Source organism: Chrysemys picta, unplaced genomic scaffold (assembly GCF_011386835.1).
Source record: "Chrysemys picta bellii isolate R12L10 unplaced genomic scaffold, ASM1138683v2 scaf385, whole genome shotgun sequence".
NCBI classification, from domain to species: Eukaryota; Metazoa; Chordata; order Testudines; family Emydidae; genus Chrysemys; species Chrysemys picta.
The window spans coordinates 1-61,000 of record NW_027053092.1 but is presented as its reverse complement, the minus strand read 5'-3'; the positions used below and the strand labels follow the sequence as shown (position 1 = coordinate 61,000).

The window sequence follows — 61,000 nt, the reverse complement described above, 5'->3', positions numbered from 1 at the left end:
ATTACTCAGCGCCCCCCTTTTCAGAAAAAAATTACTCAGCGCCCCCCTAGAAATCTACCTTCCTTAAGTGAACAAACAGAAAGAGGCAGTGACAAATTTGCGTTCTTTTATGTATCTATATTTCTACCTACGTCTTACAATACAGTAAAGAAAGATGTGTTGTTAGAATATCGCCCACGACATCAGGTATACAGTGGTTTTTGCGTAAGACGGCAAAAGACAACCAAACTAAAATACTAATGAAACTAATAAACTGGGTTTTGTTCTTTGCTCAGCATTAGATATATGTATTTGATATTAAATTGTCAAATATCAAACTAAATTTATCAAGAAATAATTAATTTAAAAAATAATCAATATGCAATTAAAAATCAGTTATAGTTTTAATTTAGTTTGCCCTTATTTAAATAATTGTTCCTTATTAACACACGCCTTATTTACCAATTAACACAGATGATTCGATAGATATAAATAAATGTTAATAGTTAACAGTTTTTTTCGATTTCATTCCCCTGTTTTCGTTAATATTGTAATAAAAAATATGACAAATATATTGACTGTACACTTCAAATAGTACTGTACCGACACAAGCCTGCTATGATTTTATTATTAGTAAGCACTAGAGACACAGAAACGTATGGTAGATATGTAAGAAAATGTATAAAAATACTCACATGTAAATTGCTGTTTTATTGAAACAACAATAATACAATTTGCTTTGTATGTGATCCATAATCCGTAAAGATCGAAGGTATCGAATGTGAATAAAATTTTTTAAATACTTATTGCACTATTGTTAACTGCTTTTTACACAATTCAGAAACAATCTAAATTAGATTTCATACGTCGCCTATTTATAGTATCGTATTGTAAACAAGTCATTACACGTACATATTCCTGCCGATGCATGCTGGACTTCCCAACAATGCGCGACATGCTCGCCTGCCAACACTTGCTTGTTAAGAGCTGTTGGCGGACTTGACACCTGATCGGTTATAATTTGTGAATTTATTTGGAAAATAAAGTAATCACTACAACTTTAACTCTATGTTACACAACAGATGAAACATGCACGAACGGTTTTTCAAAATTTTCTTATATTCTCTTCTTTCTTTATGTTTCCACCGCCCCCTTATTTTTATTCAATGCCCCCCAATTGCACCTGAGGCTACTACTGCCCCCCTGGATCGTTCCAGCGCCCCCCAGGGGGCAGTATCGCCCACTTTGGGAACCTCTGGTCTAACCTGATCTTAAAAATCTCTAATGATGGAGAGTCCACAACCTCCCTAGGCAATTTATTCCAGTGCTTAACCACTCTGACAGTTAGGATGTTTTTCCTAATGTCCAACCTAAACCTCCTTTGCTGCAATTTAAGCCCATTGCTTCTTGTCCTATCCTCAGAGGTTAGGAAAAACATTTTTTTTCTTTCTCCTCCTTGTAAAATATACTTGAAAACTGTTATCATGTCCCCTCTCAGTCTTCTCCTTTTCCAGACTAAACACACCCATTTTTTTCAATCTTCCCTCATAGATCATGTTTTCTAGACCTTTACTCATTTTTGTCGCTCTTCTCTTCTTCTAATCCAGCAATAGCCCTGGCTGGGAGGATGCATGAGCCGCACAAACCCAACAGGGGGCCTCTGCATGCCCACGTGCTCCACAGGGGTCTACATGCCAGGTCTATGTGGCTCAGTGTAGGGTGAGCCCTTGGGGACTGGCCCTTGCCAAGCCTCACGTATGCACCTCCAATGGCCCAGAATCCTCACATAGGGGATTGGGGTGGGACAGTGCTCGCTGCTCCAGTCCACGGGCTGGAATCAAGGCTGCTGATGCCTGTGGGTTGGAAAGTTGAATTCCATCCTCCAGCTAACCAATGAGTTGCCCTCTCAAAGTCGATTACTTTGGGGGGCAAAGGCAAATTCCACCCCAGAAGAGCAGGCCTGCACAATCCTACCTCTTTGCTTGCCAGTTCCGGCAAGCATGCCCTTATGGATCTTTTGTTTTAAGCTCCTCCTGGGGCAGAGCCACACATGTATATGCAGCAAATCTGAAGCACTGGGCTCTGGCTCTTTGGGCTGCACAGCCAGTGATCCTCAGAAGAGCAGAAGGACAAAGAAGCAAAATAAAAGAGCAGGGACTTTCTAGGTGGGCATCCTTCCTTCCTAGATTCGTGTGCCTGGCTGGTGCCATAGTGGGGGCAATGTATTTTGCCAGACATATGGGAATGCTGCTTCGTTTCCAGCCTGGCATGTCAATGGAGCCCCTGATTTTCAAAGAACGAAACGATGCAGTAAATGCGTGTGGTCAAATTTTCCCTTCTTTATCTGGACACTAATAATAATAATAAGTATTTTGCATTTATATAGCCTGACCATCTCAAAGTGCTTCCCAAACATTAAATAAGCAAGTCTCCAACTCCCTCTGTGAGAGACGCAAGTATTAATAATAGTGCCATTCTATTGATGAGGAAACTGAGGCACAAAGAAACAAAGTGACTTGCCCGAGGTCGCGCATGAATCAGTGGCAGAGCCAGTGATGGCCCTCATGAGTTTTGCCTCATGCTCCAATCACTCAATAATTCAGTGAAAAGCCAACGAAAAAAAAAAAAGAAAGGGCCCAGATCTGCACCATGGTTGCAGCTGTGGAGGGATTATGCCTGTCGTAGCAGTACAGTGGGCTAATGAATTAAACCAGTTAAAGTTGCTGCACCAGCTAGTTCTTGCTTTCCATTCTGCTAATATTTGCTCCTGGGACAAAGAGAAAAAACAGTCCATGATGTTCCAGTTGGTCTGAAAGCTCAAACAGCTGCTAAAATAAGTGCCTGGGCTGAATTTTGCAGGTCAGGAGATTGCAATCCACCAGCAGTTGTTAAGACCACAGAGGAAATTTATTTGACTGGGGTTCAGGGACATAGGGATAACATTCAGCTGCAGGCAATGGTGAGTAAACCTAAGAAACACAAGATAAACTAAACAAATAATCTAAAAATACAGTACCAAATTTCCCGTTTGGTTTTAAAGCATCTAATAGGGAAGTTTCACTGATTTAAACTCCAGTTTGGCTGGTAACTGAAATGTATTTACATTCTTGAGGGAGCCAGTGAATCCTCTGAGCCTGCTGGGTCAAGCTGTCAAAAGTGGGGTCGTTGCACTTCTCCTCAGCATGTGCAAATCAGTTTAAAAAAAAAAAAGAAGAGAGAGAAACCACTTTGGGAAGCAGGGCCTCTTCCTAGGCCTTGTCTGCATTGGGACTATAGCCAGCGGGGTTGCTGCATTGGTGCAAACCCCTGATGTAGACATCATGGTTCACACGAGTGGTTAAATCCCAACGTAGATAAGTTTCCTGCCTTCGTGTCCATCAAGCCAGGCTCTGGAAAGCCAGGTCCCCAGCCCGCCAGGTAAGGCCCTTTCAGCATGTGCTTTTCCTTGGCAGCTGTGGTCACAGGTAGATTTAAAGAGGAGTCCGCACAGTGAATGTACTAATTAAAGCATAGGAAAAATACATATAATGAAAATTGGCTTTCTCCTGTTCCTCAGAAACATTTGCTCTGATGTGTACGCAGCTGACCATCTGAAGACATGGATAGTAGGAAGGTCAACTAAATAAGGTAAGATTTTTACATTCTAATTGGTTATCTGGAAAGGCAGCTGGTGGGACTTGATTTTTCATTCACAGGGTGACTTAAAAATCACACAAACTGGAAGGATTCCCCCCCCCCCCTCCATTTTGTAAAAAGACACTTGACTGCTTGCTACGTTGAGAATAACTGCTAGAAAGTTGTTGAATGAGAGCTAAAAAGAAGCTTTAGGAAACACCCATACATCCTACTGACTGGAATGTGTTGGCATCTAATTTAGGTCTCTTCTAATTTCTATAAAGGGTTAATTAGATAGTGAGACCCAAGCAATGGGTTGAAGGTACAGTAGTCTGGGAAGCTGACCTGGAAAAGGAGATAACATAAGCCTCGGGAACTCATTCTGAATAATATGCACAAACCTTTGTGGAGTGGCATAGCTGGGCCATGCAATTAAGGGAAACTGTTGCAAACTCCCCATTTATTTGTATGTGATCCCAGTGTCTGTACACAAACCCCAACTCATGTGTTGTTAGTAAGGGTTTTGCCCCTGAAAGTCTGAACCTTAAAGTTTGCATGATCCCTCCTAGACATTGCTGGATGTGCAGAGATTGCACCTCTACGGTTAACATCTACTGTACTGCTGTACATGACTTCCCTACAGTATTTCCGAGTAACAAAGGTTGTCGGTGTTTTGTGAGTCAGAATAGACTCCAGCTCCCCCTACCATAGCTGGGTTTCAATCCCTCTAGTCAGCAGCTCTGACTCTGGATACTCAGAGGGAGCAGTTTAGTGGAGTAAGAAGGAGTCACATTACCTGTATTGCCACCCCCAAACATTCAAACTAATGATCCAGGCCCCCAAGACTCAAGAGATGTTTATAAATAAATACATCTGGAGTTATTTTCTTTCCCTTCTGGTTTCTCAGCCTTTAGAGGGCACTTGAGTCAGGTTTTCAGACTTTTCCCTGCTCTCATAGGGGCAATGAAAGCTGCGATTCTCATGTAACCCCTGACCCTAGAACTGGGGCTGTAAGAAAAACACCCACTATTGCAAGAAGTGTCCCAGGTCACACTGGGGAGCAGAAGCACACTGTCTGGCTTAAAGCTAGCTCATGTATGTCTACACATGTTACAATCACACCTCCCACTGTCTCATTGCCAAGTCTCCCTTCACAGCTGTGTGATGCTGGTTTGTGCCCCTAGAGGCTGCAGACAAGGGAGAACTGTAAGTAACTTACGCTAGCCCCTTTTCACACTTGATTACTCAGACATGCTTTTTACTGCATGCTACTATCTCTTGCCATTACATGGGATTAGATGTAGCCTTTTATCACCACCATAAACTGACACGCTGGTGCTGCCAGTAACAGGTGGCACAGGATCAGAGCTGCTACTGGGGCTGAGAGGTTAAAGCTGGCTAATGCAAATGCTATTAAGGCTGTTGCCACTGACAAAAGCAGAACAATACACTCCTGAAAGCCCTGCCACAATTACCTCTTTCATGGGCACTGAGGCGGCACAGCCACAAAAGCAGTTGTTCTATTCAACTGTCCGGGGCCTTGTTTGTTATTTTACCATCTTGCCTGAATAAGTTATGTCTGTTGGGATCTGTGCCGGTGCAATACCAGAGGAACGTACACTGTGTTGAGTAGCTGGAGGGGCAGGAGATGCGGTGGCTCAGGAATGAGGTCTGTTGACAGCCTGGGGGACTGGACAATTGAAGGTGCTGCAGGCCAGAACTGAGATGCACTGACAGAGTTTCTGAGGAGCACAGAGCTAGAGCAGAAGGGGATGCTGCAGGCTAGGATTGAGATGCATTGGGAAAGTTGTATGGTGCCCCAGAACTGGGATAATGGGAGATGCAACCGCTCAAGTCAGGATTGAAATACATGGGCAGAGCTATGTAGGAGGAACCCACGAGTGGAGCAGCGAGGGATACTACAAGGTCAGTGCTGAGGTGCACTGGCAAAGCTATGGGGGGTCCTCAGAACTGGAGCAGCAGGGCATGCACAAGAGCAGCAGGTGGGCCAAGGTGCATTGGCAGAGCAGTGTGTGGGCCCAAGCTTGAAATAGCAGGGAATGCAAGAGAACAGGTGAGGACTGAGATGTTTTGATGCTATGCAGGGGAAGGTCACCGGGCCCCTATGCACAGTGGGGCTAGCTCAGGCCACTTCAGATAGTTCTTTAATTCCATGAGCATGAAATGCATTTATATTTTAAAACAAATAAAATGTAAAAGCATTAATCTGTTGATGAGCACAGAGGGTTAGACCCTTAGATCCCCTTCATATGTTACTCTTTTATGCCCTGTCTTTTTGGCAAATCTGAAAGAACCCTTAAATCCCTCCTCCTCTTGCAATAACCTGGAAGCTGAAGAAGATGGCTGTGTTTAACTTGGTGCGGCTGAGTTTACTGAACTTAGCGTGAGAGCCAGAGGGTGCAGTGTTATTTACAGTGACTTCCTTCCCAAACCAGCAGTGAGCTTTATATAACACAGTCCAGCCTGACATCTCATTTGTCTGGGCTCTGCTGGGAGATCCTGGAAAAGCTAGTGGAGGGTCCCGGCCAGTCTTTTCCATTAGGTTCTAGTTAATAGGAGTTACATGCATGGACGGATCCAAGACTAGAGACCTTCTCTCTGATTGCTTCTTTCCTTTGCCAGCCAAGGAACATGGAGCCTTTAAGATGCTGTGCTCCCTGCCTCCCACAACATTAAGTGGTAATAAGAGCTGGGAACACTCAGCACTTTGCAGGAGCCAAGCATGCCAGCAAAGCCCATTAAGACGGTGAGCTCTTTGGGGCAGGGACTGTCTTTGCTCTGTGTTTGTCCAGTGCCTAGTGCCATGGAGTGCCATGACTGGGGCTCCTACATGCTACTGCAATACAAATAATAAGCAATAAGAATGACAAGTTTGAGAGAGTTATATTCGGGGTGGGGAGGCATTTTCTTGCCCCAACCTTGTTTTCAGGGGGCTTAAACCACACTCAAAACCCCCTCGCTCTTTGGGATGAAATTTCTTACACTCGTTCACAGGCACAATGTCATTCGAACGGTTGCTAAGATTCCAGCTGCCTGTTGCCAGAGTCCTGGTGAAAACCCCTTGACCCTTCGTGCTAGTTCTGCCTTGTTCCCCCTCTGGCTGAGGCTGTGCCGCGGGAGTTTTCCCTGCAGACCTGAAGGAAGTACAGAAATCCTGTCGCTCCCTTTTCTGTGCTCTAGCAGGCCCCCTCAGAAGGAAACCACCTCACTCTATGAATATTTTAAGAGCTCAGCGGGGCTGGTACGTGTGCTTTGCAGTTGTTATGGATCTTGTCCCAATAGGGGAGTTCTAATAATAGATCCTGAACTGTGGAATGAGAGGGCAAGGGGCTGATTCTTAGAAGAAAGCTCTTTGTCTATACAAGAGATTGTACAAATTCACTCATGTCCCCGTAGGGTATTAAAGGGGAAATGAAGCGGGATGTAATGCCTGTTGAGAGCAGCTGATCACAGGCCCCTTTTCCCCTACAAATCCACAATGCTATGCTTTTAAGAAAGATGCACCTTTTATTCAGACAGATCGGCATCACCGGTTCCTTCGGATTCAAAACTTCAAGACTTCGTAGAATTTCAGGCCAGAGGGGACCATTCGATCATCTTATCTCCCATGTAGCACAGGTCATAGACTCTCAACCAATTACTGAGCCCAATAATGTGGATGCACCTGTCCCTTGTGCCTTGCTGTCCATGCGTCGTTCGTACTGATCACACTTGGCTCTGATGAAAAGTTGGCCCAGACGCAGCCTTCGGGGTCGCATTTTCCTATCTGCGCAGCCTGGAAACCCCATGTTTCCTCAGGGAGCTCTGACTTCTTCTCTCCTCCTTTCTGACAGAAAAAGGAGTAGGCAGCCATCACGATCAACATCCCATCCCCGCTGCAAAAAAGAACCATGTTGTAACTGGGGCTGGGGACAACTCTGGTGGAACTCGTCCCCACCCCCATCCCCCAAGACAGCTAAAGTTGTAGTGCAGATGGACTCTTCATTAACTGGATTGTGGAGCAATGCTCTGGGCTCCCTGGGTGAAAGGTGCTAGAGAGGCACAACGTAGGGTTGTTACCCGAGTGATGCGTGGCTGCTTGAGGAGGTGGAGGAGGAGAAGCTTTGGCAGGGGACAAAGCACTATTAACCCTGGTGGGCTGGAAGTTCAGCTGCAGTGATGTTGGGGCCTCGTGTCTGCAGGTGCAGACTAAGACCTGGATTCAACAAAGCCCTTTTGCACATGTGTAAGTGCTTTGCTGAATCAGGGCCTAAACAGCGCAAAAATCAGCCATGGTGACAGTACAAATCAAAGGCTCCCAGCCAGTCGACGCACCATCAGTCACTGGGTACTGTGCTCCTACGCGCAAGGAAGGCAGCCAAGCGTCAAAGTGGGGGACCAAGGAGGCGCTGCCACAAGGCACTGAGCTTCCAACTCCCAAGCCACATGATGATCCCCTTTTAAAACCCCTCTGCAACACATACAGCGTATCGCCACCCCAGAGCTTGCTGGCTCTTTCCCCAGAGTGCCTAGCAATCACTGCCCCAGGCAACAGCAGCATGCATGGGGATTGAGAATGGCCTTTCATCTTGGCTTTTCTAGCTGTCCCAAGGACACTGAACTCAGACCACTGACACCGGGAGAAGCATGTAAGGGGAGGGGACAGGATTTTCCCTTCTCACAAGAAGTCAGACAACTCATATCCAGCATGGTCTCCATTGGCCAGTGCAACTGGTTGGGCTGTACCAACCGCCCCAGCAGGCAGGCAAGAGTTCCAGTGAGAACTTTCAGAGCCAGCAGCAGTTCAAAGTTGGGCCAGGCCCGCTTGGGGAGTTAACTCCCAACTGCCAGGTATTTTAAGGTAGGGGGGGTAGCTGTAGCTCCCCATAATGTTTCCCCAGGTGAAATGAGATGGCTGTGTTTGCTTCAGCTCCCATTCCCGACCTAGCCCCTGTACTCCATTGTAGTGCCAAAGGGCCCAATTCTCAGTGGCACACAACTCTGACAGTGGAGATGAGCCTAAATATAGGTGGGAAGGCCCCCTTCCTCCCTCAGGAACACTTGCTATGCAGAGGGTCTCCCTGACTGCTGCAGAGCTGACATAAGCCTTGCTTTCAGCCTCTTGCATACCGAGTGTGTGCATCAAGGGTGTGCACTGCCCTATGGCTATTCTCTGGTTCCTAGGGCCCAGGGGAAGCAAAGTAGAAACTATAGCAGCCCGGAGGTTGCTCTAATTTACACCCGGGGCCAGGCAGCCTCCTACATAGCCCCAGAATACAGGAGACACAAAGGTGGTTTAAAGCCACCTTCCCCCCTCATCCACCCTCCCTCCCTGCCCCAAGCACAAGAACAGAGCAGCCAGGTTCAAAGTATCTCCCTTTGTAAAGGAAGGTGGGTTTTTTGTGCCTACCTCTGTGGAGAAATCTAGCATTGCGTTTAACTTTTGAACTTCCCTCCTTCCAGTCAGCTGAGGAGAAGCTGCTTGATCAGGGTGGAATGTCTAAGCCTGAGGAGAGAAAAGGGAACCCTCTCAAAAAATGCCTGAAGTGCCAGGTAGAGTTGGACAGAGCCTCTTTCAGTATGCAAGGCCTGTGTCCTTGCTGCAATACCAAGGCAGGAGAGGACCAAAAGAATCAGAAAGGCAAGAGGTAAGGAAGCAAGCTTAACAAGGGGAAGCAACACTTGAGTGCAGTGTAGCTATTTTATCCACTGCCATCTGGCAGCAGCACCTAGGGCTGTGCTTGTATCAGTAACGTTGATGTAGCCTAGACGTGGACGTGGCTGTTCCCTGCCCCAAAGAGCTTCCGGTGGAACTTCCGCAAAAACAATATCCCCGGCCATAGGCCAGGGACAGAGGCAATGGCCACAAGGTTTGGAACAGTGGCTTTGTGAAAGCAGGGAGATTTGAAGAGGGAGGTGAAGGCTGGCTCATGGAAATGGAAGTGTGTTTAGCTACCCAGGGCAGCCTGGAGGCAGGGGCAAAGCAGAGAGAGGGATTTGGCAAAGGGAGCAGCTGGCTGAGAGAACTGGGAGGAGCGCAGAGGTGCGAGACAGGGTGAAGGGTGAAATAATAATAATGTAGATTGTCACAGTATGGGATCAATATGAACTAATTTATCCTCTCACGCCCCTGCTACGCAAAGAGGGGGAAGCTCAGGCACAAGGGAAGTGACTTGCCTGAGGTCACACAGCAAGCCACAGCCACACCCACACTGGGAGCTCCTAGGCCTGTGCTTAATCCACTGGATGTGACGAACTGGGACTGTTCTTGCTGGGGTGTGGGAATGCTGACAGGGGAGTGTGACTAGGATGGTCTGCATCGGGGGATGGGAGCCGGCCCAAGGGAACATACCTGAGCTTGTAACATGAGAACCCAGGAGGGGGTTGGAGGTCAGATGACTCCGGGGCCCGGAAACTGAACAAAGGCTGTGGGAGGGGTCGCTGAGGGCAGAGTGCTGGAAGCAGGCTGGAAGGAGGCTGGAGAGATGGCTGGGAGGCAGAGATGGCTCTGACCCCCCAAGGGGGGTGGGCCGGCATGCCCTGGGACCCCAAGCTGGACCTAACGGAGGGGGGCCCTGTTGTCTGTGCCTGCAAGACCTGTCTTGGACTGTATTCCTGTCATCCAAATAAACCTTCTGCTTTACTGGCTGGCTGAGAGTCATGGTGAATCGCAGGAAGCCGGGGGTGCAGGGCCCTAACTCCCCCACAATCCGCAACAACTGGTGGCAGCGGTGGGATCTACTGCACCCCGTGGACGGCGCTTCCTGCAGTAAGTGACTGGGGAGCAGTAAAACGAAGGGGGATTGACGGGGACCAGGCACGCTGAAGAGTGGGAGAGAGACGGTTATTACCCCTGGGAGTGTGTGACCAGCGAGAAGGACTTTTGCAGTAACAGGGTCCCCCGGGGGGATCGCAGCGAGTGGTCCCAGGGGCGGAGGAGTCTGCAGCTCGACCCTGGCAGAGAGGTGGTGACCTCGAGAAGGGCTGGCACACTAGGGGTCCCCCTGGGAACTGTGGGGAGCTGTGAGCACACAGGCCGGGGAGTGGCCAGCAGGAAGATGTATGCCAAGCGGCTTAAGAGCGACCTGGTGGAGCTGTGCAAGCAGAGGCAGCTGCGCATTGGGAGGCTCACCAAAGAACAGCTCATTGCCCAGCTGGAGGCGGAAGATCGTGCGAATGAACTGATCCCTGTGTCTCAGGGAAGCAGCCTGGCAAATGCAGCGCAGGCACCAGTGTCTGTCCCAGCTGGGAGTGGTCAGCCGGCTGCTGAGGGCTTCCCGAGACCCCTCCTTCCTATGCCTAGGGGAAGGGTGGGGAGGAGCCCAGCAAATACCGAAGGCGCCGTGACCCCCCCGGCCAGCAGGGGGTCCCCCCGGCGAAGCTCGCCGGCCAGCAGAGGATCCTCCCGGCGACGTTCGGCATCCGGGGAGCGGAATTGGCTGGAATGGGAGAAAGAGCTAAAACTGAGAGAGCTGGAGGATCGTGAACGACAGAGACAGCATGAACGGGAGGAGAAAGAGAGACAGCATCAGCGTGAAGAGAGACAGAGACAGCATGAACGGGAGGAGAATGAGAGACAGAGACAGCATGAAGAGCGACAGCGTCAGCATGACCTGGAACTGGCGAGATTGAAGGGCAGCGAACCCCCGGCTGCGGTGAGTGAGGGGGGACCCAGGACTGCACGGAGCTTTGATAAGTGCATCATGGCCCCATACAAGGAGGGGGAGGACATGGATGACTTCCTGGAGGCCTTTGAGACGGCCTGCGAGCTGCACCGGGTGGATCCCGCGGACAGACTCCGGGTCCTTACCCCCTTACTGGACCCCAAATCCGTGGCATTGTACCGCCAACTGGGAGAGGCAGAGAAAGGGGACTACGAACTATTCAAAAGGGCCCTGCTACGAGAGTTTGGGCTGACTCCTGAGATGTACCGGGAAAGGTTCCGGGGTCAAGATAAAACCCCTGAGATCTCATATTTGCAACTAGCCGTCCGCATGGAAAGATACGCCAGCAAGTGGGCTGGTGGGGCCCAGACGAAGGAGGACCTGATTAAACTGCTGGTACTGGAGCAACTGTATGAGCGGTGCCCATCCGACCTGAGGCTGTGGTTGGTGGACAGAAAGCCAGAGAACCCGCGACACGCCGGGCAGCTGGCTGATGAGTTTGTAAAGAGCCGGTCAGGGGGTGGCAGGGAGGAGCCCCAAAGGAACAGGCCCGCCGCGATGCAGAGAGAGAGTCACCCTGGGACCTCCCAAAGAGGGAATATGGGGAATCCCCTCCCACGGGGAATGCCCAGCGTCAGGGACAACCGACCGGCTCGAGGGGACCCACAGGACATGAGCTGCTATTACTGCGGCCGAAGAGGCCACGTTCGGGCCCAGTGCCCCAAGCTCAAGGACAGACTGAGCAGACCGAACCCGCATAGGGTTAACTTGGTAGAGGCCCAGACGGACGAGGGGCAGGCTTCTCACGCAAGAGGGGCTGGCAGCTTATCAACTGCTCAAGAGAGAGAAGGGCCCCAGGCCAGCTCCTCTAGGGGGCTGGATGCCCCAGACTCAGGGTTTTTGGTTTATACGGTGGGCGCGGGGCTGTCCCTCCGGAGAGAGTACCTTGTTCCCCTGGAGGTGGATGGGAGGAAGGTCAATGGATACTGGGATACGGGCGCAGAGGTGACGCTGGCCCGGCCCGAGGTGGTGGCCCCAGATCAGGTGGTGCCCAACTCCTACCTGACCCTGACGGGGGTGGGCGGAACACCAGTCAAAGTGCCCGTGGCAAGGGTACACCTGAAGTGGGGGGCCAAGGAGGGCCCCAAGGATGTGGGGGTACACCCGTATTTGCCCACTGAGGTATTGATGGGGGGGGACCTGGAGAACTGGCCAGGCAACCCCCAAAAGGCACTGGTTGTGACCCGCAGTCAGAGCCGGCGAGGGGCCCTGCGCCCTGGCCTTGGGGGGGGTGCCTTGCCTGAGGCGCAGGACCCTAACCTGGTGGGGAGGGAACGCCCAGGGACGCGGCTCAGGGAGGCTGCAGCTTCGGACCCAGCGGGCGAGAAAGAGCAGGTGGCCATCCCTGTCCCAGCTGCTGAGTTCCAGGCCGAGCTACAGAGAGACCCCTCCTTGCGGAAAATAAGGGACCTGGCCGACCTCAATGCGGTACAGACCATGGAACGAGGTGGCCGGAAAAGGTTCCTGTGGGAGAAGGGGTTCCTGTACCGAGAATGGGCTCCCCCAGGGAAAATGGAGTCAGGGGGGATCAGGAGGCAGCTGGTGGTACCCCAGAAGTATCGCCGCCAGCTGCTGTGCCGGGCCCATGACATTCCCCTCTCAGGGCACCAGGGAACCTGGCGTACCCAGCAGAGGCTGCTACGGAGCTTTTACTGGCCTGGGGTCTTTGTTACTGTCCGACAGTACTGCGGATCCTGTGACCCCTGTCAGAGGGGGAGGAAGGCCTGGGACAAGGGGAAAACAGCTTTAGGACCCTTGCCCAGCATAGAGGAGCCTTTCCGGAGGGTGGCCAAGGTTAAAAGGGCGGCTCTAAACCAAGAGAGCCCAAAGCACAGACCTCCAGACTGGAGCGCTGGGAGAAGACCACAGCCCAGTTGGAACCCCAGAGGTATGGGGGTGGGAAAAGGGCACAGGCCGCATAAACCTTCCCACATGCGAACTGCGAGTGCCATCAAGCACCCCCGACCTAAGGGGGGGCGTGGAACGGAAGGGGCCTGGTGTAACTCCCACCAAGGAACTGGAGGGATGCGGGGGCATCCATGGGAACGGGGGTAGGTTCGAACTTCCCCGGGTCACTGGCTAAAGTGACCCTGCTCAGTTCGGTCTCGAAGGGGGGAGAGATGTGACGAACTGGGACTGTTCTTGCTGGGGTGTGGGAATGCTGACAGGGGAGTGTGACTAGGATGGTCTGCATCGGGGGATGGGAGCCGGCCCAAGGGAACATACCTGAGCTTGTAACATGAGAACCCAGGAGGGGGTTGGAGGTCAGATGACTCCGGGGCCCGGAAACTGAACAAAGGCTGTGGGAGGGGTCGCTGAGGGCAGAGTGCTGGAAGCAGGCTGGAAGGAGGCTGGAGAGATGGCTGGGAGGCAGAGATGGCTCTGACCCCCCAAGGGGGGTGGGCCGGCATGCCCTGGGACCCCAAGCTGGACCTAACGGAGGGGGGCCCTGTTGTCTGTGCCTGCAAGACCTGTCTTGGACTGTATTCCTGTCATCCAAATAAACCTTCTGCTTTACTGGCTGGCTGAGAGTCATGGTGAATCGCAGGAAGCCGGGGGTGCAGGGCCCTAACTCCCCCACAATCCGCAACACTGGACCACACTGCTTCTGCAAACGAAAGCAGGGAGGCAGTCAGGGCTAGAGTTGTGAAGAGCCTTGAGGGGGATGCGTGTCCAAATCCAAAGGTGGAATCTTGCTTCTCACATGACTGAAGGAGATGAAACGCAGTGTACGTGGGTGGGGGAAAGGCTTGCTGAGAGTGGACACCTCTGTTTTACTTTATAGGTGTATATTGGTACAAACCAGATTTTGCTGGGGGAATCTGTACATTAGTGTGTGCAGTCATCTCTTTTGGCCTGACCGGTTAGACAGCATTCAGGGTCTTGCAGGTTGTCGCCTTTAGGAGAAGAAATCAGAGACAGTCAGGTATTTCTTTATGTACACTCTTTGTAAATAAACAGGATTAAATTGCAGCAAGGGAGGTTTAGGTTGGACATTAGGAAAAACTTCCTAACTGTCAGGGTGGTTAAGCACTGGAATAAATTGCCTACGGAGGTTGTGGAATCTCCATCATTGGAGATTTTTATGAGCAGGTTAGACAAACACCTGTCAGGGATGGTATAGATAATACTTAGTCCTGCCATGAGTGCAAGGGATTGGACTAGATGACCTCTCATGGTCCCTTCCAGTCCTATGATTGCCTCGAAGTCCTATTTCCCTAAACACAGCAGGGATCAAAAAGGAGGTTCACAGTTTTAAGTCTCTTTCCAGCCAGCACTCTACCCAAAAAGCTCTCCCTCTTGGCTTTTTCTCAGGGCCATAATCTTTTCCTGTCTGCTTGACTTTCCTGCTGCCTTCTCTGCCTGCTTCTGCTCAGAGACACATCTACCTCCATCAGATAATACACTCTGCACACACAGCTCCGTTTCTGCCTAGCTTTGCATATGTTGGCGACCCCTACGGTTTCAGTTGTCTTACTTGAAAAAGGAGCTTAGCTGCTTCTTACTTTTATCCTGATTGAAGGGCAGCCATTACATCCACCAGCTTCAGTGAGGTTTCACCCAACTTCCAAAGCTCTGTCCAAGTTGCAGAACTACCAGGCTGGATTCCTCTCCTAGCCAAACATCCTGTCACGGGGTGAAGGCTAAGTGCTGCAGGGTTGTTTGAATGGTAATTGCTCTGTAAAAATTCCTGCTTAGCCAGTTCTCCTCAGGATCCAGGGGAGGGTAGTGCAAACCCAGCCATTAAAAGGCAGCTTTTCCAGTCTCATGGGGAGGGATCCCGTCCTGGAAGGCTTAGCCCACATCATTGGCGGATTTCCTGAACAGCTCATCCTGGTGCCTGCTAGGAGCAGATGAGTTATTCTCCAAAGCCTCCTCTACACTTCCCAAGGGTGAAATTTGCCCTTTGCAGAGGGCCAGCACCAGTCCTAGACATCCAGTTGCACTTTGGCCCTCTGTACAGGATGCACCCAGGACACACTTCCACCAGTGCTAGCATCAGTGAGGCTGCAACAATGCTGGACCACTGTGGGGAGAATGTCTGAAAACCCTCAATGAGGACTGATACGTAGCCCTAGGTAGCACCCATCCATGGGTGTTAGCTGCTCTTGTCTTGGGCAGAAAGTAGCTCCAGGCTGGGGCAGACAAGATCTGCTGCCTGATAGGACCAGGTCCATCACTGAGCATAGCTCTATTGCTGGGATCCGGAAGGCGAGTTAGACCCGGTGTCCTGGTTCAGTTCCATCTGAGTGTTAGCTGGTTTTACATTTACTGTGCAGGCTCCCAGACTTTATGCTGAGTTTAGCCATCTCCTAACATCCAGGTGTATCTCCCGCACGTTCTGTTAATAAAATTCATTATTTGTTTGTTCTACTACTCTCCCCCCTCAGCCCCTCTGTCCCCCATGGGATTGTTTTGTTTGGGAAAGCGCTGGTAGTTACTGTCCTTGGAAGATGTGTCATTCATCCATCCACAACCCCAGAAGAAGGTATGGGGGAAAGGGAATTACCTGCTGAGTTGCTACTCTGACTCAGAGAAGGAGAGAGGGTCAGAGTGGATCAACCTAGCAGAAATTGCCCCATTTCAGCCAGGTCTGTGTACCAAAAGAGGCATAGACCACAGGGCAAGAACATTTAACCCTTCAATTCACATAAACACTTCAGCAGTGAACTTCAGAGTGCATAGGGTTAAATTCAGCCCTGATGCGAGTGCCTGGAGTCCATGGAGATAGCGGAGGGCTAGTTTCTTTAAGCCAAAGAAGTTGGATGCCCGAAAGAACAGGTGAGTTTGGGCTAAGGGGCTGCAGGTTCTTAGGCTGCTGTTGTATTTAGGAATGACACTGGCTGAGGCAGAGCAATGAAACTGCTCAAAATGCAGAGGCTGAGTCAGTAAAGGCAGGGAATTATTACTCCAGCTCTGTTGTTTCATGAGTGAGGAAAGATAAGCGCACACCAGAGCGTGTGTTTGTCAAATCAAGATGATCTCCACAGAGCTGGTGAGTGGAAAAGGTGGAGGTCTTCCTCTCAACTCTCTGCCATTGCAAAGTGTCAGCAATGAAGCCAGATTCACAAGCAGGAAATAATGTCTCAGCTCTTCATACGTGAGACTCTCTCACATGTGCCCATGTCCCCTGCTGGATAATGTCATCTCTCCAGAGCTGAACTGAAGGACTCCTCTGTCCTGGGAAGGTGGAGAGGTTTGTGAGAGGTGTTGAATGCTTAGTCTGAGAATCATCCAGACCACTTTGAGCAGGGCCTCTGGTCTTAAATTACCCAGAAACTGTTTCCACTGGAAAGTCTTCTGCACAGACACTTCCCTTTGACACACTGGTGCATCAGCTGTTTATATGTTACTGTAAATGGCAAATGGGGAAAATATAAATAAATTAATGGAGATATCCTATCTTCTAGAACTGGAAAGGACCTTGAAAGGTCATTGAGTCCAGCCCCCTGCCTTCACTAGCAGGACCAAGTATTGATTTTTCCCCAGATCCTTAAGTAGCCCCCCTCAAGGATTGAACTCAAAACCCTGGGTTTAAGCAGGCCAATGCTCAAACCACTGAGCTATCCCTCCCCCTCCAAAAGGAGATGCAGGCAGTGACCCTCCTGGGGTAGTCATAGATATTTCTCGCTCTCAAAAGCCCAAAGGGATTTCTATGCACTGATGTGCACTGAACTGCTACACTGCATGCACACTTCCTCATCAAGTTCTTGGCAAGAGTCTGTCTCATTTACAAATTCCCTCCTCCCTCTTGACCTGAAATGAATATTAGAAACAGACAGTAAAAGGTCAGGTTATGATGTGAGACTAGATCCCAATGTTCTTTGGGTTTCTCTAGCGTCACTACATTGTTGTTTTCCACATCGGTTTTGGTTCCAATCTCTGCTAGGCAGGGAAGGGAAGTCAGTTCCTTCTTGTGATCGACAGACGTTAAGAGACATTTTTAGTAACTGAAATTTACTCATCTGCACCCGCCCAGAGACACAACATGCACAGTTACTATGCTGCCTGTTGAAAATCAGCTCCTAAGATCAAATGAAGGTGATGTCTCATGGCTCCCCCCGCTTCTCTGTACAGCAATAGCTTCCCAATATGAAGAGGGGCTCAGCCTGAGGCTTTTAAAGGGCTAGAACCCATGAAAAGTTTGCAGAGGACTCCCACAGCCTTAACAGATCTCCTGGACGCTTTCCCCAGTAGGCCATTCCCAGTCGGATCCCAAGGAGCAAGCCTGCCATACAATAGAAAATGAGCCAAGTGAGCCACCTGCTGGTCAAGACCGGGCATGGCCAAGGAATCTAGCTCAGGAGAGCCTCATCCACCCAAGCCGACGCTGCCCATGATTTGCACAGGGTCTTCCCCTTTCCCGGAAATGCTCCAAGAGCAAAGTCTCCACACACTGAGCCGTTACTTTTCCAAACCGGCAGGACATTCCAGCGTACATTATGCAGCATTGCCACAAATAATCAGAACGATTCTGCCAGGCACATCAACCAACTAATGCTACATTATCCTGCCCTTTTTTCTCACCAGCTCCTCGATTTGTGGAATCCAGCCATTCACAACGTGCCATGCAGCCCTCAGTGCAAATAAGTGAGGGTCCATGCTAAGATCAGATTTGTCTTTAGTCTCACATCATGGGCAATTTGTTGAGATCAAGATCCTTCTGTGAAGCCCTCCTGTCCCACCCACAGTGCCAACCCTGCCTCTCCTTCCAGAAACTACTGCATAGGGCATGCACACATGGAGAAGTTGTATTGGGAAAGAGCTAAGAAACAAATGGAAATGCAAATGTTTGAATGCACTGTGGAGGTGCTGCATTAGGTTCCCACCTCCATTGGGCTGTCTGCACCTGTCCCTAGATTTTGGACATTCCATGTATTTACCTGCCTTCCTGCTCTCCCACTGCTCTTAGATTCCCCCCCCCCCCCGACACTTTGCAGGTTAGCCCAGGATGCCTGTGTTTGCTTCCCCTCCCCCCTTCAATTTTGGTTTCATCTGCAAATATGGATCAGGGTTGAATTTACGCCAAAAGAAATTTGCCTGCCAAGGAAAGAAGTGAAGCTGCTGCAGAGGGAGCAAAACAGCCCTTGGAAACCCTTCAAGAATCCTTGCCTGGGCTGCAATCACTGCTTGAACTATGACAGATGCTTCCCCATCGCAACAGTAGCCACTCTGTGCTCACCAAGAACCATTGGTCTAATGCAGGGGTAGGCAACCTATGGCACGCGTGCCAAAGGCGCACTCAAGCTGATTTTCAGTGGCACTCACACTGCCCGGGTCCTGGCCATCGGTCCGGGGGGCTCTGCATTTTAATTGAATTTTAAATGAAGCTTCTTAAACATTTTAAAAACCTTATTTATTTTACATACAACAATAGTTTAGTTATATATTATAGACTCATAGAAAGAGACCTTCTAAAAAGGTTAAAATGTATTACTGGCACGTGAAACCTTAAATTAGAGTGAATAAATGAAGACTTGGCACACCACTTCTGAAAGGTTGCCAACCCCAGTCTAATGCATTTGGACTCAGTGCCTTTACTGTGTAACGCCAATACTCCGACTAGGGGCGAGGGCAATAGCTGATCGTGCTTTCCCAGCACCTCCAACTGCTGGAGGTTGAAGAGGTGGAAGGAGAAAGGAAAAGAAAGATGAGAAAAGTGGCAGCTGTGATCCCTTTCCGGGGGAGCAGGAATGCAGCCCATTACCTTTCCTCTCCCTGCCTGGAGCACTGTGTTAGAATCCTGGGAACGCCGCTAGCCAGGGAAATCCTGAATGGCGAGGAAGTGAGGGATCCTGACAGGAATTGACAATCAGTTTTGTGAATAGCTCTTGAATTATGTGGTTTCTTTCCGGTGTTGCCCTCCTGCTCCCATCCAACCCTGTTACTAATGCACTTGTTGCTCTGCAAAGGCTCCTGTGCGATGCTGCACAGGACAGTAGGGCGTTGCACTGTGCACTAATGAGCGAGTCACTGGCTTCTGGGGAAGTGTCACTCGCATGGTTGAGGGTAGAAGCTCTTCATAGGTGAGGCCTGCAAACTGATAGCTATCATGGCAGCATGCTAGGGAAAAGGCTAGAACTTATTCTAGCTGGAGGAGGAACTTCCTTCCCCAACTACTGACTGCAGGGAAAGCGATGCTGCTGGCACTGGGGAAACCAGGCAGGAGGTAGAGAATAACCAGAAGCATGAAAACAGTGGTTGCAGAGGCTGCATCGGCTGGAGGAAGGTGACAGTGGGGAGGTTCAGAAAAGTGAGGTAAGTTAAAGAGCATCTGTTTTCTTCTCTCCCTGTAGGTGGGGGAGGCCACCCTTTTGGCCTCAGCTACAAGAGCTCCCCATCGATGCAGTGCCAGTGGTGCAGACCAGTTGCTGGTGCTTTACCAGCATGTTGTCTAGACCTGCTGTGAGCAGGGCGGGATGACAGGAAAGTAAAAACACACAAGTCCAGTCTACACTAGTGTCTCTTCCATTGCTAGCATCAGTGCTGGAGCAAAGGGAGAAGAATTTCAGTCTTCAGCATAAAAGCCACCATAAACATACCACTCGCCATCTTCCCATAGAGAAGTTTTCCTTGTCTAAGGCGTATTGGGGTTATGAGATTAGCCACTGCACCTCCCGTTATAAGCCATATTCCAGGGCGGGGGCAGTGGCTGTTATTTAAGGAGTAGCAGAAGAGCACATAGTGCTTTAACGAGACAAGATTCTTGCCCTGAGGAGCTTACACCCTAACCTGACAAGGGACAATCGCCAAGGGAAAGAGCTGTGGCAATATGACAGTCCCCCTCCCAGCCAGTCCCTCTGCCTGCCAGAGCTGATCACTGAAGTGAGACTTTCATTAGCAATGATTTCTGTGAAATGCACAGGGAAAGGTCTGAGTGGTCTCATTGCCTTCACTCAATCTGTCCTTCCTTGAGACATCAGTCCTGCACTCCTGACTCCATGCAAGCCAGTGGGAGTTTCTCCCGATCAGGTGACCAGGATGAGGCCCTCCCCAATCTCCTGAGCTGCACGGCGGGCAGTAGCTCGCATTTCCTGTTTGGAATATTTGCAGACTCTAGGATTTTGAGAAGCAGATTCCACTGTGAAGTGTGCAAAGGCCCTTCTTCAAATCCAACATCCAGCCACTGAGCCAACCCCAGCACTTCCTAAAACGACATTAACACTCGGAATTACATCAGCAGCTGAAACGTACCAGTTTTATAAATATTTCCCATGAGGCTGTTGGGCTGAGCCATCCTTCTAAAACTCAGGATGAAGGAGTATTTAACATTTATCCTCAGTTTCTTCTCCAGCTCTCTACCCAACTCTCCCCACAAACCATCACTTTAGCCTTCTGAGGTCACATGATAATGATTTTATTTCTCTATGGGCCTGACTCTCAGGTGTGGCTGGCCTGTGTTCAGGGCAGGACCCAAAGAGAAAGGAAAAGTTGGCTTTTATGCATTCTTGGTAGCTCTGTAATTCTTTGTTCAGCCCCTGGAGTCATTTAGAGCAGCGTTAGAGCTCTCCTAACTCCCGTTGGGTCACCTATAGCCCCAAGCGACGGTTCTAGCACCTGGAAATAGCCAGAGCAGAGAGACTCTCCTGTCAATCCTTTTCACTGGCCACTCCCCTTCTCAGCTGGCCAGGGCTGCTGAGTTTAAGGCCTTTTGTCAGTGGAGCGGCACAAAGGGGCCGTATCATACTGAAGAAACAGGCCTTGCATTTCCAGAGCTGAGAGAGTCACTGCTGTGGGCCCTTGGAATGAGCTTGGCAGAGCTAACCCCTGCCCTAGAGTACATAGGAGGGGCTCCATTTACTTCAGTGGGGAATTTGGCCCTCAGCGGTTCCTTCAGAGCAGGTCTGTCCATTGTGGCAGCAGGCCCTGCTTTGTTTATTACAAGCAATAGGGAGCTCTATGGCTGATGGGTATTTTTCTGCTGGCAGGACACATGGGTTGGAGAGAAGAATATATCTGTACTGCTGAAGGTGAAAGTGCTTTTTGGGGCAGTCAGTTTTTAGCCCTGACTGTGTCCCCTTAAACTCATCAGTCATGAGTGTTGCAGCTGCTTTTCGGCTCACGTGCCCAGGAAATTCTGTTTAATTCCTTTCTGTGGCTGGTGAGATCTGAGAAGGGACAGGAGTAAGCACGCTGCTGCTGCTGCGGCCAAAGGCTCCCCTAGTGGCCTGTTTGCTTTAGAACTCGCTACCCTGCCTAGCAGGCTGGGCAGGGTCCTCTGCATAGGCAGAGATCAGCTCAGTCCCTGAGAGATGGCAGTCCGGGTCCTTTCTGAGCCAGAACGCAGAATAAACAAGACAAGAGATGAATGGATTTCACTGCCAAAAAGTGAGTTACCAACAAGGAGCAGTTGCATCAGGAGGCAGTTCCTTTTTCTGGATGTCATTTCCTGGCACGGGTCCATCTGAATGTGGCATCTTTGGCAGCTCGAAAATTCAGTGCTGAGCATAGTCTGTGAGGGAACTAAATCATTTTCCGCCTCACACGGAGCTTCACCTTAGGGGCATTTAACCACAAGTCATAGAAACAGGTGGGTGCTGAGGAACTGATTTTTAGCTTAAGTGAGCAAGGCACTGGTAATCAGGACCCCGCTCACAGCATTTGCAGCGTCAGCTAAGTTAAAGCCGTTGCTTTCAGTGGCTCAGAATCAGAGAGAGAAATAACTAATAGTCTCTTACCTGCATGCAGATAAACCAAATAAATGCCTAGTAAGCATGAACAGGAATCAAGAGTGCCAGAGTTCCAGAGCAAAGGCAGAATTCTAAGTGAATTTCACAGCGAGCTCCGTGCTTAAAGACAGTGTGTTTTTTCCATGGTCTCAGAGCCTGACAAAGTCTCTGGACAGGGTGTGCTGTACAAACGCTGGCAAGTTACAGTCAACTCAAATGAAAAGGAGCAACTTAAATACAAAGCACACCAGAGAAGGAGCTGGCTCCTGGAGTTATTGACATGGCTGAGAAGATCTGGCCGTTCTAAATAGTTCTCAGAAGCTGAGCACAGAAATAAGCCCCAGAGTCAAATGTCCCAGAAAGATCATGGAAGGTTTGAATTCCACACCTTTAATTCCTTATCGCCCAGCAGTTTAAATGAACACTTCATTATATACATTGCAAAATGAAACTGACAAACAAATGTCAGCTGAGATCAGTATGGACTCAAGGACCTAGCACTGCCTGCTCCAAGGGCCTTTCAGAGGAGATAGAAAGCAGACACCCTGACAATTTGTGGGTCCAAATTCAGCCATGGCATACACAGGCAGAACTCCACTGAGTGCAAGAGCTGAATCTGGCCTAGGATCAAAGATCCCATGATGTTTTTTAGGAACAGAGGAAAGTTAGGGACAGGGTTCGGTAACATTGGAGCTCAAGTCATTAAAACCAAACCAGTTTCCATTCCCTCTGCAGACTCAGAATGAAACCTGCTGTCCTCACATGCCTTGCTCTGACATTAGACCAAATGCTAGCAGGACTTTCTCTTTGCTGCTATCTGTTCCATACCCATCAGAGCAAACACAGCTGAGTCGCAAGTCTTCTGTTGTGTGGTGCGCACAGACAGGTTTTTCAGGTGAAATTCACCCCCAGCATGATGACTGCTGCACCACTTCAACCCTATAAGTGGAGCTGGGCAGACGGGGCCATGGGTGAAGCAGCTAGGTGGTGGAGGTCGGGACTCCAGACCTGTTCCAAATAGACTGGTGTGGAAGATAACAGGGCAGCAGCACTGTAGTGAATTTCATCCAAAGGACATCTCTGTGCACAACCCACTGCAGAAGGTCCTCCCCTCCCCCCAGGCGCCATTGACTATCCTTATAAGAATGTAGCTGGAAACAGCAAAGATAAAGCTTTTTCTGCAGAAAAGGGGGCAGCCATTTCTCATTATGTTAACTCCTAAAGGAGAGGGCTAAAAAGGGACAGTCAAGCGCCTCATCTTCTTTGCTTCCAACTGCAGAGAGTGTAATAATGGCCGGACACACAGGGGTGCTGATAAGAGACTGATCTTTATTGTCTGGCCCCACTCACCAGACACAGGTCAGTGTTACTAAAGATGCCCTTTCACACAACAAAGGGTGTTCTCCTGAAAATCTAGTGGCTGGTATTAGATGGCCCAAAGCAAAATTAACCAGAACTGTTTTTTTTCCATGCCGCAGTTAAACTCCATGTGATCATTTAATCTGAGGAGCTCAGAAGAGGATGTAGCGAGGTTTCTCTGAGGACCCCTCACCTCAGCACTGTCTCTTCCCCACAGGGATTCCTATGCATTTGGAAATGCAAGCGAAGTAACGGAGATAGAGCCCTTGTACACTGACTTTATTTCCTGTGGTCGCACTGGGCGGAGGAACGCTATCTACGACATCCAAGGAGAAGCAACCTCCATCAGCATGCGGAAGCTGGCAGGCGACATAGGCGAGCTCTCCATTGAAGGAGCAGGTGAGTGTGCAAGGTGAGGAAACTGCCATGGGCACCCCTGAAACATGGCTCCCTAGGCCTAGCCTGAAAGGCCAAGATATTCAACTCCACGCAAATTCAGGGAGTCAGGTGTGACCTGAAAAGCTCACAGTTGGGAAACCCAAGCACATTGAAGAGGAATGGCCCATTCTTGCCTAGTGTCACTGCCTTCTTATTTAATGGGTACGTTTGTCTGAACTTGGACTTCCTGTTGCTGTGAGCTCCTTACAGTGAGTGTGATGGTGATTCAGGTTCTAATTCGTAATGGGTAAAACACGGACATGCTCCTGTCAAAGCCCTTTGTGTAAACCAGTTCAAGCACTGATGTCTCTTCTGCGGGGCATCTAATGGCAAAGGGCACCGGCAGGACAAACTCACCCCTGCTGTGCTTTAGAATAATAGGCTCTTTGAAAACCTAAACCATAGTTTCAGAGGGGTAGCCGTGTTAGTCTGAATCTGTAAAAAGCAACAGAGGGTCCTGTGGCACCTTTGAGACTAACAGAAGTACTGGGAGCATAAGCTTTCGTGGGTAAGAACCTCACTTCTTACCCTTGCATCTGAAGAAGTGAGGTTCTTACCCACGAAAGCTTATGCTCCCAGTACTTCTGTTAGTCTCAAAGGTGCCACAGGACCCTCTGTTGCTTTAAACCATAGTTGTGTTTCTATGTTTTTTAATAATAGAATTTTTTAATGTAATCTTTCCCCTGCAGCGCATTCTGCTCCTGCTTTCACACATGCTGACCAACTGGGTGTACTAAGGCCAGGGAGCCTAAAAGTGAAACCCACTCAAAGCAAAGGGAAACTGATTAGTCTACCTGCCTGTTGTGTAAACAGCACAAATGGTGACAGTAAACTTTGTTTGTAACATTCCTTCCATTTTGATCTTCTGAACGTTGATTTGTAACAGGGATAAAAATGTGTTTTCAAACACTTTTTACCCTTTAAGCATGTTACTAGTGGATTCTAATGTGATCCAGCAGCCACAGAGCAAATATATTGGCAGCCAGCTACCAGGAGTTTCAGAAGACATCCAAAAGAACTCACCCTGCTTCTTTGTGTGACCTCGTAAGTGCAATGTCCCCCGCTTAGAAAGCGATCATTGCTCTAGCACTGCCTTATCTAAGCATTCCAGTTAGGTCATCTCAACCCCCTAAAACCTACTTTCGCACCCAGCCTCCTCCCTCTTTCTAGAATAGCCTTTTGCAGTTTGGTGCATGTTAGAGGTTGCATTCAGTTTGAGACCCCCCCGACCCCCAGTTTGAGAACCCATGTTTTAGGCCCAATATCTGGCCCCAATGAAGTCAATGGTGGCTTTGCCACTGAGTTCAGTGCGATCAAGATTTAGTCATTATTGGTCACTCCTTTGAATTTGGAAACATGGCTGTGTACATAAAACAGCTGGCTATACAAGCACAGCAGAAGTAGTTTGCTGGTGGTGGTTGGGAGTGAGGGAAGGGGTATAAGCTTCAACCGAACTCGTGGCTTCTCTTTTAGTGGAAGTCTTATCAATGCTCCTTTTCATTCATTAGAAAGGAGAAGGGCCTTAGTCTCCTGTAGAGGGGACAGATATACATCATGCTATTTTGGATCATGAAAGAGGGAGGCTAACATTTTGGGGCACTCCATCCCCTCTTCCCGAAATGGCTTCTGGAAACAACATGCTTAACTGAAAACCATGGTAGAAAACCACTCTCATTCCCTCTAGTGAAGTTCCCAAGCTGCAGGAGGCAAGTACAGTGGGATCAGAGCCTACAGCCTGAAGCCCCTTCTACTCTACCAACAGCCAGCGAGCAAGAGACAGCCCTGGAGTGGTTCGAAATCGCTGGTCCAAGTCTCTCCTTGAAAATAACCCAGAAGCTTGCAAATTCCATCCACTTCTCCAGGACCTGCTCTGGCATGAGCTTGGGCCACTAAACCCAGCAGGGGGGGAGTCTCAGTGCCTGAGCTCCAGCCTGAGTGGGAACGTCTACACTTCTATTTTTAACTCAGTAGGGTGAGCCCCTCATGCCAAGTCAGTTGATGTGGGCTCTGAGACTTGCTGCTGTGGGTTTTCTTTTGCAGTGTAGATGTACTCTGTGGCATTACAGCTGAAGTGAGTAACCTTTTGTTCTCAAGTTGCAAGTTTAATCCCTCTTTCTTCCTTTCGGTTTACAGGAAACCAAGCTGCTGCTTCTGAGAAGGAACCTGAAGCGAGACTTGAGGGGCAAGATGGCACCCCCCCATCATGAGCGCCACAGGAGTGGGTGGGGGAAGGGTGGGAGGAGGAAAGAACTGTAAACACTAAATGGGAATGTTCCATCAAATTTGCTGACAACTGAGAGCCAAACCAGAACAATGAATTCTCCCTTTTAAATGCCTCTGCTGCGACCATTCTGTTCAGATACCTGTAGGAAGCTCATCGGTGAGTAGTACATCCACGGAACTCTGTTCCCATCTAGGAGAACTTAGAAGAACACTGCACTGGTGGTAGTCACATGACCCACTCTCGAAGTGCCTCAGTAGCAATTTTCCTCTAGAGGAAATTTAAAATATACACTTCAGCCTTTACTGTATGTAACCGTTCTGCCCATCTAAGTTGGCAGCAACAAGGGCCGGGTTCTGTATCTAGGGGTTCCGTTTCAATAACGCAATGCAAAACCGGCTCGAGCCCCCACCCAGTGACCTGGGACAATTACATACCACCCCCTGGGCGCCTCTAGGAGGCAATACTTCCCCTCTCGCAAGCACGGAATCTGAGTGTAACAGAAAATGTTTAATAACATGAGGTAAACAACATCAGCATTAAATTGGAAAAACAACACAAACAGGCTTCATGAGCAAAAAACCCACCCCAGCAAATTGGGCTGTGTCCTTTCCCTTTGGTTCTTGAAACCAGCAACCCAAGAATCACCAAGGTCCCAAAAGTCCAACAACCCCAAAGTCTCTTGGGTCCAGCAACCCAAGGATCACCAAAGTCCCAAAAGTCCAACAACCCCCCAAAGTCTCTGTCCCTGGTCAGTGCAGCCCCAGAGTTCAAGCGGGGGGGGGAGGCACGCAGGGTGTTAAGGGGCACCTTACGTGATCCGAGGCCGACTGGCTGCCTCTCTGTGGGGTTCCACCGCAGCCTTCTCCACGAGCTGCTCCGCTCCACTCCACCAGCTGTCCTGTGAGCCGCTCCCGCCGTCCACGAACTGCTCTGGCAGCTGCTCCGCTCTGCTCACCGACCTGTGAGCCGCTCAGCTCTGCTCCACTTCAGCTGTTCCTTGGGCCGCTCCCACAAGGCTCCGCCCTGCTCACCGACCTGTGAGTCGCTCAGCTCCACTCCAACCATCCCTGTGCGGCTCCACTCTGCTAGCTGCTCCACCAGCCGCTTAGCAATATAGCTTCAGGCTCCCCCACTAGTTAACACAGTCTCAGTGATCTCAGCTCTTAATAACTTTAGCTCTTTTGTGATTTCAGCTCTTGCTAGTGCACCATTAGCCCAAAGTGAATTCAGCTCAGCAGCCTGTAACTAGACTCCTAATGGAATCAAAGTTAGCTCTGACATTCAACAGTGGAGAGAGAGAGAAGGTAGTGCAATTGGTGTTTCAAACCCTCAAAGAGGGCCCATACCATCAGATATAAATACCTGACCCCATCCTCTCTCAATTCACTGGGTTTGGTAACCCATGCCCCTTGTCAAGCAAGTGCTACTTAGGTAATGGTGAAGGACTCACTCAGTCGTTCTGTCATACAACAGTTCCACTGGCCTTGATTCACAGAATCAGGGTAACAAAACTTTATTCTTCCTGCCCCAATAATAGAGAAACTGGGGATCCCACACCAGCCAAAGTAACCACTTTGAGTTGCTGTTGTTTCATGCCAGGCGAGTGGGTTTGCCTATGCAAACCAGATCAGCCCCTGGAGTTCTTTTCCACACTCGCCATAATTCACCACCAGATGTCAGGGTAGAGCTCATCCTGACTCTGCTTACATCTATAAGGTACATTTTTTACTCTGTACATTTAGACTATTTATTTATTTCCTGTTCCCATAGATTAGAGATTTCGGTGCTTCCCATACTTCATCTTCCTTCTGTATCCAGCTTAGAGGTGAAGGGATATTTAGTGCTGCCTACACAGACACCTGGAGTCATGGGGATCAGCTGGGGAGGGGTGAGGGCAGTTCCTGCTGCACTAATATTGAACACTATTAACCTGTGCTGCTGCTTTTTGGGAATCAGAAAAGCACCAAAGTTCACAGGTGCATGGACAAACTATCTGCAGGCTCAGCAGCACCACACACACATGGGCACCATTTGGGGTCGTAGGGTTTTAAGTTACTGTTGGAAGAAGGGCAGAAGAGGCTTTCTGTGTGTTTTGACAGTTGACAAAATTCAGACTAATTTCTTTCAGCTTCCATACAGCTCCAAGGTATTTCTCTCTGGAAAAGTTTCACACGCTGTCTCTTCAGAGACATTTTTCATGGTAAAAATTGTTTGATAAAACTATAAGCTTGTTGTAATAAAGAACACACAACTCTCAGATAATAAAGTTGAGTGGGGGTTTTTTGTGCGATGGTCTCTTCCCTGCCCCCTTCTATCCCGTGAAATGTGGAATCGCAAACTCATCACACATCTATGTTGGGAACAGAGGGCAAGGAGCTATTTCAAATGACATCAGTGCTGTCCAGCTTCATATGCTCCCAAGTGCCGCAGCAACTTCCAGCTGAGAGTGGACTGGAAGCCAGGCTCAATAAATGCAAATCAATCCACTAGTTTGACACCAATGTCCTCCTATTTGCTAGAGAGCAGCTGCCCTGGCCGTGGTTATTTATCGTCTCTGGGATTGTAATTTGAACTTTGGAGCACAGGTCCTTCAGGGTCCAACCTCATACGCTCAGCACGATTAGGCTGGCTCAGGACTTGGCTGAGAGACCAAGGTGCTAGAGAAAATGCTGCTGGTGACGTAAGGTGTTGTAATAGGTCCGTGCCGGGGCTCGACCCTTCTGGACAGGAGGGGAGCCACACCGACTCGCTACTGCTGGGATAAGCAGTCAGTTAGTTCAGAAGCTCCGGCCCTCCGGTGCAGGGGCGGAGCAAAACCTTCAGCTAGCTCAGGGCTCAGGCCCTCTGGTGCAGGGACTGAGCAAGCAAACAGTTAAGGAGCCCAGGCCCTGGATCAGGGCGGGCCACACACAGTTATAGCTCCGGTAGGGTTACCATACGTCCTCTTTTTCCCGGACATGTCCGGCTTTTCGGCAGTCAAACCCCCGTCCGGGGGGAATTGCCAAAAAGCCGAACATGTCCAGGAAAATGGCGGCTCTGCTCCTCCCCGACTCTTCGGCTCTGTTTAAGAGCCGGGCTGCCCAAACGCTACCGGCTTCGGGCAGCCCCGTGCCTCCAGACCCTGTGCCGCCGGAGCCCGGGAGGGGAAGTGCCCGGCTGGGGGCGCAGGGTCTGGAGGCACGGGGGCTGCCCGAAGCCGGTAGCGCTCAGGCAGCCCGGCTCTTAAACAGAGCCGAAGAGTCGGGGAGGAGCAGAGCCGCGGCCGCTGGAGGCTCTGCTCCTCCAGCCGCGGCGGCTCTGTGTAACTGACACAGTGTCAGTTACACAGAGCCAAAGAGGAGCAGAGCCTCCAGCCGCTGGGGCTCTGTGTAACTGACACAGTGTCAGTTACACAGAGCCAAAGAGGAACAGAGCCTCCAGCCGCTGGAGCCCGGGAGGGGAAGCGCCCAGCCGGGGGCGCAAGGTCTGGAGGCTGCCCGGCAAACTGTGAAGCCGGTAGTGCTCGGGCTTTGGGCAGCCCCTATGCCTCCGGATCCTGCGCCCCCAGCCGGGCACTTCCCCTCCGGGGCTCCGGCGGCTCTGCCTAACTTACACTGTATAAGTTACACAGAGCCGAAGAGGAGCAGAGCCCCCGCGGCTGGAGGCTCTGCTCCTCTTAGGCTCTGTTTAAGAGCCGGGCTGCCCCAGCGCTACCGGCTTCGGGCAGCCCCCGTGCCTCCGGACCCTGCGCCGCCGGAGCCCCGGAGGGGAAGTGCCCGGCTGGGGGCGCAGGGTCCGGAGGCATAGGGGCTGCCCAAAGCCCGAGCACTACCGGCTTCACAGTTTGCCGGGCAGCCTCCAGACCTTGCGCCCCCGGCTGGGCGCTTCCCCTCCCGGGCTCCAGCTGCGCTGGGGAAGCGCCGGCTGGGGGCGCAGGGTCTGGGGGCTGCCCGGGAAACCGTGAAGCTGGTAGCACTGGGGCAGCCTTTTCCCCCTGGCTGGGAGTGGGAGGGAAGAGGGGGCGGAGTTAGGGTGGGGAAGGGGCGGAGTTGGGGCAGGGCTAGGGGTGGGGAAATGGGCGGGGCCAGGGCCCATGGAGGGTCCTCTTTTTTTATTTATGAGATATGGTAACCCTAGTGTTGCTGAGCCAGACACTCCTGTCTGCTCCAACAAAGACCCAGGGTCTGAATTACTTGCCCCAAAGCTGCAGGTTTACCTGAAAGCAGCTCACAGAAGTGTGCTTGTCTTTAGCACTCAGATGCCCAACCCCCAATGGGGTCTAAACCCAAAACAATCCGTTTTACCCTGTATAAAGCTTATGCAGGGTAAACTCAAATTATTCGCCCTCTATAACACTGATAGAGAGATATGCACAGTTGTTGTCATGTAGCAGGAGGGGCTAACCGCCCAAGTGTAACCCAGTCAGAAGTGGTAGGAAGGTACTTGGACAGCTAGCCTAAGCTCCCCCCATGGCCACGCTATTATTTTCAGCATGTTAACTTAATTCTAGCAAGTGCATGTAGGTCCGCCCACCCTGGGAATTACATCTCCAGCTGCAGTGTAGATGTTCTCAGAAGGTGAACGGCAAACTCAACTGCAAATGGAATTAAGCCCAGCAGTATCTGCTGCATGCCCGCCGCTAAGCACGATCCAGGGAGCAGTCAGTATTGTAATGGGTTAGAACTGTTTGCTGCCGCTGCTGCCTGGTGGGGATCGTTTAGCCCATGCTCCTGAGCTTAACTGCTCTTCAGCTTTGTGCTTCACCTCTAGGGGATTCACCACTGCAGAGATCCTTCCAGCACTCCTGCCTGTGACTATGATTTAGAAGTGAAGTGAAACGCCTTGTATCACTGCAAAGCCACACAGTAGGAGTGACCCAGGCTTGGTGCTAAGAGGGGTTACATGAGTCCCTCACCCCAACTAGAATTAAATTGCATTAAAAAGGTGCAGTTTGCATCAGCCCTTGTTCTCTTTTTTTTCCATCCATGAAAGCAATTAGTGCTGGTGCGGCCTCTCAGATTTGACAGTGTTAGTGACTGCAGTTAGCAGGTACAGCATTGGCAGATAAGTTTGCTCACATTGACCCAGAAGAGGCCTTAACTGTGACCCAGAGAGACCATCTCTGGGTGAGAGGGGAGTTTTCTCTATGACGCATGCCATTCTTTCCCTTCCTGCTGAGGCTGTTAGCAGGCCCACTTCAGGTCAGTTGTTATGGAAGGTATCTCTTGTGATGTGGACACTCACTCTCTGGCAACTGGACTGAGATTTGCCAGGCTCTCTCCTTATTGGCTACTGAATGGCTGTCAGATGACTGCAACTTCCAGTCACTGTCAGCTTATCGATATGATAGTGGGCTCTATTTAACCTCCCCCCTCACTTGAATACAGTCGTTCTGCTAAGACTCTCCTATTTCATGGAGCATTGCATGCCAGGACATAGAATCTCACAGCTGTAAGGCTGTATAAAGGTGTGGCAGTCAGAGATTACACTATAGAATACCTGAGAGACCTTTGCCAGCAGATCCAGGCTTTGGTTGCCTCTGGCATTGAGGCCTCGGACCCCATGTATTCATCCGCCTTTAGAAAAGAAGCAATGTTCTGAGCCACTAGTTGAACTGTACAGCCAAAGCTTTGCTTTGTGATTTCGAAATACTAGGACGTGACTGCCTAATGGAGAGGAGTGTGACCTCTGGGTGCGCCTCCTCTCCCTCCTCCCCCTCCCCCCGCGCTTTTTCAGCTCTGTCCAGTCGCTTTTAACATTTGCTTCTCTTTGTTTTCTCCTTCCCTGATCTGCTGTTTGCTCTCCCTCACTCCTGCTCTGTTCTGAGTGTGAGCTGAATGCATACATTGACCTGAGATTTTATCAATTTAATTTGGCTATTCCATGTAGTATGTAGAGGAGCAAAGTCCATTCTGCTTTCCTCTTCTATGTGGAATGGGTGAGCGGAACAGAGGAAGCACTGCTAGAGCCCAAGTCCTGTGTCACCCTCTGGTATAGCGAGGTTGCCACCTTCTGACTGGCAAATGGAAAATGCCAGGTATGCATTAACGTTTGCAGTGTAGTTGTAGCTGTGTCGGTCCCTGGATATTAGAGAGAAGGTGGGTGGTCCAGTAAAAGATATTACTTCACCCACCTTGTCTCTCAGGTATGCATTAATGTAACGAATGGGACCAGACTGCTGCCATCTCTTCAGCTGCTCCTGTGGTTTGTAGTTTGAGCTCTCTTTGCCTGTGTTGAAATTCACTAAAAATGAAATAATTAACTCTACTACTGTATTCTCCCCCCCCCCCCCCCATATCAGTGTTTGCTTTGCTGGTGCAGAAAGATTGAAGGGAACAGACGAGAACCTATGTGGGAATTTAACTTCAAATTCAAAAAACAGGTATGAAAGCTAACCACTTGCCATTGAAATGTCAGGGCGGTAAGGTTTTGAAGCCATAATGATTTTTCTTCCAGAGTTGTTATTGATGGGCGCAGTAGAGCAATTAAAATCAGATCTCCTGGTAAAAGAAATACATGTTGCCAAATGCAGAGGTGGGCACGTAAGGCACTTGTGGAGCTGCTGAGTAGGGAAACTAGAGCAGGAGGCAATTCTTACTGCTTTAAAACAGGCCAACGTTTTCAGTCTTGAGTGTCTAAAGGATTAGATCCCTATGTCCATATTTAGGCTGCCGATTGCCTGCCCCTAACCCAACGTGCTGAGTATCTATAGCTCCAAATACCTTCAGTGGGGAGTTGCGATGACTCGGCTCCTCTGAAAAGCCAGTCACTTTGATTTAGTGGCCTACGGTTAGGGACCCAAGTTTGAAATGTGTTGCATTAATGTCTTTTCTCTCGTCACACGGAAAGCCTTTCCAAAGCTAACCAACCCTTTTCTCAGGGGGTGACAGTAATCTTTGTGAAACCCTCCTTTAACCAGACTCAGGATAAATGTATAATACCGAGCACCCTACCAGGACCTGCAGAGTCTGTCTTCAAAGAGACAGTCTTGCAAACCCTCCATCCCAGGGTTTTCATTGACCATGGAACCCTTTGGCCCGAACAGTTGGGTGTTAGGCGGGAATCTGCTGCTGAGCCAGGATGGTCTCTAGACATGAAGTGAAATTTCTGGTTGGCTTCAGTTGAGTTGAATGAACCGGTCTGTCTCGTTCTGTCAGGCCTCCCAGATTGAAGAGTAACTGTTGCAAAGGTCTTCAGCCACCTGTTCAGTATGAGGATGTTCACTCAAATCCTGAGCAGGACTGCTGTCTGCTGCAAATCACCACCCTCAACTTCATCTTCCTGCCGGTAGTCGTGGGTATGATATTTACCTTGGTAAGTGTTAAGAAATCTGCATGTAAGCACCATCAAAATGTGCTAAGAAAATGGTCTGGTCATTACGGCTTGTCTGTAAATCTTGCTGCACCAGCAGACTAATTAATATGCATTTCCCTAGTGCATTGGGGCCATCACTCAAGGATCTCTTCAGTTTAGTTTCTGCAAGTCACTAAACTCTCTGATGGTTGATGTAGATTCATGGCAACAGCCCTCGAGGCCCAACTAGAAGGGACTGTTTGTCAGCCGTCTTCAACGAAATGTGCTCCATTCCTGGGGGAAGGAGGGATGAGGATTTGTATTCTCATCGTGCCTAGGAGTCTTAGTCAGCAGCCCCCAACATACCCTAGATAACTTATGGGTATTAAAGGTAGAATTGGAGAATAGTGTCCAAGTTCTCTCACCTTTGCACTTCCGTAAGATCAAAGCTCCAAATAACATTTATTTCAACTTTAGAAGAGAGTTGGTTGATCTTTCAGATTTTGATGATGTCTTTCTAGTATCTTTTTTGTGAAAAGCATACTTTTTGGAGGCCCTCAATTTAATAAAAAAAAAGTATTTGAAAATATAAAGTTTAAATGTAAAACACCACAAAGAAAATGTTTGTCCAATAAGAATTAGGGATCAGCATTCACAGTAGTAGATAGTATTTGAAGAGAAATTAGATACTGCTTCCAGAAAATGCCTAGATGTCTATTAAGGAAATTGCCAATTTTCTTCCCTGCAGTTCACAATAAACATGAGCACTGACATGAGACATCACAGAGTGAGGTTGGTGTTCCAGGATTCTCCTGTCTGGAACGGCAAGAAGCCCCGACTTGACCAAGGAGTACAAGTTATCCTGGACCCTGTGCACAGTGTACGTCTCTTGGATTGGTGGCATCCGCAGTACTCGTTTTCTCTGAAGGCTTAGCACGCTCCTACTGCATCTGTGAGTAGCCATGTCAGGTAGAAGACAATGTCTAGGAACTGGGAAATCCTGTTTTTATTTCCTGAATAAATTCTCCAATCTCCTTACAAATGAGTGAAGCTGCAATGCCAGTCTCTGTATATAATTTCCAGCCAGTAATGAGCAGAATCGAGTGTAAATGGAAATGATTTGTAAACACATTTCTATGTAAAGTTCACATTTTATGATTTGAAAGGAGCACCATGAAACTGTTCATTTAAAATCCTTTTGGTGTTAACGAAAGTCGTCCTGTGTTCTGTTCCAGATCCAATGTGGTCAGAGAGATTTTCAGACCAAGTGTCAATGAAATCAGTGTGTGTCTTACTGTAGCATGATCAAACTCAAATGCAGCAGTATTATCCTACACTGATGCAGCAAGTGGAATAGCAGTGACAATCACTAGTCATGCTTCAATCTCTTATCTGCATGAGCACAATAAAGGCATAAATGATCAAGCAAAGAGATTGCCTTTACAGCTCACATTTAAATTAAATGTGTGTGGCGATAAGGCAAAGAAACACTTACAAAAGTTCGTATCCTGATGCTTTCTTTAAGAAAGAGAATCTAAAACACACATAATGGAAAGGCTCTTGTGGCATGTGGGAACTAAACAAAAACTAACCGCATGAGTTAATAAGTGCTCAGACTTCAGGCATTAGAAGAGTAAGATTGTCTGTGAGCTAAGCTAACAGTGTTTGGAGCTAGTGACTGTGGGAAAGCTATTAGGAGCAAAGAGGAAGCATCCAGTTCCCAGCGGACAAATTAACTACCTGGGAAAAATAAACCCAACCCTTTTGGCTCTACTTAGTGGTGTGAGAGGGCTAAGCAGGGTACTGTGTCTACTTCAGCATATCTGGAGTTGCAGCACCACAATACCCAGAATAGATGGGGGCATGAGTTTTATGCAGAACCATGGGGAAGTGTAATAGGTCCTAGCCAGGGCTCGACCCTTCCGGGCAGGAGGGGAGCCACACCGACTCACTACTGTGGGAACAAGCAGTCAGTTAGTCCCGAAACTCCGGCTCTTTCGTGCAGAGTCGGAGCAACCACAGTTAAAGCTCAGGCCCTTGACTGCAGGGGCTGAGCGAGCAAATAGTTCAAAGCCCAGGCCCTGGCTCAGGGCGGGGCAGACACAGTTAGGCTCAGGCCCTAGATTGCCGGGGCTGAGCGAGCAAATAGTTCAAGGCCCAGGCCCTGGATCAGGGCGGGGCAAACACAGTTAGGCTCAGGCCCTTGTTTGCAGGGGCTGAGCGAGCAAATAGTTCAGAGCCCAGGCCCTGGATCAGGGCGGGGCAAACACAGTGAGCTCAGGCCCTTGTTTGCAGGGGCTGAGCGAGCAAATAGTTCAGAGCCCAGGCCCTGGATCAGGGTGGGGCAAACACAGTTAGCTCAGGCCCTTGTTTGCAGGGGCTGAGCGAGCAGACAGTTCAGAGCCCAGACCCTGGATCAGGGCGGGGCAAACACAGTTAGCTCAGGCCCTTGTTTGCAGGGGCTGAGCGAGCAGACAGTTCAGGGGCCCAGGCCCTGGATCAGGGCGGGGCAAACACAGTTAGCTCAGGCTAGGGTTACCATATTTTGTGCCTCCAAATGGAGGACACTCCACGGCCCCCGGCCCCGCCCAACCCCGCCCCCTCCCCAAAGTCTCCGCCCCCTCCCCTGCTTCCCGCGAATATTTGATTCGCGGGAAGCCTGAAGCAGGTAAGGAGGGTGTGGGGGGAGGAGGCGCGGCCCAGGCTGGCCCCCCGGCGTTTCCAGCCTGGGTCGGCTCGGGCCCTGGGGTGCCGGCCCCGGCCGACCACCCCCGGCCCGCCCAGCACTGCCGGCCCCCGGCGGCCCGGCGCACCCCCCGGCTCCCGGCCCCGCGGGCCCGGCTCCCCGCCGGCCCGGCCCCCCGCCGGCCCGGCCGACCCGGCTCCCCGCCGGCCCGGCCCCCCGCCGGCCCGGCCGACCCGGCTCCCCGCCGGCCCGGCCCCCCGCCGGCCCGGCCGACCCGGCTCCCCGCCGGCCCGGCCCCCCGCCGGCCCGGCCGACCCGGCTCCCCGCCGGCCCGGCCCCCCGCCGGCCCGGCCGACCCGGCTCCCCGCCGGCCCGGCCCCCCGCCGGCCCGGCCGACCCGGCTCCCCGCCGGCCCGGCCCCCCGCCGGCCCGGCCGACCCGGCTCCCCGCCGGCCCGGCCCCCCGCCGGCCCGGCCGACCCGGCTCCCCGCCGGCCCGGCCCCCCGCCGGCCCGGCCGACCCGGCTCCCCGCCGGCCCGGCTGGACCGGCTCCCCGCCGGCCCGGCCGGACCGGCTGACCGGCTCCCCGCCGGCCCGGCCGGACCGGCTGACCTCCCGATTTTCCCGGACATGCCCGGCTTTTGGGGATTTCCCCCCGGACGGGGATTTGAGCCCCCAAAAGCCGGACATGTCCGGGAAAATCCGGACGTATGGTAACCCTAGCTCAGGCCCTTGTTGGCAGGGGCTGAGCGGATAAACAGTTCAGGTAAGGCACGCCTAGGCTTCTGTAGCCGAGCGTTGGGTGAGGGGGAAGCCTGCCACCCGTGCGGAGGGTGGCAGGGGGGAACGCAGGCCCACCCACTCCACTGCGTTCCAGCCCGGGGCCCTAACAGCGGTTGCTGCCGCTGCTGGTCAGTGGGGTATCCAGACCGCAACACACTGACATAGGCTCACACTCGGTTACAGCCGGACCGGGGTCGGCTACCCCCGGGCTGCTTCCATGATCCCCCTCAAAGCCTACCTCGTTCATCGCGCCGGGATCGGGCCAGTCCATCTGCATGGGCTCCTCTCTGCCCGGGCTCGGCGGCAAGTCCGGTAGCTCTGCCGGGAAGTCCGGCCAATTGTCCTCAGGCGGCTCCGCTGGATAGCAGCAGGGGCGAAGGGGTTCGGGTCCAGTCTCACCCTCAGGGTTAGTGGGGTGCGGTTCCCAGGGATTCTCCCAGTGGCGGGCGTGAACGGGCTCCGGCGGCTCCTCCTCGTAGCGGGCCCAGGGTAGCTCAGGCCAGCTAGGGTCCAGGCCTCGGCCTTCGGCGGTCTCCTGGCCGGGAGCTCCCGGCCACACGTCTACTCCCTGTGGTGGCTGGCCGCAGACTGAGCTCTGGCGGCCGGCCTTTATACTTCCTGTCCCGCCCCTTGACTTCCGGGGGGCGGGGACAGGCGGTGGTGGTCCCACCCACTCTGGGGTCTGCACGTGGGCTCCCTCTTCTGGGCAGGAGGGGAGCCACACCGACTCACTACAGGAAGTATCGTGCATCTTATGACAGGAAGAAGAGCTTCATAATTTCACCTAAAATCCTCTGATTTTGAGCCTCAAGGGATTTGAGATAATAGCTTCATAGGGGCAGTTGAATCTCAGTGCAAAGTACATCTGCATGAGGGAGTGTGACTGGGGCTGAGTGCAGGGTGAGTTGATGCCCTGAAGTAACTACTGACGGAAACCGGGTGTTCTGCTTTGCAGCTTATCAGTGGAGGTGAGCCCAGTTAACTTATCGGTCCTGTTTCAACCCAAATCTTGTGCAAGGTAGAGGCAAGAAGTATGTGATCCACAGTGAATGCAACAGCCTGTCTTTGAAGGAGGCTGCTGGGATAGAGCAAATGGGATAGGTTAAAAAAAGGGGGGGGGGGATTTCCCCTTCCCAACTTGAATCCAGTATGTAAATGCCCAAACGGGTGTACATGTAGCTGTACCAGTGCTGGTGTTCGTCTTACACAATAGTCACTTAAATCACCACAGATAGCTTATCTGTCCCAAGCACATTTCTGTGCCAGATTCACTCTTGTATTGCATCCCCCATTAGATTCTATTTGTGGCAAAACCTCAAACCTTCCCTTTTCACCTCTCCTGTGAATCTATATTAAGAAGATAACAGGCAAGTTGTTTTCAAACCAAAATGCTCTGCTCAGTATTTTGGTTCCACCTTAGATGGACAATCTACCCTGTTCATTTGTAGTGGAAACTGTCAGTTCATGAAATATACCATGATGGCCAGTTGCATTCCTATGGTCGTGGCTCTAAGCTTTACCTCAGTAGTTTTTCTTCAACTGATTGCACATGTGCATTCCGCTCTTGGTGTGTATGCGCCCTGCGCACACTCACATTTCCCTCAGTGGTACTCGTTGGGGAAGCTTGAGAGCCCTTTGCTCTCACACCCCACTGTGTGCTGGTATAAAGGACCCAGCAGCCCCAAAGCCCCATTCGGTTCCTTCTTGCCATCCGTGACAGTCGCTGGAATTGTTTGGCTTGCCTTAGCAGATACTCTGTGTACAGCTCATTGTAAATTTCTTGTAAATAGTTAACCAGTTTTATAGTTACTTAGGGTTAGTTATTAGGTACTATCTGTGGCACTTTTCTTTTTCAGTTTCCAGATCTGAGGTTTCCAGTTTTCAGTACCGAGCGATCCCTCAGTCACCGGGCTTCATGCCCTGCGTCTCTTTTCTAGGCCGATGCCCACGAGCAACCCACCCTCACGCTGCTTAACGTGTTTGGGGGAAGCTTGTGTTTGGGGTCGTTGCTAATATTGCAAAGACTCTAAGCCAAGGACTAAAAAAGACTGAAGACAGGCTGAACTTTTTGCTTATGAATGCAGCCCTGAGACTCCCTTAAAAACCCAGTCATCCTGACTCAGCACTAAGGGCTTCAGTTAGGAGTGCACCTCCTCTGCTGCCTAAGACCCAGCAGGGCTCACCCTCTCCAGTGCCTAAGAAGAGTCTCTAGACACCCCGAGGGAGGAAGATCACCGACACCTACATTTAATAAGAGCGCCCGGATAGCTCAGTCGGTAGAGCATCAGACTTTTAATCTGAGGGTCCAGGGTTCAAGTCCCTGTTCGGGCACAAAAGTTTTTGGGGGGGAGGGATAGCTCAGTGGTTTGAGCATTGGCCTGCTAAACCCAGGGTTGTGAGTTCAATCCTTGAGGGGGCCACTTGGGGATCTGGGGCAAAATCAGTACTTGGTCCTGCTAGTGAAGGCAGGGGGCTGGACTCAATGACCTTTCAAGGTCCCTTCCAGTTCTAGGAGATGGGATATCTCCATTAATTATTATTAATAAGCATGTGGAATCCAAAATCCACGCACTCCTCTTCTCAGATGGCGCCACGATGGGCACCATTCACTCCAGCACTGAGGCAGGCACCATTGAGTCCAGGGCCCCAAGTGACACCTACATCTGCAGTACTGCAGCAACCCGAGATTGTCTCAATACCAACCACACTGAAGGCACTTGCAGCCACGAGAGATCTGCTGAGCCTGCTGGTATCCCTGGCAGTGCAGGATACTGCGTTCCCAGTACCAGCAGACAGAGGGGCACCGGTGTTGGTGCTGTGACAACCTCCTGTGCTTTAGACTTCATGCCCATCAGTACTGTTGAAGGAGAAGCCTGTGATGTTGGCTGCTCTATGCTTTTCGCCGAATCGGTGCTGTTCTCCGACACCCTCAGGAGTTGCCCCCTTGGTGTGCACAGGTGACTCATCCTCCTGAATTGGAGATTGGTGCCTATGATTCCCAGCATCGGAGCCAGTCATGCTACTCTTCCCCTTCCTCCCCCTGGGTAATTACTATGTAGGTTGCCTCAAGATCCTTCAGGTGGAGTGGGATTGGGTATGTCAGTGGGGCCGGCCACTGGTCCAGTGGCCCTTTTGGAACCCATAGGGTTCTCCCGTTTCTCGCTCCTGCACAAGACGTTCCTGCTCTGTGTCGTCAGGGAGGTGTGGGGAGACTATTCGCCAGGCACTCCCCGTTCCCGATTCCAGTATTGAGCAGGAGCCGCCTGCTGGACAGCTAACGGAGAAGGGGCAGCCGCAACCTGTGCTGGCTTCGTGCTCTTCCTCTCCTGACTGGTAGTTTCTTCAGGAGGCATCTCACCCGCTCCAGAGCTCACCGGGAAATGCCACCAGTTTTGTTCCCTACAAGGTCACAGTCCAGGTTCCATCATGGACGCTTTCCTGCTAACCTGGTCGAATAAGCTCTGCTACACTTTCCCTCCAATTCCAGTCCTACATCGAGTGTTGGCAAAGCTCAAACGGGACCATGCCCGGGCCCAGCATGGCCTTGGCAGCACTGGTTCTCCATTCTGCTGGATCTGTCAATGGAGTCTCTGATATTGCTTCCTTTGGACCCACGTGTAATTTCACAGGTTCCTGGTCAGCTGCTCCATCCAAACCTGCGGGTTCTTTGTTTAACAGCCTGGAGGCTCCCTGGCTAAATCCTAGAGAGGAGTCTTGCTCGGCTCAAGTTCAGGATGTCTTGTTAAATAGTAGAAAGCCCTCTGTCAGGCCTACTTACGTTTCAAAATGTGAGCCTGTGTGCACAGAGACTCCAATCCCTTCACTGCTTTGTGACTTGAGAGACACCGAGTGGAATGCACATGTGAAATCACTTAAAGAAGAAAAAAACCATTACTAACCTCCCATAACAGTTGTTCTATGAGGTGTGTTGCACATGTTCCTTCTACCACCCGCCATCCTTTGTTTTGGAGTCGTCCAGCAAGAAGGAACTGACAGAGCTCTGGGCCAGTGGGGCCCTTTAGACTGGCACACGGTGGTGTGCCATGGCAGAGGACACTTGAGCTGCCCCGGCAGGTACCCCTGAGGGAAAATTTCCAACGAGTGTACGCAGGGCACCTGCGCACTGAGAGTGGATTGAACATGTGCAACACATCTCAAAGAACAACAGTCAGAAGGCTAGTAACTGTGACAATGGAGCCTCACTCTGACCCGTCATCAAATTGCATCTAGGCTTGGCAGAATTGGATTCTTTTTTTTTAAATGTTGGCAATTAATATAGATTTTTAAGCTTTTTTCCCTCAGTTTTTAAGTATTTAATTTTCACAGTCGTGGGAAATTAATGGGGAGTTGAATTAGGGCAGTCCCCACAGCAGGGCTGCAGGGGGCTCCCTGCCCGACCGAGGGGCCCAAGATACTCAGTCGCAGAGTGGACAGGAGGCTGCGGTCCTCGCCTGGTGAAGCAGAGACTCCCGGTCAGGACCACAAGGAGGAGGAGGAGCCTCCAGCCGAGAGGGAGGCCAACTGCTGCTGAATGGTTCCCGCCCAGGGATGGCCATCACGCTCCCGGTCAGTGAGTGAGTGGGGCACGACAGTGGAGCTGCGGAGGACTCCCTGTGCAGCCCCAGGTCCAGTGACAGCAGCTCACTACAGGTGCTACGTTCGGGGCAGACAACGCTTGCCAGCTGTTATTAATGGAAAGCTTTTAATCAATTTCTGTATGTCAGCGAAACGGACGTTTACCAGTGATTAAAAATGTAAATTGAATCCTGCCAAGCTACATGTCTAACTCACCCTGTGTCCTCTCCTAAGGGGAGTGTTTGTTTTATCATTCTGTGAGCTCTCTGGATAATACTTCCTGTTCCTTTATTAATGCTCCCCAAAGACATGAGACTTGTCCAGGATGTTACTCACTGAAAGGCTATTAGCTGTCAGCTCTTTACTGTATCCCCTGGGAGCTGGTACTGGTCTAGCAGGGTACAAATGGCAGCTTTCCAGATGTAAAGAGCCCTGGGTGCGTGCTGATTGAGGAGATGTTTCTTGCTGACTGAAGCTCTGCACTCGAAATAGAAAGCGCTCTCGTTAGTTGGAGATGCATCTCCATCTAACACCGGCTGGTGTCTGTTGCACACGAGTTTTATGGACTAGCTCCCATTGCAAGAAAAATGGAAGTAGGTTGCAAAACTGCAGTGCACTGCTGGGTAGTTGAAGAGGGTTTATTTAGAGCTGAGCAAATAATTGATTTTTTTTTTGCTTCAGTTGTTCAACCAAAAAAATCTTTCTCACACAATTAATTTGGGGTTGACCTAAAATGGGAATGTTACGTTTTTCTCACCAAAAGGAAAAACTAGTATCATTGTCGTGTGACTGCTGTGCTGGGAAGAGGTGCAGGGGTGAGCAGTGGCCAGTCCAGCGCCTATTGTCCTTCGGACCGGTTACCAGAGGAAGACGTAATGGATCACCCATAGTTTCAATGTGTGCGCATAGCCGAGTCCTTGGATGTGACAGGTTCTTTGGGAGCGACAGCGGGGCTGAGATGTGACTCTGCAATGGAGTTCTAGGTTCAGTTCCCAGCTTGCGTAGCCTCTCACGGGGATAGCGGATACGGGTTGTGAAGGGCACAGAATTAGCAGCAGTGTGTACAATTTAAAAACTAGGGCAGCTGAAGCGCAAGGGTTGAACAGCAGGGGGCAGAGTGTGGAGTCCAGCCTGCCCCCTCCACCAGCCAGGACTGCATTAGGGGGACACTAAACCTCTCCCGGCAGCTACAGCCAGGCAGCAGCATTTGGGGCTCTGTTCTCCTCTGCACTCATCCACCCACAATGGGATCATGCAGCGGCCAAGTCACATGAGATGCCAACTACTGCCCTAGTGGCAGGCGAGAGCCCATCAGCAGCATGAGGCAGAAGAAGGTGTGTAAAAGCACCTTGATGTACAATGAGAAGAATGGACCACGCAGCCGCATCCCACTGGGGGCTGCAGGGACACTGGACCCACCAGTGTTCCACTCACAAGGTCTTGTGCACCCCTCACTCCATCCTACTCCCCTTGCACTCAGAGGAATGAAGCAGAAGAGGTGGAAGGGTTTACCCAGCTGCTAGAGGGGAAAAAGCAATTGTCCATCTCTCCCCCTGTATGCACCGACAGTAGAGGGAAGTTACAGGAGTCCCTGTGCCAGGGAATATGTGGATCCTCTATAGGGGGCAGTAACCTGCCTATGGGTCCCCAAGCCCCCTTTCCTTGCTCGAAGTGGCCCTCGTCTGGGTCTCAAAATGAATGGAATTGGTTTATAGGCCAAGAAACCCCCAAATATCAGTGTAATGTGCTCACAAGGGAGTCAGTCCTGGAGCTTCTTCCTCCCTCTGCTGGTGCTTTCTCATAGAACACTTAGTGCATTTGTTCGGCGACCCTTAACCATTTGCTGCTGCAGTAGATTCCCTCGGTGCTGGGACTGGAGAGACGTTGCCCTTCCTGCCGTTCTGGGGGAGACAGATTACCCCATGCGTCAGAGCTGAATGGCTTTGAGATCCCAATGGCAGTAACGGTGCTGGCCTGCAGAGGTCAGTGCATGCCAGAGAACAGGCTGATGGGGAGAAGGAGCACTAGACAAGCTTGCACTGAACAGCTTGTTGGAGCAGAACTGGTGTCTTGGATTGTGAGCACTCCGGCAGGGGCTGTCCCCTGAGTGCATACAGTGCCTAGCACATCAGGGCACTCCTGGTAAACAAAGTGTTATACCACTAACCCCCTTTTCCATTTCTCTGTCCCCTGCTGCCTGCCTGAAAATCCCTGTAATGGTGGGAGGAAGAGAACCTGAAGATGTTCCTAGGAGTTGCTCCCCTCCGGCAGGTGGGCTAGATCAGTAAGAATCCCAGGCCTACAGCCCTTTAGGGTATGAGCTGGGGTGTCCATCTCTCCCCAGGCCCACGACGCCCCTTCCCAACTTTGCTGTTAATATGACAGCAGGAGCTGGAGTTAATATTACAATAGCAGCATTCTGCCAGCATGGTACGAACACGGGAAAAGAGGTGATTTCTGCCCCAAGAGCACATGCAGATAATGGGTGGGTGGAGGAAGGAAGCACCACTGAACCTGTTTTACGGATGGAGAGACAAAGGGCCAGCTGTTCAGAGGCATTGAGGTGACATATAACTAAGCAGGTTAGGTGCCTAAATCCCTTCTGCACTCAATTGGAGTTAGGCACGTGACCTGCAGAGGCAGTTTTGAAAATCCCACTAGGTGCCTAAATGCCTTTGGCCAAGAGGTGAAGGGCCAGGTCTCCCACCCTAGTTCTCAAGCACAAGGCTGTACTGCCTGCTAGGGGGGCCACTCCCGCATTCCCAGAATACTAGCCATCCCTGCCAGCGTGACCCTGCCCCTCCCGGCAAGTGGGCTTGCTGCATCAGGACGCCATTTTGAAGTGCACCCTGCTCCGCCCCTGCCAGCATGCCCTCATGCATGGCACATGCCAGGTCCCGCCGGCAGGAGTGGAGTGATGCACTCTTCAAGTTGGCGTCCCCTGGCTGGTACCGGCCAAGACCACGTCCGGTTTTGTCTCAGTACCGGCCAGGGCACAAAGCACCTAAAACCGGCTGAATGGCCAACCTACTTCCTGCTCTGCTGCTGTTCGAGAGAGAAGTTTCTGTATGGGTTTGGACCCCAACTGTTACTTATTCCTGGCCATGGGCAGCTGGTGAAGCTTCCCCTGGGGGAGGCCAGCTCCCTGTCCCTCCTTCCGCCTGCAGCCATGCCCGCACTCAGCCCCAGACCCCGCCACCACTCATGCCCCCCCCCACTGCTTGCTGCATTCCTCCTCTTCCCCCTCCCATCCCTGTGAGGCCCCCACCGCTTGCTGTGTCCCTCCCACCCCCTGCAAGAACCCCACTGCTCCCCGCATCTCTCCTCCACAAACTCCTTCCCCCAAAGCCCCCGCTGCTCGTGATCTCCATGTCCCGCCTCTCCTCCACCTGCTCCCCTGCGAGAACCCCACCACCCACAGGGACACAGTGAGCGGTGAGTGGCAGGTGGTGGTGGGGCTTGCAGGGGAGGGGGGGTGAAGGAAAGGTGGGACGTGGGAGCGGAGGGGACCTCTGGAGGGGGGGGTGGAGTGGAGGAGGGAAGGGACTCAGCCAGGCAGCTGGGCCCAATGGGGGCCTTGGGGAATGGGCAGAGCAGGGACGGGAAGAGGCAAAGTACAGGTGGGGCCACCATGGCCCAGGCGTCCAGTGGCAGGTCGGGGGCGGCTGTGCTCGCTGCCCATATGCCTGGCTCTGTAATGGGTCCTGTTTAATTTGTACTGAACTGACAGTTCCATCTGCCTCTTCATGTTCCCCTTTCTTTCTCCAGCCAGGTAATCATTAACGTGGGGTTTCTAGCCGCAGCAGTAAATTAAAAGACAGTAATTTTGTTTTAAGAGGTCTTATTAGAAAGATAAGCTGAGAACAAAACTGTGACAGACGACCTGCTCCTTGTCCTGGAGCTGGCGAACTAGTTAGCAGTTGTTTGAGACCTTGGGAAACCAGAGCTGTCCTCTATAATGACTCAGGATCATTGGATGATAACGCTGCAGAAAGTGTTTTACCCGCTTCTGGCCATAACTGGGATCCCATGTGAGTATGCGGGGCAGGAGGGGTGTGGCTGGATAGTCATCTTCATACATTTTAAGGCTGAAAGGAAGAATTGTAATCCTGCATCCATCTCATAGCTTCTGGTTGCCCTGGAGCAGGGCTTTAGAGACACACACCCAGTCTTGACTTAAAGACTTCTAGTGATGGAGAATCCACCAAGTCGCTAGGTGAGTTACCCTCACTGTCAAAAAGGTGTGCCTTATATTCAGTCTCTATTTGTCTAGCTTCGACTTCCAGCCACTGGATTTTTGTCATGCCTTTGTCTGCTAGGTTAAAGAGCTCTCTACTATCAGAAATCATATTTCATGTACAGGTACCTGTAGACCCTGATCAAGTGGTTTCTTAATCTTCCCTCTGCTACCCTAAATAGACTGTGCTTCTGAAATCTCTAACTGTAAGGCAGGTTTTCCAGACCTAAGTTAATTCCAGTAGCTTTTTTCTAAGCCCTTTCCAGTGTTTCAATTTCCTTTTTGAAATGTGGACACCTGGAGACACTATTTCAAACCTGGGGAAACAACTTTGAATGTTGGGGGGTGGATTTTTCTAGCTCTAGCTAGAAAATGGAAGATCACTTCTGAGCATGTTCCACACTGAACCCTGGGTTTCTAAGTGCAACAGGAGATAAAGGTGCTCAGGGAACAGGAGAACAGATGGGGGCACAAATAATAATAAATAAATTAATGGAGATATCTCCTAGAACTGGAAGGGACCTTGAAAGATCATCAAGCCCAGCCCCCTGTCTTCACTAGCAGAACCAAGTACTGATTTTTGCCCCGGATCCCTAAGTGGCCCCCTCAAGGATTGAATTCACAACCCTGGGTTTAGCAGGCCAATACTCAAACCATTGAGCTATCAATTATGGTGCAGTCAACACCTCTGTCTGGCTGGTGGTCTCCTTCACCGTCGAGCGCTTCGTGGCTATCAACACCTTCAAGCTGAAGGCAAAGCTGTGCTCCCCGAGACGCACGCTCTACACAATCGCCTTGGTTCACATCTACGGCTACCTAGTGGCTATCCCGTATTATTGGTCCAACATGAACCTCTTGATTTCTTTTGCTGCAAACGTTTTTTGCACCATCCTCAATTTTTAATAATAACTTAAAATGTCTGGGGTGAAATCTTGGCTCCGTTGAAGTCAATGGCAAAATTCCCATTAAAATCCTAGCTTCATTGGAGTCATCCTCTGTCTCTTTTTGAATTATGTGATGTAGAGAGAGAGGCGGCTGCCCTGCTAAATGTGACCTGAAAAGGATTTTTAATCTGGGTTTGTCTCTTTTTGCTTCTTTATTATAGATAAACTTTTAAATGTTTATAAGGAAAAGGAATTTTTAAAAAGCATTAGATCTTGTCTATCTGTGTGAGAACTTGACCGGTATAGTTATTCCACAGTAACTCACAGCTAACTCATAGAATAGTTATGCTGCTCAATTTCCCCCGTGTAGACAAGCCCTTTAAAATATCAAGAATGTTACTTCCTCGGTTTTGTTAGAGGACTTCTTTGTGGGATCTTCGCTGTATATTGAGTGCTTTCTTACCATTTGAATGCAGGTGGTGGTGAATCTTTAACATATACTGTCTTTTCCTACATGTTTGTTAGGCATTGGAGTTGAATAAGTGTTAACCATAACAACACCCTGTCTGACTAAAAATCCCTTCCCCTCTGTTACTCAGCTTGCTTTCTCCTATCTCTTGTGATATCATCATCTCGTCAGTTTTCCATTTGCCTATGGAGTTCCAGCGTGGACAAAAACCTGAATTTCTAATGCACCAACGAGCAGCCTCTCTCCTTCCCTCTTTTGCTTCTTTATGGATGAAGCTAAGACATGGGTTTCTAATTTGCAGGTCACCTGTAAAACAGCCATGCAGAAATCTCTCTCCAGTCAAACAGCAGCACCCTCCCTTGGGCCTGTTTGGCTCAGGGCATGTCTACATGTGCAAACTGACCAAAATCATGGTGTTCTGCAATAGCTAGCTGCCCACATGGGCAGCTATTCCAGAAGAGGGGTGAAGAAGAGCTTACTCTGCTTTGGCTATGCCAGTCAATTTCCCTGTGTAAATGAGGCGTGAAGGGTTTGGGGACCCCGCCTGGCTGGTAGTATTGCAGAGTAAAAGCTGTCAGCTTGATTCAGCACATATGTGATGGTTCTCAGGGTACCCAGGACTGTCAGTCATGTTGGTATCCTCAGCCTGTAGCGTGAGGGACTCTTGTGCTTAGCTGGGTGACAGCTCCCTGACACCACCAGCCTGTCAGACACTCCAGCACTCTCCTCTGGGCTGTACCAGGCCTGGCTTTGCCTTGCAAGTTAACAAGAGATGCAGCTCAGTCCCCAAGCCCCTTTGAAGCATCCCCCTGTGATGTCCAGCCCCTGCCACTGGCTACTCAGGGAAATACCAGGTCTGCTGTCCCACCATGGCTTGCAGGGTCTGTGGCTCCAGGGCTTCCAGATTCCTTGGCCAGCTGGCTCTCAGGGCCGCCAGCTCAGAAGCTGGGGTTTGCAGAGCTTCCAGGCTCCTTGCTGATTAGATTCAGCTCTGGTCCAGCACTTTGCTTAATCCCACAGCGTTTAGATCTATTTCCAGTGAGAACAAGAATAAGTTTCTGATCAAAGATTCAACATTCAAGTGACAGTGAGTGAGGATCTTGGAAACAAATGATTACATATCAGACAAAATCATAACATGCTTTCTAGAGACTCAACTTAACTAACAAGTTAACCTCCTGTCTAAAGAAATTTCTCATCCAACATCTTCTGCAGTTTTTCAGCCCAGCTTGGCTGAGATCCTGTTTTCATGAATGTAAATGCGCTGTCCGTTTACTTCCTAGATGCAGGGTTGTTACCGAAATATCGGGTCCACCTAGCTGAGAGCCAATAACAGCCAGACAGGGATAAGGAAGAGTTGCTTTATTCTGCAGAAGAACGGAGAGCTTTGCACCTTAGTACAAAAACTCTGTCTTACACACATTTTACAGATCCTTTATACACATTCAGACAAAGGTCCTTGCAGTGTTAACACTTGATTGGTGGTTGTCAGACCCAGGCTTTTGCTATCTGGTCAGTGAAAACCGGCTTGGGACCAGCTCCAACTACCTTTAGGCCTTGAAGGGAAGACAGTTGAAAAGTTCAGGCTACTGTGTACTTGAAGTGTCTGCTTCCCCCTAATGGCCCTGGTTGACATAAAGGCTGCTCTGTTAAGGGGGGGTCACTAGTAACTTTCACAGTCCCCCCTTCGGGCCTGACAAATTCAAAAATTGTCAGGCCCGTTATGCAATTTGCGATCAAGCTGGAGGGACAGATACTGGGTTTTCTTATGGACAGCAGAGCTTTTGATCATAGCATTACACAGGCATTTGGCACATTGTATCATTGTCCAAATAACACATAGAAAGAAAAGAATCCATTTAACAATTGTTTGAAAGAGCCCCGTAAACCATGACCTAAGGTCTGGAAGGAGGTCCTCAAAACTAAAGGTGTGATCAAGTGATAAAGCACGGAAAACAACAGCAACATTCTTAATGGCTTGTAAATCCTGCTCAATTAAGCCAGAATAATTAACATAGAAACAACATTTTTCCCCGATGCGAGCACAAGTCCCCCCCTAATTGGTTCATATGCTTGGAAGGAGCATTGAGAATGTTTGTACTTCCACCCAGAAAGTTTCCAAGTATGTCTCCATGGCCACAGATCAGATGGTACTCCTGATGTGTCTGTAAGGGCAGTGGGCCAAGCCTGATGCTCTAGATCATTCCGAATGGCCATTAGCTGGTCACTCAGGAAATCCTGAATTTCTGAACATGCTAGATCCCACTGCAATGCCTTCCCAGCCTCAGTGATATTCAATACCATTTCTGTCAGCAACTTCTGGGTCATAGAACTAAGGGCGGAGATAACATGTAACTCACCAATTCCAGCCTGTACCTGGGTTAGCTGTGCCCCAATTTCTCATCATGTTTTGGTTCTTAAAAATATTCCAAACTGCTGCTGCACTATTGGCCCCATCCCATAGGGATCCGGTCAAGTCACTTTTCTTTCTAGAGGAAATAACCCAAGCCCTCTGTTGTGCTAATCTAATGGCAGCCCCCTGTGAGCAATTGGGTATGTAGAGGTGATCTGGAAACTGAATAAGGGTAATGAAAATTTAACAGTCCCTAGTGTAGTGTTAATCACAGTTCATTGATATCCTAATACATTTCTTTTTGGTGTAGTACTATACCACATTCTCAAGCATGGGTCCCACAAGTTTCTTCCTGCCAGTGTATAATTCTTTGTTTCTTCACCAGGGTCAGTTCTTAATGTCTCTTGTAGTCAGGAATCCCTGGACTTTGGTGGTTCCAATGAAGCAAGTGTTCCTTCTTCTCTTTTCCTGAAACAGTGTGGTTTAGCATCATACAGGGGAGAGGTTACTAGCACATCACCCTGTAATGGTTTTGCTTCTTCTAGAAAAATCCAAAGGCACAGTAGGTCTGTCAGTGGACAAGGGAGAGGTTACTAGCACTTCACCTTGTCTTTTTTCCTTTTTCCTGCTGTCCAGAAGGCACAGCAGAGCTAGAAGGAGAAATAGGCTTATCAGTCGGAGAGTCCTCCCGAGGTTGAGGGGTCTTTTTACAGTGAGAAGCATGGGTCCAGGCAGGTAGTCCTTGGCACTTCATAGCGGTGTTGGTGGTTAACAGGACTTGGAAAGGGCCTTTCCAGTGGGGAGCCAAAGCAGTCTTTCATTGATAGACTTTACGTAGACTCAGTCTCCTTGTTTCAATGAATGGCAGGGCTGCTAGGGTCTTTGGGTAGCACTTCTTTTATCTGTGAGAAAAGAAACCTAACACATTTCATTAATGCTTGGCAGTGTTTTGCAGATCTCCTAGTTGCTTGGGCACATTCAGGCCCCCCTTTTCTTGGCTATCAGCCAAGTCTTAGCTGTGGGCAGTGTCCTTGGATTGGGCCAGCATCTTATCTTTGGACTGAGTTTGCTAGCTATTTTTTTTTCCAGTTAACTCGTTCTGTTCTTTTTCCTTCTTCCCTTCTTGGCTTCTTTTAACCTACAAAGGAAACTTCCACTCTTCACTCACACACCTTTTCCCAACAATGAACACATACAGATTGCCATTATACAGTACATTAGTCTTATTATTCAATGTATGCCATATACACCCTTCCAGTAAAATAACTTTATTACAGAGCTTTGGAGCAACAAACCAGGACAAGCACACCCACCTTTGAGGAGTCCACTCGGTACAACCTCTTGTGTCCAATAGCTTTCCTCCCTCCCCAGCCCTCTGGCTAGAAATCTGAGGTAGCCAGAAGGATCCCATGGGCAATATGGGGAATGGGTTAACCTTCCATGTCCTTGCTTCCAAAGACTGTTGGTATGCAAATTTTAACAACAATTTTGGCCATAGAACACAAAAATAATTCCTATTGTGCCAGTAAATGCATGGTACGTTGAATGCTATTCAGCTGGCATCCGTTTTCTCTGATGATCTGAAAGACAAAAGAACAGAGGTCTACCCCTTCTGGGCAGTCAGTCATTGCTTAAAATATTTCCTTTATATACACATACTCTTGTAGATTTTAGGCAAAACAGAATTACCCCATATTTCCTTGTATTTATTTCATAGGCAGCCCAGGTTTCAGTGGCTTCTACTTTATTAGTTAGAAAATTGCATTAATACGGATGCTTTCTGGCTTGCTTCCAGATCCAAAGCTATCCACAGCTTAAAGATTCTTACTTAAAAAAAAGGGGACACAATTAACTTTCCCAGACTTTTGATTGCCTTTTACTTCTAACTCCTGCTTTCAAACACCCAGTGATCTGAAAAAGACAACACAACCTATATTGGTAGGTTTGCATTTCTTTTACCTCTGCTACAATATACACTGCACATGTTCTGGGGAAAATGCACATCCTCTCCACAATTCAATTTCCACAACACTAGCCACATCAATTTCTACACAAGGTGTAACTATTTCTTTTTAAACACCGGGTAAAGACCATTTACTTAACATATAATCTAAAGGGCTATCCTCAGAGGGTTTTACCAGAGACCCACCCATCTGCCTGCTGACACTCTAACAGAGAATTACACAGAGAACAGAGGGAATTATGGCCTAATAGGATCCTATTACAGGAATTTCTACTAATACTGACCGCTACAGGGGATGGGACAGAAGGATCCCAATTCGACCTCAGAGCTTCATCGCACGCGATGGCTTCCACTCTGAGGAATTACGAATGAGAGGCTCAGTTCCGTCCACACACCTAACGCCCAAATGTATAAGACAGAAATTCATTAACCGGTTAACCAGACCAGAACCAGATAGTGTCTCCTTATCCTATTAGGACTCACCTTATCGGAGCACAAACCCCAGGGGCTGCGGTGAAGCAGAGAAAAGGGGCGAAACACCCCATTGGCGCCGTTCCCAATTCGCCGCAGCCGTCCGGAGTCCAATGTCCGAGCTAGGAGAGTCCCGGCGGAGTCGCCAGAAACTGTTACCGAAATATCAGGTCCACCTAGCTGAGAGCCAATAACAGCCAGACAGGGATAAGGAAGAGTTGCTTTATTCTGCAGAAGAAAGGAGAGCTTTGCACCTTAGTACAAAAACTCTGTCTTACACACATTTTACAGATCCTTTATACACATTCAGACAAAGGTCCTTGCAGTGTTAACACCTGATTGGTGGTTGTCAGACCCGTGCTTTTGCTCAGGGCCAGCTCTAACTTTTTTGCTGCCCCAAGCAGCAAAAAAAAGTGCCGCCCCCCCCCCCAACCGAGCGCCGCCAGAACCCCCCCCAGAGCGCCACCCCCCGCGCCGCCCCCCCCGCCGAGCGCCGCGCGCCAGAGCCCACCCCACCCCCTGCACCGAGCGCCGCCGGAACCACCCCCTGAGTGTCGAGCCCCGCGACGCCCCCCCCCCCCCCCCCCGCCGAGCGCCGCTGGAGCCTGCCCCTGCCCCCTGCCAAGCGCCGCCGGAACCCCCCTCCAGCACCGCGCCCGCGCCGCACCCCCCACGAGCGCCACGCGCCGGAACCCTCCCCCCGAGCACCGAGCCCCACACTGCCCCCCCCGCCGAGCGCCACGCCACCGGAGCCCACCCCCCGCCGAGCGCTGCCGGAACCCCCTTCCAGCGCCACACCCCGCGCAACCGGAGCCCCCCCCCAGCGCCTCGCCCCCTCCCCCCGCGGAATGCTGCGCCGCGCTCCCCCCGCCGCCCCTTACCAGGCGCTGCCCCAAGCATGTGCTTGGGTGCCTGGTGCCTGGAGCCGGCCCTGCTTTTGCTATCTGGTCAGTGAAAACCGGCTTGGGACCAGCTCCAACTACCTTAAGGCCTTGAAGGGAAGACAGTTGAAAAGTTCAGGCTACTGTGTACTTGAAGTGTCTGCTTCCCCCTAATGGCCACTGGTTGACATAAAGGCTGCTCTGTTAAGGGGGGGTCACTAGTAACTTTCACAACTTTTCAGTTGCTTGTAACTTTGCATTGGGGAGCCCTGAAACTTCCCACCTCTGGCCTCAGCCCAATGACAGAGTTTGTTTTTATTTATTTTAAGTTAAATTGGACAGGAAACATTTCTGATACTTTCAGCTGAGGGGGGGGGGGGAAGCACTTTCTCTATTAGCATAAAAAAGTCTTCGATTTTTCAAACAGTTCTAGTACCTGAGTGGTTTGGGGCCAAATCCTGGATTGCATCAAAAACACAACTCCTAGGTTGAACATGTGCCTCTTGGAATCATGGTGGAAATCCACTTTGATTTGCCCAACCTTAAAAAAAAAAAAAATCTTATTTTGCTCATGCAAATGGGATTACACAAGGAAAATGGTAATACAAATTTTAAAACTTGTAAGGCACTCAGTTATCCCAGTGATGAGCACAGTACATAGATAGGCAAATCGAAAAATAGGTCCGATAGATGGGTATGCGTGGTAATTAGATAAACAGACATTTCTCTCTCCTTGTGAAAATGTTATAGAATGTAATAGAAATTGGTAACTTTTCCATCGTGTTTTTGAACCATCCTATCAAATACAATAAATAATTATAACCCTGCTATAGAATTCTATAGGATGGTAAAAAAGCAACTCACAGAAAGCAGCGGTGCCCTTTCAGATTGCAATGGGGAGGGGCAGGAGTCCAGCAGGACTTTCAGCAGGAGTCCAGAGGCTGTTTAGGTCCCTGGAAGCTCTTGGATTATTTGAAGAATAGAAGTGTAAAAATGAGTCTATTTCAAGAGCATTTGTTGTGATTATTTCCTATACATTTAATAACAATTCATGAAGGTTTACTACAACAAAATGACCAACACAGGACAAACAGGAAACTAAGCAAGCTAAGCCATCGGCACCTGTGGCACGTAGATCCAGCATCAAATAAAACCTAATTTCAATTTTAGAAAACAACAAGCGTCGGAGCACACAGAATTTCTTCCATAGGAATGACACTCAAAGCAGACATCCCAAACCAATAACTAACAAACAAAGTCAACTAATAAAATCTAAAAGAAAACCCTCCAAAAACAACCACTCTCCCCCAAGCAGAGTTTTGATGCTGAAAAGGGTGAAGTGCCAGATTGTCCATATAATTCACTAGGGACTGTGCTAATGCTCTTGATTTTATGTGGAAGGCGCTCAGATTTTACGGTGAAGGGTGGCAGTATAAAACCGATACGTAGGAACACAGACAGGTGTTACCAGTAGTCATACTGAACAGAAAACTGTGTTTAGTCCAAAATGCTTTTGTGCATAATGAGCAGAGAATTCTGAATCATTGCTTGTTTGGGAAGTCCCTAACGTTCATTCGTGGGCTGGCCCTTGTCAAACATATTCAGCTTTCACCCCATCTTTTTCACTTGTAGTACAGCAATTGCTCACCATGACACCATTTTGGGAATCCCCCCAGTTTACCTAATGCCATCCGTTGTCACTTGTACTATTTTAGGGGGAAAAGTTCCACAGGTTCTCTTTAAGTAGAAACCTGCTCCAGGCAGCATATTTATTCCCAACTCAATTGCATGTTCCTTCTCTTATACTGGTTTCACATCAATGCAATTGCTTTGCCATCAATGGAATTGCATCCTGATTTACACAGGAGCACGTGAGAAGAGAACCAGTGCAAAGAAGCCTCTTTTCCTTCAGGCTGGTGTTCACTAGAAAATAAGAATATGCTGGAACATGTTAACTAAAATGATCTTAAATGCAACTTTGCAGGCATTCAGATGGGCCTGAGCTTAAACCCCAGATCTGAAGACACCCTCCATACTCCTAACATACCTAAAGCGACCATGAGCATGTCTACATTGCAATGTCAACCCAGGTTTTGAACTCAGGCTCAAGCCTAACCCCCCTTTCATCTACACAGAAATCGCACTGACCCAGGGCTCAAACCCAGGGTCCCAGGGCCCTCCAGATGTGCAGGGTCTGAGCCTGCCTCAAGTCAGAACACAGGGGTTCAAGCCCTATTGCTTTTCAGTGTGGATGCAGTCCCACTGGACTGGGAGTCCACCAAAAGTATCCCACAATCCCAGGGGATTACTTTCTGTGTCCTCTGAACAGTCAAGTTTGGTGAACAGTCAAATTTTCCCACAATGCATCATGAACAAAGGGCTAGAGTGGCCCAGCGCCGTATTATTGCCTACGCCAACAAGGCCTAGGCCTAGGGCGGCAAATTTGCAGGGGCGGAAGCTCCCTTCCGCGCAGGGCCGGCTTTAGCAAGAGCGGGGCCCGATTCCTGGGGGTGGGGCTTGCTGCAAGCCCCGCCCCCAGGAATCGAGCCGCGCCACCGGGGGGACGAGGGGGGAGCCGCGCTGTGGGACGGGACAGGGGGAGACCTGGGACGGGACCCGCGCCGCGGAGGGGACGGGGGGAGGGACCCGAGCCGCGCCGCGGGGGGGACGGGGGGAGGGACCCGAGCCGCGCCGCGGGGGGGACGGGGGGGGGGGACCCGAGCCGCGCCGCGGGGGGGACGAGGGGGGGGACCCGAGCCGTGCCGCGGGGGGGGACAGGAGGGGGGGGACCCAAGCCGCGCCGCGGGGGGGACAGGAGGAGGGGGACCCGAGCCGCGCCGCGGGGCGGACGGGGGGGACCTGAGCCGCGCCGCGGGGGAGACGGGGGGGGGGACCCAAGCCGCGCCGCGGGGGTACAGGGGGGGGAACCCGAGCCGCGCTGCGGGATGGGGGGAGACCCGGGGGGGATCCGAGCCGCGCCGCCGGGGAGACCCGTGCCGCGGGGGGGGGGGACAGGACCCGAGCCGCGCCGCGGGGACCGGGCCGGGCCAGAGCCGACCCAAGCCGCAGGGACCGGGCCGGGCCAGAGCCGCTGGGGCCTGCGGGAACGGGCCGGCTGAATCGGCCTAAAGCCGGCCCTGCTTCCGCGCCCCGCCCCCCTGCTGCAGCCCACCTTCGCCTCCTCTGCAAGCGCACCGCCGCGTCCTGTTTCTCTCCCCTCCCAGCACTTGCAGGGAGGGAGGGGGGAGGAGGGGGAACGCTGCGTGCTGGGGGAAGAGGCGGGGCCGGGGATTTGGGGAAGTGATCCAATAGGGGAAGGGAGGGGGCAGAGTTGGGGCGGGGACTTTGGGGAGGGGTTTGGAATGGGGGCGGGAAAAGGGCAGAGTCGGGGCAGGGCCAGGGCGGCAATTATTTCCCGGCCTAGGGGCGGCAAAATTATTGATCTGACACTGGAGTGGCCACATTTTGGGATGGCGCTAGGAAGTCTGGGATATGGGTGGTTGGAGTCAGGCCCGCATAATGCAGTATAGATGCTGGAGCCCCAGGTTGGGACCTAGAGTTCAGCACTTCCTAAACTGGGGTTAGCAATGAATGTCGATGCTCCAGCCCTAGGTGAACAAACCCAGCGTCTGCTAACTCAAGTTCTACTAACCCTGGGTTTATATTACAGTGTAGACATAGATCATATGTCCTGGTTTTTCATCTGAGTCCCTGGAACACCTGGGATGGATGTGTCTGTGTCTCAGTGAAGGTTTTCCCCTTACTTGTTTTTGTTTTACATTAGATATTCAGGGGTTTTTTAAACCCAGAAACTCTCTTGGAGATTGGAGGGCTGTTGGCCTTGTAGAATCTATGGAACTCAAATGTGGGAGAAACACCTGGGACATCTTTGTTAAAGATCCCACACCTTTCCATTGAGGAGTGGGGAAGGAAGAGATACTTCACACTACACAGTTGAGATCTCCAAAGAGTTATCCACCAAAAGCAAGAAGGAACTTTCCATTGCTGCTATTGCCAAGGTTAAAAAACAAGCAGAGCCAAACCTCCCCCAACACCCCATGCTCCGTGCACTCCCCCCCCCCTTTTTTTCCCTAAAGGGGGAAAAATGTTCTGAATGTGAATGTGTGATATAAGTGACATGTTGATCTCCCCTCCCCTGCCCTGCAGAGCGGGCGTGCGAGTACCGACGATAGAGCTGCGAGGGTTTAGTTTTTAGGTGGGGGTGGGCTTTATGGCTGCTTCTCCAAGGAGCGGATCAGCCAGGGGGTTTACTCCACTTGTGCTGAATCTGCTGTTGAGGGAAGGGAAGAAGGCTTTCTGCTCTACGGGAGGGGTGAAGTTAGAGGCTGTGCATGGGACCCTGCAGCAAAAGCTTGCCAGCCCCAGGGAACTTGCTGGGGTGCTGACTTTAGCCTGGCAGTTCCTCCGTGGCTCTGGCTGCCTCCAGCGGGGATGCAACAATTGCCAGCCATGCCAGCTAACAGGTACTTGAGCAGAGAGGCCAGTTCCTAGACTGGACCATCTTTCTTCTCTGATGACTTTGGATCAGGACCTTTGTCCAGGACACTACACTTTACCATTGTCCAGCAAGTAGTTCTCTTCTGTATCAATTTTCTTTTCCTCTCTCTCTCAGAATAACAACAAAACCCAACACCGTAAACATTGCATTACAATCTCTGTGTTCACGAAGAGAACACAAATGCTGCAAAGCCAGGCACCCAACGCCTGGGTATGCCAAAGTGAACGTTTCCTAGGCACCCTTAACGCTGTCCCTGGCCTGGCTGCATTATTTGCCAGCTTTTCAAGCCCCCAGCACTCACGATGGGTGCCAAAGTTTCCTGAGAGCTCAGCTCCCATGTAGACATGTAAGGAGGGAGCCAGGTTTGCAGACGTGCTCAGTGCCTGGCAGCTCCCATTGAGAACCATGGCCTCTGCTTTTGGGTGTCTAAATGGAAGCTGAGCTCCTTTGAAAATGGACCCTGTTATACGATGTTTAATGACATGATCCCCTTGTGGGAGCTCAGAGCCGCTGAAAATCAGGTCCTAAGTGTCCCAAGGTGGCCACTTTTGAAAATTTGGACCCAGGTTTATTTCTCCTACCTCGTTTTCTAGGTAAATGAGAAGGGGTGGTTTGGCTACTAAAGCAAAGAGCTGGCCGCTGGGCCTCCGGGGCTCTCTGTCATAACCTTCATCTGTGCGCTGGCCTCGAGTTTGTTCCTTTGAGTCAATCAAGGCAGCTAAGACCTTTGCGAAGGCCACTCTGGACCCTCCCTAAACCAGTGAGACTCAGACTAAGGCTTGTAAGCCACAGGTGATTCTTTAATGGGTCTCCCGCGGCTCTTTGCAGCACATGATGTTAAAACACTGTGTGATCGAATTATTAGTCAATCTAAGTTATTAACGAGTCAGGATGCTTTTACTATGTTATTAACCTATTGAGTTATTGACTTGCACTAAGTTATTTGCTGTGAGAATAATATATATATTGCCCCATCATTCACACAACTGTGGCTCTTTTGGGTAATGTTGATTGCTAATTTGGCTCCTGAACTACTGAGGTCTGAGTATCACTGCCCTAAACTTTTGTTACAGGCTGATAACAAACTCTGCGGTAAACAAACATTTGCAATTCTGGAACATGTATTTGGGGAGCATTCAAACTAGCCTGTGCAGACATATATTAATTACTGTGAGATAATTAGCAATCAATTTATTAAAGGTTAAAACTCAAGTGTCAACTTGTCCGTCTGACTGTGGGCAAGTCACTTCCCCGCCTTGTGCCTCAGTTTCCCCATCTGTAAAGTGGGGATAATAGTACAGACCTGTGCCCAGAGGAGTCGAGACGATTCCTTCAATAGTCTCAAAAGTGCTGCGAGGACCTGAGAAAGAAGGTGTTCTAGGTGGGCAAAATACTATTATTTGTGTAAAAATTCAAGAAGAGAATGGGTCTGATTCTCCATTTCCCTGCACCATGCGTGGTCACTTCCACCAGGGCTAAGTGAGCAGAAAGTCAGTATAAACTGCTGGCAGGCTGCTTTGCTTGCGTCGTTTGCCCCCTGTGCGTGAGTCTGAATGATTTACACAAGGTGTAAGGTGAAGGAGAATGGCCCCCAGTCTTTCTCGTTAACATTCAAGTGAGGCCAGGACGTGTCTTTTTTAAAGTTAGACAGAGATTCCTAGGACCAGATTTTCTAGGGCTCAGCAGACACGACTGGGGTCAGATTTTCAGAAGAGCCAAGCACTGAGCACATGAAAATCTGGCTCTTACTTTCGGTGCCTAAACGGGACATGCTAACACCAGAGGGCAGTACAATTCTACAGCTGATAAGAAGCCAGGCCTACACCACCCTGCGTTATACACCTTACAGAGCTTCTCTTTTCTCCTGAACCAGCCACCCCCTAGGTGCCAGCAGGAGCCTCCCAGCTGGAAGTGGGCCAAAGACAAAGGCCAACTTTCGATTCTGAACAAGACTGAAAGTGAAGGGACAAGAATCAGTTCTCCCTCCTGTGCCCAGCCAAGCAGGGGAAGGAACTTAAAGCCAAGTGAAAGTTGAAAGTTAATTTTGTAGCTCCCAGCTGCAGCGAGATCAGCCCCTCCAAGGCAGGGGCAAAGTGGGGGGCACGCGTGCTGTCTCTTGAGTCCTATTAGAACAGAAAGGTTCAGAGTTTCATACTTCCATAGCCTTTAAAGTCAAAGGGGACCATTAGATTACCCAGTCCAGTGGTTCTCAAACTTTTGTACCGGTGACCCCTTTCAGATAGCAAGTCTCTGAGTGTGACCCCCCTTATAAATTAAAAACACTTTTTATATATATTTAACATCATTCTAAATGCTGGAGGCGAAGCAGGGTTTGGGATGGAGGCTGACAGCTCGCGACCCCCCATATAATAACCTCGCGACCTCCTGAGGGGTCCCGACCCCCAGTTTGAGAACCCCTGACCTAGTCTGACCTCCTCTATATCATGAGTTCACAACTTTTTTCTTTCTGAGGCCCCCACAACATGCTATAAAAACTCCTCGGCCCACCTGTGCCACCGAGGTACAAAAATAAAAAAAGGGAATATTATTTTTGTTTTACTTACTTGGTGTGAAACGCGTTGCTGGTGCTGACCCACAGGCTGGGTGGCCTGCTGAGGTGAGTAAAAGGGCGGAGGTAGCGCTCCCTCCCCCGAGTCCCGCCGCCTGGGGCAGATCCCCTTGAAACCTGCTCACGGCTACCCAGGGGACTGCAGATCCCTAGTTGGGAATCACTGCCCAGAGAATTGCAGTTACTCTTGTACTGAGTCCAATAACTTGTGTTTGGCTAAAGCATTTCTTCCAGAAGGCACCCAGGCCTGATTGAACAACATCAAGAGATGGAAAATCCACCCAGTCCCTTGGCCATTGGTGCCAATTGTTACCAGATGTGCCCATTACTTTGGGGTATGCTCATTTATTCGGGTTACTCCTCTGGGGAAGGGGGTTCTGTAATCCCGTCAATGTACTGCTTGTGTCACTTGTGTTTACATATGGAGCTCTACTTCTCCCTTCTGCAAGTCCCCTCCCAATGGAGCTATCTGGCAGGACCTAGGGTCCCTAAGGCTGGGTTACTCCCACCCCAGAACTGGATGAACACCCACACACCCACACTTACATTAACAGAGCAAGTCTGAGCGGACTGGCTCAATCAGCACTGTCAAGCTGACCCCTTATATGTCTCTGGACTCACTGGGCTGGAGGAAGCAGCACTTTCAAGCTCTCTCTCCTTATATACCCCTGGGCTCCATGGACTGGGTCAAGCAGCACTTACCCAAATTCAGCACGTCCCTATCTCCACTCCCCCAACACAATTGTACTGGCAGTAACCTACTCGATGAGCAAACCCTACAGTATTTTGGGCGCTGCAGGGATCTTTAGAGTAGGTAAAAGAAGCGTTGCTGTAGAGTGAATGGGGGAAGCTAAAAACACAAACGAGTAAAGTTCAGCAAGAGAGAGAGAAGCTTAACTTAACCATAGAAGTTATTTATTGAATAATACTGATAACTACACAAGGAGAGCTAAACCAACATAACATACAGGATTAAAGGCTAATACCTAAGGTAGACAGGAAAACAGAGAGAGAGAGAGAGAGAAAGAAGGGGGGTCTCACTGCTCCCTGAAGCTTGAACTGGTCGGGGTTCCCAGATGATGGTGGTAGCTGAGGGTCCTGAGGGCAAGAGGCAGGCAGAGTCCCCAGCACGATCAGTGAGGAGATGGAGTTCCAGTGGAACTGATGCATAGTTTGGATCTAAGCATCAGAACCCTGACTAGAGGGTGAGTAGTGATTTTTGTAGAGAAAATACAATGGTTCAAGGGAGAACACTAGATTTGTTTATAGGTAAGCTGATGACTCAAGGGTTTTCTTTAGACTAGACAATAGGAGCTGATCACTCTTGGC

At 50.4% G+C, this 61,000-nt stretch overlaps 1 protein-coding gene, 3 long non-coding RNA genes and 1 other non-coding gene across 7 annotated transcripts; 3 read left to right on the top strand and 2 right to left on the bottom strand.

Moving 5' to 3' along the window:
* Nucleotides 1-2,825: 2,825 nt before the first annotated feature.
* Nucleotides 2,826-28,513, top strand: LOC135978675 (uncharacterized). 3 transcript variants are annotated; one of them, XR_010596055.1, is made up of 4 exons: nt 2,826-2,938; nt 3,536-3,606; nt 23,565-23,759; nt 25,919-28,513. It is a non-coding gene; the product is annotated as an uncharacterized LOC135978675 (long non-coding RNA). The 3 variants fall into 3 exon arrangements; XR_010596053.1 differs by having other exon boundaries at nt 2,835-2,938; nt 23,565-23,746; nt 25,919-28,512; XR_010596054.1 differs by lacking the exon at nt 2,826-2,938 and adding an exon at nt 3,211-3,396 and having other exon boundaries at nt 23,565-23,746; nt 25,919-28,512.
* LOC135978676 (uncharacterized) lies at nt 6,900-15,061 on the bottom strand. Its single transcript, XR_010596056.1, has 4 exons — nt 14,825-15,061; nt 14,122-14,215; nt 9,005-9,100; nt 6,900-7,490 (listed from the first exon to the last, which is right to left on the bottom strand). It is a non-coding gene; the product is annotated as an uncharacterized LOC135978676 (long non-coding RNA).
* Nucleotides 28,514-31,708: 3,195 nt separating the features above from the next.
* Nucleotides 31,709-35,155, top strand: LOC135978677 (transmembrane protein 183-like). The gene is made up of 4 exons (XM_065579534.1): nt 31,709-32,025; nt 32,290-32,370; nt 33,146-33,302; nt 34,030-35,155. The coding sequence occupies exons 1-4, from the start codon at nt 32,012-32,014 to the stop codon at nt 34,213-34,215; spliced, it is 438 nt and encodes a 145-aa protein (XP_065435606.1). The 5' UTR covers nt 31,709-32,011; the 3' UTR covers nt 34,216-35,155.
* A 3,853-nt stretch (nt 35,156-39,008) lies between these two features.
* TRNAK-UUU (transfer RNA lysine (anticodon UUU)) lies at nt 39,009-39,081 on the top strand. Its single transcript has one exon. It is a non-coding gene; the product is annotated as a tRNA-Lys (tRNA).
* Nucleotides 39,082-48,262: 9,181 nt separating this feature from the next.
* On the bottom strand, nt 48,263-52,868 carry LOC135978674 (uncharacterized). The gene is made up of 2 exons (XR_010596052.1): nt 52,584-52,868; nt 48,263-51,930 (listed from the first exon to the last, which is right to left on the bottom strand). It is a non-coding gene; the product is annotated as an uncharacterized LOC135978674 (long non-coding RNA).
* Between the last annotated feature and the right edge of the window lie 8,132 nt (nt 52,869-61,000).

What these genes read in the sequence shown, in the direction of transcription:
- LOC135978677 (XM_065579534.1), top strand. An exon ending in ACTTCAAATTCAAAAAACAG is followed by an intron (nt 32,371 to 33,145) that starts GTATGAAAGCTA and finishes TCGTTCTGTCAG; the next exon opens with GCCTCCCAGATTGAAGAGTA. An exon ending in TGGGTATGATATTTACCTTG is followed by an intron (nt 33,303 to 34,029) that starts GTAAGTGTTAAG and finishes TCTTCCCTGCAG; the next exon opens with TTCACAATAAACATGAGCAC.